Genomic DNA, 72,089 nt, shown 5'->3' with positions numbered 1-72,089 from the left:
GAAAAATATTTAAATGTTGAAACACCAAAAGAATGATACAGTCAACACCGCCTATTAGAATCCCGGATGATGTTATCATTCCAGTGTTGTTATAATTTTTGAAAAGAATGAAACTGACCAGTATCATAACATGGGGAAAATATTCGTTTATAGTTATGAGTACTTCGGATAACGTCAGCATTTCCTTTCCGTGTTGTTGTCCATTTGTTGTAATGATCCATGTGCGTGTGGAACTATTTTTGCCTTTCTACGGTGCAGGTAAATGTGTGAAAAAAAAGGATTTGTCCCGTTTTAGAATAAAATAAAAACAAATAGCAATGTTGAGAACATTTATATCGAGGACATTTTAATCTGGATTGAGAACATCGACCAAATATATAGGATGGGAGAAACAGAGTTTTCCCGTTCGACCAAATGGAATGTATGGTCAAAATACTTGCAAACGGAACTTTTTTGGGGTATATTTATCATTCGGTTATTGTTATCGGGATCCCCGAGTCCCAATGTGATCACATTAAGTACCGTGGACTGTAAATGACAAAATATCATAGGATTATTTTAGTTGGCATCTCATTCGTGAAAATAGTGTTCGAAAATAAGAGAAGAGTCGAATAACAGTCAGCCCAGTGCTGTATAACTTGTTATTTTTCCATGTCAACGTCAGATTGTTTAGGTTGTTACAAGGAATTGAATTAAATGTTCCAGTAAAAATTCACCCGGAAGGTGCACCGCAAGTCTTTTGTGTTTTGTTTAAGCTTCGTAAGTATTTACTTTTCCGTTAGATCTTTGAAACGTAGTGGATTACTTCTTGCAGTTAGGAATTCACTGGCCGATCAATTTATATACGAATGCATGCTGTTAGTGATTAAGGAGCGCTCTTTAAACAACGGTATTTGTTTAACAGATTTCGTGAATACAAATTAAAGCAAATTCATTTGAAACGCTCAACAAAATCGTTCTGAAATCCTCTTCGTAATTGCGATGAAAGAGATTCCAGTGCTTGGGAGGCATTAAGCTTCTAAACTCCCTAAATCTGATGTCTCTATTTCTTCTACTGCTATTACTAGTTTCCAAAGAGTGGTTCGGTATAGCCCCATGATGAAACTGCAATTTAGGTACAGGTATTTAGTGATAAGTGCAGTGGGTGATTTTCCTTTTAGATTTGTGGTGAAATTGCTAAGAATCAAAACAAGCTTATCACGTAAGTCTATTCTTTGTAGAACTGCGGTTCATGATCATTCTGTAATTCTATTCTTATCACTGCCTTGTTTTCTTTATCAATTGTAATCAGTTGATCATTCAAAGACTCGATTTTTTGATAACGTTTACTTTGGAAGAACACAGTTGTCGGGGGGAGAGGGTATGATCGAAGTGTTTGAAATTTTCAACGGGATAAATAGGATGGACCACATGAATTATAATACACCGTCAAATACACCTCGTAAATATTCCTCTGAAAACTTCCAGCAAATTGGGGCGTGTTGGAATCTGCCGTGTATGTTTTCTCTACCTAACGTGAAGTTTATTTCTGTGAACTCCCTGCTATGTGTTCAAGAAGTGCTGCCATCTATACAAGAGCTGAATAACTTCTTTGAGAACCAAATATGAATAAAGAAGCCTGTTGAAAGCGTTATGATCATACCCGTTTTGAATTTTGCAGATGTTTTTCCTGCATTGTAATGTTATATCATTGATTCACATATTACATTTAACTCTTCATCCTTTATCATATTTTAAAGTTATGGTTTTCTTGAAATTACTTTTCAATTATTTAATTACAGCCCATTATCTATCGTCAAATTTAAACATCTGAGGAAACTTCAAGCTTTCCTGTGCAAAACAAGACCGGCTCTATGTGGATTTGTAAAACCGAGCTAACCACCTCGGACGAGGTTAAGGAAGTTATTAACCAACTCAAAACTCTAAGAAAGTCCCAGGGCATGATCCCAAATCTCCAATTATGCTATTAAAAACTTACCTCCTCCAATTATCTCTTCAACAACATTCTCCAAATCAACTATTTTCCTCGCATTTGGAAGCTTTCTATTATAAAGCCAATTCATAAAATGGGTACCGATCCTCTCATTGCAAAAAGTTTTAGGCCCATCAGCCTATTATCTCTAAATTATTTGAACGTATATATATATATATATAACTCGACTTCATAACTATCTCAATCAACATAACATTATCCGACCTGAGCAACATGGCTTCCGCCGAGAGCACTCATGTGTAAGCCAATTGCACAGAGTGACAGAATTCATAATTCGCTCGTTTAACTACAAAGTCTACGTCTGTGAAACATGTCTTGGCATAAGTAAAGCGTTCGACAAGACTAAACACGATATACTACTGGTCAAACTTATCGACATGATCTTCCCGGGGAGCATTTTATATTATTCTTCCACAGCTATCTTTCAGTAAGAACACAGTAAAGTGCATCCGGTGAGAACCTCAGTTCCGCAAGGGTCCTGTTTAGGCCCGTAGATCTTTATACTTTATATTGATGGCATTCCTGCTCCTCAGGTAGGAATCATAGCACTTTTTACGGACGATGCCATCATACTCACCAATCGTAGGAAGGGTAATGAATGCCCATGAAAATCTTCAAGAAATCGTAGAGGATATTGAAGATTGGTGTGGCATCAACGTCATTGAAGTGAACCACAACAAGTGTCAATTTATTTGGTTCACGAGAAAAACGGACGCAGGAAACGTTCCCGTCTATATCGATGGCGTGGCCGTGGACGCAGTAACAAAAGTGAAATACCTAGGATGTATTCTGAACCGGTCAATGACTTTTGCTCAACCGATTGACTATGTCAGGAATAAGGCCACCCAAGCCCTAGACTGCATCCCTGGACGGATCATGCTGATCCCTTGGGAATACGTGAGGATCACGTTATTATTAAAAATGAAAAAAAATAAAAATTTACTGCGATTTCCGGTAGCTCTTCATTTGAACAAATTTTAGCAATAACTGGTTATTTTGCCGAATTATGGCAAAATATTATTATTTTTTGGCAACAGTTGACGATGCTGTCTATATTGCTGTACACAGAGTCCCATTTTTCTGTATATTTCATCAATGAAATGTTACTATCAGGTTTTGAAGTTTTTTCCATTAAATACGTCTTTTTGTACCGCGTTTCGCAATATCCCTAAATTTTTGTGATTTAAGCAATAATTGACAATATTTTTTTGAGATTCGACATCAATTTTGAGTCAAGTAGCAATATCACGTATTTAGGATCGTAATCTTCCGTACTTTGAAAGATGAAATATGGCTATCGGAAGTATGAAGGTTTGATTTTTTTTTTTTTAATTTGAACCCAGACGGATATATTACTGATTTCCACAATTGAATAATTTTTCTTTCAATTACAAAAAATTATCATGTCTGCCTGCCGACCTTCTGTATCATCGTCTCGGACCACCTCTGGTCAGCGGACCATCGGCCGGGAAACACTGCACGTTATACGCTATACCTCTATGATAAGTTATACCTCTTTGCAAAGCACATAAACTTAACATTCATTTAGCCCTAGGCAGCCCTAGGCATGCTCTCCAAACTGACATTTCCTCAATCTATCCTTCGACCAATTATGACATATGCAGTCCCGATCTGGGCCTACGCAAGTTATAGCAACATGCAAAAGCTACAGTCTCAGCCAAACATGATCCTGAGGTCTCTTGTGAGAGCAACTAAATTTATACGGGGAGCTGACATCAGGAAAGACCTGGGTATACCCCTTTTACTGGACTTCATCAAGAAGCTATCTACAACCCACTATGATAAACTGCAGAACTCTGAATATGGCCATCTCAATGAGATAGTGGATTACTACCCTTTGCAAAGAACAATATACCGAAGGCCAAAAAGGGTATTACACACTGACTGGACACTCTACTCATAAAGAATATTATGTATGAAAATTTGAATTTTTCCCCTAAATGTTATCTTTCGGAGCGCATTCTTCATTTGTACTTTGGACATGACGTTGGACTTGATTTTTGTTTACTCTATACAAAAACAAACTTATGCTTTACACATACATGTATAAACTTGTCTTTCTTTTCCACAACGCCTCAGGAAGGCTATTTGTAATTTGTCGCACAACTTCATTGGGCTGGGAAATGACGAAATAAATTAAATTCTGTTCTGTAAATGTAAACTTTTTTTCATGAAATTTTTAGATTGGCCAGCGTATGTAATTATTGTACTTTTTTTATTATCTAAGGACACTAAATGCCACCAAAACTCAATTTCGGTCGCCACCTTGTCTCCGACTCGTCCGTAATCCGATATATCTATTTTGTAACTCAAGATTTGCGGCTGTGTTGTTGTTGTTGTTTTTTCCCATATGTTTTAAGGAATTATTTGATGCTTTTTCCACTGATAACTTGACAAACCTCCAGACGGTGGCTTTGAATGCTCAATAAAATCATATATTGGAACGAATTACTAACTTACTTCAGTAATACGTTTCAAGACTACCAACTTAGTGAGTCGAGTTAAATTCCCCCACTGGAATATTGTTCAAATTATGGAGCAACCAGATTCAAAATCGAGAGAGTGATCATAATCTATTTTGTACTTAATGACAATGTAATTGATTCTCACAAAAAAAATGACAAACGCGAAAGAAATTATTGATTATATCTGAAATTGCTAAAAAATTGCCTTTGCGTGGGAAATAGGGAAAGAGGTTTCTGCAAACTTGCAGTAAATAAAATTCATTTCACGAAATAAAGGGAAAAAAACTTTAAACAGGACAAATATGTGGTATTTGTATAATAGTAATAACTGTATAATGTGATTTCTGTGCTCACAGTAACATGTTATATAACTTTTTGGAATGAATTTTTCAGGATGAGAAATTGCACATAACATTCAATCAACATGCGATTCAGTGGCTTTTTGATTCATTAAACCTTTAAGCGTTTTTTAAAATTAACCTGACCCACATTATAACTGCTAAATAGATAATCACTAAACCTTTTCGAAATTTCCATCCCTTCCTTAGTAAAATTGGAAAATAGGTAATTTTTTTCAGATTTTGAAAGATATTGCCCCCAAAAAAACCGAGAATAATAACAAGGTAGAGGAATGCTCTATCTTCTTTCTATTACTTATCCTCTAAGCATATTCCTAGTATACTCCGAAAGGGACGTGGGAAGAAGAAATCCGAGATAACATTTCGGGATTGCCGAAATATAGCGCTCCAAGTTATACGAGATATCTCGTCATTGTCACTGTAAAGAATTTGTCTTCTCTGTGATCAAATATACTGAAACAGAAAGACATTTTGCCACCTTTCAAACATTAACGAACGGGACAACAAAATGCGAAAAACCAAATGTTTTTTTAAGAAAAGTGCATTAATGCGCAATTTTGTAAAAGTGAAATGTTTAAAAAAACTCGTTTTTTCGTCTGAGCACAGATTTATAAGCAGCAAAATTTACCGAGTGTTATCGAATTAAGATTACGAATTCGAGTAAGCATTGACAAAAATGGAAATACCCCGTAAAATGTGGGTCCAATGGCAACAGTATGTTTTTTATTTGTCTCGTGGATGTGACTCTTTCGGTAGAAACATTGTTAACAAAAAAGTACCTGACGTCAAACGTTTCAAACCATGTTCAAAGTGTCTCAAATCGGAAAAAACAATGAGGAGAGGGGGATGTGAATACAGGGTGTCGTGAGTCGGGGTGGGGGCAGGCATAAATTGATGTATTGCTGTAATTAAGTATTATTATCTGTAAATCCAGAATAATTTGAAGTTTTATAGAACGAGCAAGATTCCATTATTACTTCCACATATTCTAGTATTAATTCCTACAGAATGTATACGGCGAAAATAACAATGCATGTCTTCTACTATTTATATATACTTTTTTGTTCGTCTCTATTCATATATCTAGAGCATGTTATAGAAATGCCATCGGCGAAGAAAAGTATATATAATATGTATAAAAAAATGAAATGATGTATTTTTTTATTCTCCTCCCGCTTTTTGTTTCACTTTCGGTTCTCAGGGGAGAAAAATCAGTAATAACATGTAATAAAAAGGAGAGACGAGACGAAAAACTTCATGTACGACAAAAGTCATGCGAAATGTCTCGGGATGCTTACACGGAAACTGTTTTGACAGTTGTCTACCGAAAGATAATGTATATATGAAAGATAAGGAAAAACTTTTCAGAATGAAGGTACAACATTTTTCTGTTTCCAGCGACGACGTTATTACTTTTGTTGTCAGTAAATTCTCAGACATCGCGAGATTGTCGGAAAATTTGTTCTCGTGATGTCAAGAGCTTCGTTACAATGAATGTTTTAACAGTGACTCCAAGATTCGGATCCGAATAGCGGGACGGAAACAAAACTTTATTGCAAAATACAGATGATCTTTATATAACTCAGCCCATTTTTTATTATTTTTACGTAAAATTCATGTTTCCCACCATCCCTCCCTATCTTTTAAAGTTTGAAACAATGCTCTTACCTTATGGAATCCCGCGCAGGGTCTGAAAATATGATCTTGAAGGATAATTTCAATTCTGCCCAAAATTGTAAGGATTGTTGTTGTAAGAAGTGGGCATTTTTTTATCAGTGTCAAATAACGCTACTACAAAAAATTACCTGATATTTGAAGGAGTAGTTTCAGTCCTCAGCGAAATTAGAGGAGTAGAACTGATTATGCGTGAACCACGCATCTAAATGCGTATTGGCGAACACTGATCCCAGGTATCCTAATTTTTTTAAGACAAGGCACATCTGTGCAGACCTATTTTTCTTCCGGCACACAATTTCGAATGACAAATAACATATTACCTTACTCAACAAAGGTAGGGAATATACCTGCACAGCAAGCAAAATATTCTGCTTACGTGGAAACATACTTAATCATTCTTCAGACTCTAAAATGTTCATATTTTGTAAACGAATTCGCCATGAAAAAATGGTGCCTTTCTTAGCTACTCTTGTCCATAACCAATAAACGGGTAAAAAAAAATTTCATCAGCAAAAATATATCAGCAGCCAATCTTTCTTGAAAATACTGAAAATAACTGTACAATACAGTAGTGTTCGCATGAATCAAAATTCGATTTTACTCCCCAGAATTACATTGAAGAGTGAAAATGCTTCTGTAAATTATTTATTATTAGTTATTTCTCTGTTTTTCTTTAAAAAAAATGTCGAAGAATAAAATCAGTTGTTTTTTATGATAGATGGCAACAGGTCCCCAGTTCAAAAATGTTTCTCTACATATTGTATAACATTATACTCCAAAAAGAAACAACTATTTGAACGTGCTGAGTATGATTTTATCTGTTGATAGATAGATAACATTAAAATGAAGGCAAATAGTATATTTCGCCGTAAATTTTAGTTAATAAAAAAATTCACTCTAATTAATTAAATTGTTGTGTTGATGTACTGTTTCAATTAGCAATATGCCATAGCATCAATTAATATCCTATTTGCAGGTGGAAAAAAATTAAGTGCTTTTTGATGAGGGTGAAACATAGAGGATAATTTTTTTCTATAAGCACAGTGGTATAACATAAATTATTCAATATTAATAAAACCTGTATCTCAATGAAGTTAGATACTTGAAAAAAAAAGTTCCAACATTCATTTGAAATATAAACGTCTTTACTTATCACCATAATCGACCACCATCAATCCCTCACAATAATGAAATCAGTAAAATATATTAAGGGATCCGATGGAATCTGAAGATACAATGAGACATAAAGTTACCATTTTGAATGCGTGACTGGATGTAACGCAAGTTTTGGGCCACTTATGCTGCAGCTCAATCCGTAATAACCTGCAGGGTCTCCTTAAACTGTAAACAGAAAAAAATAGAGAAAGTGATAGTGTGTAAGACGAACAATATTCACAATGGAGCATATGGTGGCAATTCACTCAAGATTGTCAGATAGGAGCGTAAAACATTAATTGTCCATTTTGATATTTCATCAGTGACAGGAAAGAGACATAAAGGAACCATAAGTTGCACAATCCCGTGCAGATCAGCGAAAGACTCAGAGCAGACGCTCAAAGTGCTGTGTGTCCAATGGTGTTGCACATCAGCAAATGAAAGACTTTTGACCTTTGAAGGATCGAATACAACCCGCTCCACCTCTCTGAGAAATATCGAAGCGTTCCCGAAGGATGCGTGTCTCCGGAAATTTTCATTAATAGCAAAGAAACGTGGCCGCCTCAGAAGAAGGTAACAAAAAATAAATTAATATAATCACCTCGGAACACCAACAATCATCAATCTGAAATCACATTACAGGTAAGTATAATATAAACCAAGCTATGCGATTGGCACTCAAAATTAAAAATATGATTTTTAGGTAATGGCGTGTAACTCCTTATCCTATAAAAATCTAGTAAACGTCAATTAATCGAATGATTGCAAATGAAGGACTGGTGCACCCTCTCGTAGACTCCTTGTATTGTTTTGAGCTTGTCCGCTGCAACTAGGATATTCCCGAAAAGATATGCCCGCAGTATACAGGTGTCTGGTACACTATACTTGTATGCCTGCACTATACTGAACACTATACCATAGGGGCCTACTACCAATTCTTCTAAGGGCCCCGCAAGAAGAAGTCCAGTATATTTAGGTCCGGTGAGCGGGAAGGCCAAGCCACAAGTTGACCGCGTCCAATCCACCGTGCGGGATATCTGGCTATCAAGACATGTCGGAAAGAGGGGTGCTAAATTATGTTAGGTCTCCATGATACAAAAACAACGTGTTCCTATGCGTGGTGAGCATAACTGACTGCAACAATCCGTTAGAAGCGAGGATTTTCGCTTGTTGGATGTATTTCTAAGTTCCATCGTAAGTATTGTTCGTCTTGATAGGTACTATCACAGCTGAATTTTTTTTTCTAAACAGTCTACGAACATCCTATTTATTGTGTGCAACTTTAGGTGAAGGTTTTAAAATAAAATGCAGGAAAATAAACACGTATAAACATTGTCAGGGGAATGGTATTCGCGACAACAGGCAAATTGCCCAACGAGGTGGCTGACTTAAGAACATCATGGATCCCCGAGCCCCTACCTACTACTGCTACACCACACATGCACCCCCCCCCCCCGCGGAACCCCCCAAGGAATCGGTACATGCGGGAATGTGCGTGTACGTGTAGTGCAACCTGACGTAAAGTTTGTTTCTGTGTAATGCTTGTTATGTGTAGTGCTGTCATCTGCCCCCAGTTTTACTAACTATGAGTGAAGTGTTATGGTTGAATGATTTACCGTTGTAGGACTGTTGCTCTCTGTGGCGAGACTTTTTAACGGTGAGATCGGCTCGCATTTGCGCCTTGAAGTTGGGAACCACAGAAAACCAACTTCAGCCGACCACCACTGTGGGGTTCGAACCCGGATCCTCGCATCACGAGTCCGGCACTATAACCACTCGACCACCACAGCGGCGAGATGTGGTGGTCGAGTTGATAGTGCTACTTTATAGAAAAAACAACAATACGTAGAAGTTACGCGATAGTTTGAACCGACTATAAACACTTAAGTCGAGTTAAGAGTTCACAAAAACTATGAGTTAACTTGGATTAAAATTTAAGAAAAATTTCGGAAAAGTCCCGATTTTTTCCTTATTCGTCGTTCTAAGTTATTTTTCATTCAATATAGCGGCTCGCAAAGACCATTCAGTCCCATATAACGTCCAAGCTCAACTCTGTCCCGTCTGTTTCATTTGCAAAGTAATGAAGAAAAAAATCCCTTTTTTTTGTCAAAATTGTATTAGACCTTGACCCTTGATATTCAAGAATTTTTTACATAGGTGTTTTCATGTAATTAATTGTTAAAATGTTACTAATATTTTCTTAAGAAGCTAATTCCTTTTCTATAGAGCCCGGAAGTTCAGTCTAAACGTCATGAATGATTTTTTTTTTTTTTTGGTAAAAATATTTTTATTCATTTTTTCCTGCATAAATGCCTACTTCGAATTTTTTTTATGTTTATTTCTGAATTTTAGAGGCTTTATTCTGTAGAACTTAGATATTTTTAGAATTAATAACTTCAAAAGAATTTTTATGTTTAAAATATTCAACCTTTAGGACAACTCATTCAAGGATGCTCAGTCGAAAATGGAGGAGTTTGAATTTTTGTCTTTCCCAACAACCGACAGGTCGACTGCCCTGTCTGATTTTCATCATTACAGGTGAAGGGGGGGGGGGGGGGGGGAGAGTTTCGAAATTCCTCAAACGTTATAAAAGTGATCATATTTAAAAATTATGTGCAATTTGGTTAAAAGATTGGAAGAGCGGGGTGTCAATCTGCTGATTCGTGTGCCGAAGAAATGTTTTTACTAGCGTCCACTCTTGTTGACTTAGGACGGTAATTTCTGAATTGATGCATATTATGAGAATATTTACGTCTCTCTTTTTTCAAAAAATTTGTGTTATAAGTTACCATATACTAATAAAGTTATCATAGAAAAGTATAATTATAGCGGAATCTGATGCAGTCAAATATCGATCAATTTATTTTTATCTTATTTTGTTGTGGTCGATAAATGTTATTAAATTTAGACGCAGTTAAGTTTCGGTTCTGTACGTGTCAAAATAAATTGCTTTTGTTTTTTAGCGTCATCTATCGATGACGTTAGATATCATTTTCTTAGTATGCACGTATAAATTTTGGTCATACTTTTTTTCACTTTTCGAATGTTTCTTTCATCCGAGAAATCAATTTCTCAATAATTTACGAAAAATAATTTATTATTTTGGTAACTTGTGACCGCATAAAATAATCGGTGAAATATTGGAATTTTTCTTCAGTAGGTGCGGCCGATTTTTAGCCAGTTTTTGGACCTTTAATATCATAGTTACTCTCCCTTTTTTCTATTAATTATAAATGTATTTTAATGCCTATTTTAGGCATTTTTAGTGCTTTGTTGCCTGCCCATTTTGACCATTTTTAGTATCTGAACTTCCGGGCTCTGGTTATCGATATAAAATCCGTTTCCGTGGAACGAGAAGGAGGGTTCACTATAACGAACGTCGACTGTATCCCGGCTATAATCCGGTGATAATGTGCCGAAATATTCAGAATAATGCATGATTTTTATAGAAAATTGCGTAACTCTGAAATCACGCAACCCGAATTAGCGTATGCCGGGGTATTAGTGTACATTAAAAGAAGCGGGGTGTGTCCAGTTCTGCGTGTTCACGTTTTCTATGAGCATTTCCAAGATAAGGAAGTTGTTTTCTTGTGAGGATAATAAACATGAGATTGAGTTTTACATTGTGCAAGGACCAGGGATTTTTAATCCAATCCAGTACAAATCAAGTGTCTTCGCAAGATGAATACATCGATGTTATTCCGGAAGACGAATATATCGATGTTATTCCGGAAGACGAATATATCGATGTTATTCCGAAAGACGAATATATCGATGTTATTCCGAAAGACGAATATATCGATGTTATTCCGAAAGACGAATACGATTGTCATACTCGAGTCTGTAGAAGAATTTGTTACGTCACATCTGTGATGACTCTCAAATATAAAGATATAAAGACAGAGCTCATGTGAGATATCTCACGGTAAATGCTCCAACGAAGCCAGCTGATGCGTAAATGATGTCGAACGACAGATGTTAAGCTGATACTCACTTCTCTATATACATATGCTTTCGTACATATTTTTTTTTACGTTTGAAGCAATGAAGCGTTCAGCAGTGAATAGTTTAACAAATAATGTTACAATGTGGCAATGGGAAATTTAGGATCTGGTAATTCCATTTTCGTCTAAGTATTTAAAACAGTTTAGCTAACGTGTTGAATGAAGTGACAGCTTTGTTTTTCGATGCTTTGGGATTCTTTTATTAAAGGTTCATTTTAGGGATACAAAGGAAATTTTAATAAATGTACAATTCTTATCAAACCAGGTCCAGAATCTGTTGGGAAAGCAAATAAAAAATTAAACACAATGCAGTTGAAAACAGCCGTTGCAGTTCAGCACAATGCAGTTCTCAGCCATCTCGTTGGGCATTTTGTCTGTTGTTGCGTTGCATTTGTATTTGAAACCATGCTTCCAATTAAAACATTCTCAATACCGCTATTGAGTTTGATAAGTCGGCAGCAATACCGTTTTACCGTGTGTTTTTCAGGTAGGGCCATTCAAGTATTAATTAATTCAACAGATTTTTAACAATTTGTGACCGCTCTCCGTATCAGAAAGTCAACAAAACTCTAACACCCCCCCCCCCTTGTGAGCAAAATCTCAGCAGCTCTGCCTCCCTCTTAACACATACAGTATTGGGATCAGAGACGTGTGTGTGCGCAGGGAGAGAGGGGGACATGAACCCCATATTCCTCCCTCCCTCTTCCAGAGATTAAAAAAAATTATTTTTGATGCAAAAATAAAAGAAAACCTTAAGAAGTTATAAAGTCTTTAAAAAGAAAATTTTAAGAAAACCTTAAAATGTTATTACAATCAATTTCTGTTAATTTCAATACTGTTTGAAGACTAAGGACTCGGAAATTTCTTCTTTAAGAAATTCTTTGCAACCCACTAAGCCTTTTGTGCCTCCTCCAAATGTCGAGCCTTCACACGCTTCTGATTGGATTGCCCTTCGAGTATATATGTTACTGTGAAAGACCGAAATTCAATGACCCAATTCGAATGTCAATATTCTTCGGTGAATGTCGAAACATACCAAATACAAATACAAATACAACGCCACAACAGGCAAAATGCCCAACGAGGTGGCTGATAAAAAGATGCCCATAAAAATATGGATGTCATATGTTTCAAAAATACAGCAACCCCATTAAAAATGCAATTAACACAAATTATAAACAATATATACACATGATAAAATATTATACAATGCCCATAAAGAATACTTATGGTTGTCTTATTCTAAGAATGGATAGCTTCTCAATTTACCCCAACATGTTTATCGTATTTCTTTTTAAACGTGTCAATAGTGTTACAATTTACTACCTCCGGGGGTAAGCTATTCCATTTATTAACAACCCTATTAGAGAAAAATTCCCTGCGACACCATAACCTTGCATTGTCCCTCACCAATCGATACTGGTGTCCCCTTGTAAAAGCAGTTGATTGGCGGTGTACTAAAAGTTCATGGTCCATCCTATCCATCCCATTGAAAATTTTGAACACTTCGATCATATCTCCTCGACACCTGCGTTCATCCAATGTAAACATATTCAGAAAATGAAGTCTCTCTTCATAACTCAAGCCCTGTGTGCCAATAAGGACACGCGTAGCTCTTCTCTGCACCCCTTCAATCAAGTCTATGTCGCTCTGTAGGTATGGTCTCCAAAACCTTACAGCATACTCCAGTCCAGGACGAACTAAGCCTCGAAATAGCGGAAGAATGACTTTAGGAGAACGCGAAGAGACTTTTTTGAAAATGAGACCAAGCATTCTATTCGCTTTTTTGACAACCGCTGAACAATGTTCAGAAAACTTAAGTCGCTCGTCAATGAGAATTCCCAAATCGGTGACTCTAGTTGCATCCGGGATAGTGACACCATTCAACTCGTAAGATAACCATGGGTTGCTCGAACCAAAATGAGCGACCATGCACTTATCTACGCTAAACGTCATGCCCCATTCATTTGCCCATGCTGCAATCTTGTTTAAGTTGGTCTGGAGCAACTCCCTATCGCTTTCATTCCCGATTACCCCCATTAGCTTCACATCATCTGCGAATTTGCTAGTAATTCCATCGATACCCTGATCGAGTTTGTCGATAAAAAGTGAAAAAAGTATGGGGCCAAGGACACTTCCCTGAGGAACCCCACTTGTGACGTCTGTCCAACCAGAGAATTCCCCGTTCACCATAACTCGTTGCGACCTATCTCTTAACCACGATTCTATCCAATTCAGCAAGTTGCCCCCTATTCCAATCTCGTGTAAACGCTTCAAGAGTTTGCCATGTTGGACCCGATCGAATGACTTCTGGAAATCAAGGTAAACAACGTCGACATTTTTGCTCTTACCCAAAGCCTTAGTCACGTAATCATAGAAGCAAAGGAGGTTAGTTACACATGACTTCCCCTTCCTGAACCCATGCTGATTATCCGACAATACATTATTCTCGTCTATCCACTTCACAAACTGCCTTTTGATGATAATTTCCAAAATTTTCGAGAGGGAGCTCGTCAAACTCACTGGACGATAATTAGACACCACTTCTCTACTACCCTTCTTAAATATCGGAACAACGTTAGCCAGTTTCCAATCTCTCGGGACGATACCCTCAGCAACACTACTCCTGAATATCTGTGCGACTGGCCCCAACAATTCATTAGCACCTTCCCTGAGAACCCTGGGATAGATATCATCTGGTCCTGGTGCTTTGCTTGCACATACATTTCTTAGAAGATTTAGGACCTCCACGTCTTCTACTTGAATATCGTTGAGGGTTTTATTACCCCATGCAACACCCGTATATCGAATATCATTATCTCCATTAAAAACAGACGCGAAAAAGTCATTGAAAGCACTACACATGCCTACATTGCTCTCTACCTTAGAGCCTCCTATCGAGAGGGGGCCAACTGTTCCCTTACATCCATTATTGACGTATCGAAAAAATGATTTTGGGTCAGAGCCAATGTTATCTGCCAACCTAGATTCAACTTCCTTTTTACTATCCCTTATCGCTTTCTTCAACAGTCTTCTTTTATCAGTAAACAATGATAGGTCACCACGTCCACTTTTATACTCTCTGAATGCTCTTTTCTTTTCAAGATAAAGGTTCCGCACGCTATCCGTGAACCATAGAGGGTGTGATGTACAAACACGCTGTTTTCGAACAAAGGGTATGACGTCGTGCAAAACAGAGGACAGCTTCGTACTAAATTCTTCCCATTGACTTACCACCCCTACTGATTCCAACCGATCTTTGAAAACTTCCGCTAACCTTCTTCTCAAAACATCAAAGTTGGTTCTCCGAAAACAAGGAACCAGTCTTTTGTTATCAACCTTACCCGAGGAAAAGTTACAGTGAAATCTGACGATACGATGATCACTGGAAGAAAACTCTTCCCCCACCGAAACATGTTCAACTAGATCCTCAGAACTAGTAAGAACTAAATCCAAAATAGCAGTACCCCTAGTGGCTTCTGATACATGCTGATACAAAAAATTTTCGAGCACCAACTTAAGAAAGTCTCTTTCATACCGATTTCCAGATGAAAGGTTCTCCCAATCAATACCCGGGTAATTGAAATCCCCTAGTATGAGAACCCTCTTTCGCTTACACATATAGGAAATTTCATCATGCATTTTGGCAATGTAGTTTTGATCCCTATTCGGTGGAATGTAACAAACCCCAACAATAAGCTTATTACGTCTTTTGCTCTCAAGTTCAACCCATATGGTTTCAATATCACTTCTCTGCACGTTACACTCTCTAGCCTTGAAACAGGATTTCACGTATATCAACACTCCACCCCCTTTCCTATCAGATCTATTTCTCAAAAAAGTACCGTATCCTGAGATGTGTAAGAAAGATTCATCCCCATCCTTTGCCCAAGATTCTGTAATGGCTATAAGATCCAAGCCCTCCACAACTATCATAGTTTCTAAAAAATCTTTCTTATTACCCAAGCTCCTGGCATTTATTAACACACATTTTAATTTGCCCGGTGATTTAGTGTCAATCGAGAAGCCATCCAAGTCAGAGGTGGGTAATTTTCCGTCAGTACTGTTGTGATTATCATTAACTAACCCGCATTCCCGACTACGTGGTCTGGGAGTAAAAAACCTGACCTAAGACTATCGTAAACCTCCCAGACCCCTCTCTTATTTAGATGGATCCCATCCGAACGAAGCCACCTATCGGTAAATGCAGGAAGCTCCAAGAACGTGACCCCAAGTGAGGAGCAAATGTCCTTCAGGCCTATATTGAATTGGTGGATCCTACTCCTATATTCCCCTACTACCCCTTGGCAGCACTGGAATCACTGCCACATCTGAACCCCCCTCCCTAGCGGATAATAGTAAATCCCGGTATTCTGACAGAGACTCACTAATATTCGCTCCTACCTGATTTGTTCCCACCCACAGAATCACCCGCAAGGGCAACTTTCGGCGATGAAAAACGTCTCGAACGTTGCCAATCTTCCCCCCAGGAAGACAACAGCGCTCGAAACCCCGAAAATCCCTACACACTCGGTTCCCAAGTTCCCTAACCATAGAATCGCCGATGATTAAACCCCTATCACTATCCCCCTCTACCTCATCCACGACCACCCATTCGCCCTCTAAAATGTCGTTGTTCGTGGAGATTGCTTCTTCATCAACAGGTGGCTCGACGACCAGAGGCTCCGTTATAACCGGGCCCTCTAGCACCCTAACTTTTTCCCGTAAAGCTTCGACCTCGAGTTCCAGCCTTTTCCTAACCAAGCACCCTTTACAATTGAAACTATCAGCTACTATACCCCTAGACCAGGGAAACCTCCCGTCGCAAGCTCTACACAACACTAGTCGAGGTCGAGGCATACTAACACTATTGCTAAAGCTAGATAATAATAATAATACTTGAAAATAGGAAAATGAGAAACGTTAACTGGAAATTAAAATAATGTAAAATACATTACTATGCAAAATATACGTTATACGAAAAAATTACGTAAAGTAGAATGCTCAACACTAAATCAAGAAGAATAAAATAAATATGTATATAAAGAATACAACACCCTCTAAAAAAAGTATTAAGCTACGAAGTACAATTTATACTTATTAGAATTAGCTAACTATCTCATCACACTTACACTACAACAATAGGCCCAAATGGAAGGAAAACAAAGTTATTGAGAGTACCCGGGAAAAAGTATACACTGTTTGCTAACACTAACGTCCAAAAACCTACGAACTTATATCAAAGAAGCGAGCGAACCTGGCGAAAAAACAACGAAAATGAAATGCGAACGAGAAAAATAAATTAAAGTCGATCGAAAATACACAACGAAAATTAAAAAAAAAATGAGAGCAATATAATAAAAAAAAAAACCACTTATCTCACAATCCAACGTGCGCTGAAAAAAAGAAAATCACCGCAGAATATGACCCAAAAATAAACAACACGCTAAGTAAAACTCACGAGAACGAAGAAAAACACAAAGAAAGACCAAAAAAAATACGTCGGTGAAAGACAGAATAGTTGGTTACATCCATATATATTCGGGCAATCACCGGTGCATGTCGGCATCAGTGCATGCTCAATGTCAACATTTGCCGGTGTAAGTGAGAGATAATTATCGGTAGCAAATATTTCGGATATACACCAAGCGACCATGTGAATGCTGATATTCACCGGAGAATATCGACATTTGCCAGATATCGGTCTTTCTCGGTGACATATACATAGAGAGTCTGACCATGTTACCGTGAAAGACCGATATCTGGTAAATATCGTTATTCTCCGGTGAATGTACACACTATATTTTTGGCTTGTGTTTAAATTTATAATTACTGTTTTCAGTTACGCATCAATTAATGGAGTAGAATAGATTGGCGTTGCTGGTTAGTACGAATTACAGAGCATTGGGTTTCTTCATCATGGCTCTCCTAAATTCTAGAGATGTTGATGAATCTCTATGGCAAAGGTGGTTGGTTAAAAACAGCCATTTGAGTAAAAACTGCCTTTTCGTGCACGTGTATTGCTCTTAAAGTTTATTATGGCCATTTCCCTACCATCCCCATTTCTTTCCGCCACTTCGTTGTATAAGTTGCCTTTTCGTGGCCCCTGTATTTGTAGCTGAATGCATATTTCATTTTTTGCTCACAGTGACGAAACTTTCTTGAAGTGGATGCGAACTCACAATGGCACATCGAAACTACATTGTACATTGAACATTGAAGGACCGGACACATGCTGCTTCCCATCTCAAGGAGATATCAAACTCTAGATTTTAACATGGCGATTGGTGGCATTCCCCATTGAAACAAGTTGCGCTTTCTGAAACCAAAATACCTATATTCTGTTCTAAGAGGGTAACACAAGTTATAGAAATACACGTATCGTAAACCTGCTTCCGTGTAATCTCATGGACATACTGGAGCTCCAGGTAATGACACGTGAACGCATCCTTTCAAAGTTATAAGTAATATCCCTGCTACATACGTAACTAGTCCATTTTATCATGGTACCATCACGGGTTTACGCATGAACGCATGATAGTTAATACTATCCATACGACTTTCTTTTGCCACGCTTTCCATCTCAATAATAAAACTCCTTTCGAAGTCTACTGGTGCGTGAATCAGTTCTTTGAGCGTCTATTCGAAGCGTATGGCCGCACTGGTTGCCAAATGAGGAGTAAGAAATAAAAGTAAATGCAGAAAAATGTAGAAAAAAAAATTTGCCGGCAAAATTGAAACTTCGGATGTAATTGAATGGACAAATCAGCAAAAGAAACAGTAGTTTTTGATGCATTGCATTACGTAGTAAGAACCGAATAAACATTATATGTATCAGTTTATGAAGAAACAGAGACCAGGGTGAAACCTAAATTGCCCGTTATTCACCATATTACAGTACTTATGGCAGACACAAATCTGAAAATTTTCTGGGGTCATTTTACTAGTGCGGCCTATGCAGTGGCACGCTACAGCTGACGATTATGTTGGCCCTTGCAAGAAGTTGGTCACCCGTGGGATATCATATAGTACGATTTATCATGTTTACCAATGACGCGACGCTTGGATGTTATCCATAATCGCCGGTAAAAGTAGTACTTATTAAATTTACGATACTTGGCTGCTATGCATAATCGCCGCTAAAAGTGATTAAATTAAAGAAATTCTCAAATTTACTAGCGGCGCTTTGATACTATGCATAATCTCCGGCAAAAGTGATAAATTTAGGGAAATTTATCAAACTTACGAAAGTGCTCACGATTATGCATAATAACTGGATATTATATGTAACAACTGGATTTATCATATTCACCGTAGTATATACAATAAAACCCATACTCAACAATACTCAAGGGAACAGAGAATCGCGTCGTTATGGATAGAATATATCAACGATATAAAAATTGCATTAAGAACAGAGATTAATATCGGTTCATACGCAATTCCTTTTCAACTTTTTTAAACCCGCGATCCGGTGAAATTTGAGAAATAATACTACTATTAAACCGTACATTCATCTCGTACACATCCCTCTGCGAATTTTTTAACGGATCGATACATATCCGGAATGCATATTCTGTGAGACCTTAACGTGTTTATGTTGTCAGTTATGTTTTTCCTTATTGTGCAAGTTCTGCCATCTGTCTTCAGTATTTTGAAGTGAAAAAAAAATGAGAGAACTGATTTGTGGACCAGCAAAAAATAAATACGCGGTGAGTAAAATTAATCTATGGACTAACAAAAATAAATAGTGATGATAAGAATTTGCTGGAGGTAAATAAATATGAGAAATAATATGTGGATCTTAAAAATAATTAAATAGGAAAAATAATTTGCTGACTGGAAAATGATAAATAAAAACAAATAATTTTCGGAACATTCAAAAAATAAATAACTAGGAGGAATAATTCGCAAATAATTTACACAAATGACAAAAACAGAGACAGAATGGAAATTGAAAGGCAGAATTATGTTTTTCAAAAATGAAATATGTAGACCACTTTGCTGAACCGAGGGGCAGCGTTTGAAGAACACAAGCAAATATCGTTATAACAGACATCGTAATATAATATTTTCATTGTTTATAATGGTTATTTATATCCCATTTGGGTTGAAATCAAAATGAACATCGCTGGAAATGCATTCTATAACTAGGTAACATTCTTTCTGGACGACTCAAAATCAATAATTATTCGTATTTACTGAACAATATAAAAGTGCATATGCATCAACTTTTTTCTCTATCAAATTTTCTTTTCGGATGATCATTTATATATATATATATTTCATATCCATTTATTAAATATAATAATGGATATCCCACCATTCTTAGCCTTATCTAGGCAAATGCATTTTTCATATATCTCCAGGATTATTTTCCATCTTATACGGTTCTATTCTTCTATATATTCAGCTGCTTTTTTCTTCTTTTTTTGCCATAGAAAACCGAGTGCAAAAGCAGCAGCATGAGAACAAAATAAACATATCTTCTTCGAGAGTTGACAGGCTTTTCAAAAATATGCAGGGATATCATGAAAACGCTTTCACAAAAATATGGTTTCATCGATGAGAAAACACTTTCTTTGCGATGAAAGAGAAAAATCTCAGTATACACACACACACCGGTATGCATAATACACTATATAAGAATTTATCATAAATGTCAGTAGAAATGTCCTGATGCACAACGTTGTCGTATAAAAGATTAGTATTATCGATACGATTAAAATATTTAAGGAGAAAAAAATCATTCAATACATTTTTTTTTTCAAAGGCGGCAAAAATATAGAGCAACGCTAGTTTGTTGAGGAGCTTATTTTTTGGGAACTTTTCCACTTTTTGCTAAATTTGCAGTAAAAGTGTAAAAAAATGGACTTCTTTATAAAAGTAGAAAATAACGCAACAGAGAGACCATAAGGGAATTGTATAAGAATATTCAAATATTGTGTTTCTTGATCAACGCACATTCAAATTTTTGAAATGCTCTGTTTCGAAGGAACATTTGTATAAATGCTACCGTTTGATCCAAATTGGAGCTGGTTAGACCCGAAAAAATTGGAAATGTCTACGCCATGCGTTGATTTTTCAGAAAGTTTCACTTTCTGCCAACAACTTACTCCTTTACTTCCGTCTCGTGAATAACGTAAAAGACACGATAATTCTACGATGAAACCTTTTATAACGGGCACTCCTATTAACGGACACGTCCACCGACGGACGCTTTTTGAATTACGTTCGCAGGACTCAATGGATTTTACTATTCATTAACGAATACTCGTCGTAAGCGGAAAAAAGTTTCGGTCCCATGGGTGTCCGTTATCTGGAGGTTCTATTGTAAAATGTGACTTTGAATGTGCTAAAAAATGTGCCGTTTTGAAAAAATCCCTACACGCCAATAGGACAACCGCATTGTTACGCTTCCTTTCGAATGAAAAATACCGAAGTAAAACAGTGTAGATATGTTTCCTTTTGGTAGAAACGACGCACTTAACAGAATAATTTCGACTAAAATTATTCCTGTTCGAATAAATCCTGCTGCATAATACGACAGAGCTCATCCCAAAGGTTCAGAAATAGTTCAAAAGTGCATTTCGAAAAAAAGTCGAATTGTTCTCTTTTGAAAAATGCAGAGTTTAAAACTCCTCAGTTAAACAAATATAGCTGAATTCTACAAACATCAGAATATTCAAAACTTTACTTAATTTTCAATAATTTTTGGTTCAGTAGAATCTCGGAATTTCGAGGTTCCGGAAAACCCGAGTTGCTTGAATTTTTCAAAAAAAAAACTCCTTTTTAAATTCCTTTGTTTTTTTACCAAGCATGGGTTTTATTATATTCTGTTCCATTTTTCTCACGAATGCAATAAATTCCAGTTGGAAGGAGGTCTTGATCCCTAGACTGAGGTCTGCGGTTATTCTCTGAGCACTTATATAGTAAATTTACTTTCAAAATATAATTAATATTAGGTCACTTTATCCAGCCTCCCTTATCCAGTGTCTACGGGTCATAGCAACTGCGTAATGAATTAATGCTGGAAGCCTGAAGATCTTTTAAAACTAGAGAGCCTTTTTCAATCTCAACTGTGTAGGACTAAGGAATATCTAAGAATGTAAAAAAGGGTATGATGAGAGACAAATCTCTGAAATTCATAAAAAGTCATATATTTGGTAGGTTTCAGAATAAAAACAACACTCACGTCACATTTTTGAAATTTCAAATGTACCAAAAATGATAAATTATTTAGCTTTGTATTGCTTTAAGCAGTTGGATTAAGGGCCGGATAATCGGATGTTTTCAGTTATCCAACGGTGGGGAAAACCTCATTGCCGTTCAAATTGGATAAGCGAGACTCCGCTATATGCCAAGCAAACAATAATACAGAAATGTAAATGCGGTTTTATTCTAGAAGGAGCTTAATATTTTTTCATTATCACTAAATGATAAACACCATGTTAATTAGTTACTTAATAAAAAAAATCTTCAGCATCATCTGGTATCATCAAAGTCATTGAAATCAGTCGTTAAGAATCGGGAAAAAAAAGTCACGGCACTGTCATGTCAGAGTCCAAAAACATCAAAGTAAGCACGGTGGAAGACTTTTCTACTTTGATTTCCGTAGAAGTTTAGTTTGCAGAGATTAGGTTTAATTGCTCCTTGAACCTTGTGCAAACCCTCGTTGTTTGCTATGCTGTTAGACAAGATGTTTGCCAATTTGTGAAAATTGTTCCGCTCTCCTGATTTAATTTGCTCTAAATCTAACTAGATACAGTCAATTTGATTAACAGAAGTAGCGGAGAAAGCCTCCAGCGAGCAATTTTAGTTTTTTTTTTCTCTTTTCTCTTTCATCAGCTTCTCATTCACTTATACGTATCCCGATGCTGCTAAATGACATTAAGGGGCCTGAGTAGAAGATAAACAACATATTTTGCTCGTCAAATTTTTCAAATGATTCAGAATGATCAAACAATAAAATCATTCAGAAAAACGTATGGAAAGCAAATTCATGTGAAAAAAAGAGTATTAAAATGAGATTTTTTCCCCCGCGCCTCACACACAGAGATCGAATGGTTCAGATTTCAAAATCTCTCAAAAATTCCGGTATCATTACCATTCGAGACGTCAGTCGGTCATGTGGGCATCGTGCTAGACCCTCATCGTGAGAATCCAGCTTCGAACTCGGTTGGTGGCACAGTAGTGGTCCGCTGAAAATTCAAGCATTTGTCATGTTCACTTCAAGATATGGAAGAAGGTGGCAGCACCAGCGCAAACGTACCGTCAATTCCACGGGTTCGGTTCTGGGAAAGGACATTGATAATTTCATTTCATATTGGACTTGAGTTGACCACCAATAGATGGTGCCTTAGTATGCTCGAGGCTGAAGTTCTCTCTGTCCAAGACAAGAACACAAGTGCATTATGACTCTCTCTACAGAGAAAGATTTTCGACCCAACTCATTATAACAAGGAATGCATTTGAACCCGTTGTAACACCACCATCCGCCCTAAAGAATTTTGGCGATATAACGAGTTTGTCGTTATCTCGGCTCTTGGTGGGAATATCGTTTCAGAGAAACTTCATTATATCAATTCACACGTTTATTTTGAACTAATTTGTATCTCAGTGTCTTCTACCATTGTTACTCCATAAATATAACTTAAAATAGATAACTTATTTTAGACGCATTCAATTTTAAGATGAGAAAATTCGTAAAATTGTACAATTACTTAAATATTTCTTGATAGAAACTTAATAGAAAAACGTACACTTGTCTTTCTAATTATTTTGATTCCGCATAAATTTAGCGACAGCGACGCATTTTATAAGTACAAAAACAAAATGAACAAAGGGTAAATAATGGTGGCATTGCTTTTATAGTCCGTATTGGTTTTATAATCGCAAATTTCTCGTTTTCAGGCATTAAAATAGCAACCCCCCCCCCCCCCTTTCGACGAGATTTGAATGGAGCAAATTGAGAGAGATGATAGCACTTTCTCTCTCTCTCTCTAGGAATGTAATGATTAGCGAGTAAAAAACATGCACTGTTGTCTGTAGAAGAGTATGTATATTTTTATTATACAACGGTAAATTATTATTTGGCCGTAAAAGAGGAGTGACTGCATCTGAGTGGTGTCCGTTAAGAGGGATTTTACTGTATATTGTTACGGAAATTATGTAAATAGTCATTTATATCACTAGGGATGTCATTTTTTGCCTGTAAATAGTGTAAATAGTCACTATGTTATGCAAAAATGAAAACTAACGCTTTTCTCTGTAAATCTTGCTAAATTGGTAACAAACTTGGCGAGTTTTGACACGTCATGGTGCCAGAGAAACTTGTAGAAACAAAAGGAAAGAATGGAATCTTTCCAAAAGCTTCTTGAGTTTTCTTTCCCCCTACAAAAGCAGACGCTTGGAAACTTTTTCTCATTCATATTCTCTATCAAACTATAATGTTTTTCGCAGATTCTGAAACTCACTATGTCCTTATGTTTGTCCTCATCCTCGTTCTTGGTTGATTGCTTGTTCATAAAAATTATCTGCTGTTTTCAGAGAATATTTCGAAAATATCTTTCAGTTCCAGTTATTTTCTATTTTGTTTTTGATTATTGGAAAAAGAACTTTACGTCTAACACGCAGAAAAATTAACTTATCGTGTTATTGAGTGTAGTTTTTTAGATGTCATGCGCGTTAAAAATATTCTCATAGCTCTTAATTTTCCCCCCAGTTCATTTCATCCTTCAGAAAGAGCTATTAACATACAAGAATAACTCATTTTCTTTGCAGTAGAAGCATTCAAGAATGAAATCGAATTGATTAAAAATATTATTACGGCTATATACTGTCGTTCCATTTTCGTCTGCATTATCTTTGGTAATTACTTTTGATCGAAAGCTGCACCCATTCGCATACCAGAATCTGTGCTTAACCGATTAATACATGCTTTTGTAGCATCGGTGGATGGGGTAGAAGGAACGGTCGAAGAGATAGTTTTCGCAGTTCGGGATTCAGTTCCCTAGTCTTAATTTCCGTTTTGTAATCGACGGAAGGAAAGCCGATCCGTGGATATTGAGAAAAGGCGATGGCGCTGAAAGATAACTTCAAGGCCTTCGATGAGATGACGTCTCGTGAAATCCGTTCTATTCTGCCAACATTGCGTGGAAACGAGTAGAGTAGAATATAGGTATTTTAAGCAACTGAAAAATTTCTGCAACATCTATTCAACATCTTTTTTTCAATGTCGATGTGTTTCAATGGCTCAACACTGTTACAACATTCTCTAACATTTTAAGAAAGGAAAACGCTTGAGTAAAAACGCAATTCTTGGAAATCTGCAGTGTGACCACAGAATATAATTTTGCCTTCAGAGCATTCTTCAATTGTAACCAATGAGGATTTTTTCGTTACTTGATATTTCCCTTTTTCAGTGAAGGTTTTGAGGGACATACAGACCATGTCCAAGGGAACTAATATGGCGACTTCTTCGGTTGATCACGAAAGAAACAAGCCTCGATGGAACATTTTTTTTTCTTTTCTAGGTAGGAATTAGAAGTTCATTCTTCAGCTGCAAGACTTACTACTACTACTAGTAGTAGCATTTAAATTTCATAAAAATATCCATAGAATTTCTAAAAAACATTTGAGTGACCAAACGGGATAGTTAATTTATAAAGGTTCCTTCAACGAAGCAGATTTTTCCCATAAGAAAGCATGGGAAGCCTAGATCTTGCAGCAGCCCTTGGATTTGACAAATGAAGGTCAGAAACCTTATCTAAACAGCCTATATACTTTTCTGGGGACCCGCTAGTACAGGAAAATCAGCACAAGCTGCACTAAACTGTCCTAACGCATACCACAAAATGAGAAGTGACTGATGGGACGGATACATGGAACAGGAAGTGGTTATCATAAACGATTTCTACTCCTGGTTGGCCTAATGAAACCTTAGATTTGACAAATGAAGTCATGGCAAAGTATAAAAGTGACGGTCCAGTATATTCAACATATTTATAGCTTGCTAGAGATTGATGGAAGAGCGTCTATTCTTCTAAATCGATGTAATGCCCCGAGTTCCAAATACCGCGGAAGAGACGATACTGAAACGCTTTTCTGTATCTTAACTTCCAAGAAAGATAGGATATGAGTAGATTGTATATTCAATCTCTCTTTTCTCTCTCTTTCTCTCTTTCATCCTATTTTATTTTATTCTCAAGAATCCACCTGAAAAAAATAAAATAAAGTACAGTTGCATGCTTCAGATACAAGCACGAAACACCGCCATTACTAAAAGACGGAAGGAACTTTAGAACCGTAAAAAAAAAGGGAGGAAAATTCGAGTATAAAATCTTCACTCGCTTTTTATCTTACTAAAAGTTTTCAAGTGGAGGAAAAATATTTTTCGAAGGAGGAAAAAATTGCATAAAAATATACTGGAATGTAAAATGTAGTTTTTATTTTTGCCCGAAATGCTTGTAAGTGGTTGAACCGGGAAAAAAAATCCCTTTCAGAAGAAGAAAAGAAGAATAAATATACTTTTCAAAGGGAAAAAAAATAATTGATGCCTTTTGGTTTTGAAGACTGAAATTACGATTTTTTTTTCACTTTTTTTAAAGAAAAAAGAAGGACGTTTTTTTCTGGAGTGGCTTGAAGATATAGAAAAAGAATTCTGAAGAAGCAGCTCTAAGTTTCAAGACATTTTTGTTATTCAGTTTCCTACCGGAAGTTAGCTTATGCGCTGTCTTAATTCTTTCTTTGTACGTGAAGCGGAAGATATTTTCCGAGTAAAAAGTAAAAACAAAATCAGTTTTCAGTACCTGTTTTTTTTTTTACTCGAAATCAAAGGCTTTATCATTCGTAGTTTCTTTAGTCTATAGGACCAGGAGCATTTTCATCACGACGAATGGACTTCTGATGGAATACTTCTTTAACACTTTCGTTTCTAACTTCGTAGACTTACTTGACAAGTTTTTATATATGTCGATTCAGTGATTTTCGCCAGAAAAATAGGGATTGATATCGATGATAAGCAGCCTAGATGTCACCGCTGAAATCCTCCCCTACAGCGATTGACCACTGTTGTGGATGATCAGTGAAATAGAGATAGATTGTGGTTTGCGATTTTTATGCGCTTCATGAGGAGCGCTTATATGTTTCATGAATATATTTTTTCAGATCTCTTTCTGCAGCAGAGAGCAGTAAGACCATTCAACGTAATACAGTAGACTCTCGACTGTACGGCTAGCGAATATCCGGTCTCTGTACCATCCGGCCTAGTTAAAAACTCATACATAATAATTCTCTATGATTCCAAAGCTGCGAAGGACCGGTTTTAGGGTGTGGCTGCGTGAAATCGAGCATTATCCCGCACTGTGCTAGCCACACCTCAAAACCAGTTTTTATGTGGGTTAGAGAGTAAAGCCGGGTTTTACTAGGAGTAGCATTTCTGCACCGTGTGCAGAGTGAAGTAGGGGGCATTAATTAGTTAAAAATTTAAAATTCAGGGTTTTTTAACCAGAGTCTTCACGCTGCACGCGGCGCAGATAACCTCCTAGGAAAATCCGACTTAAGTGGAGGAACATTGCTTTGCTGAAGAGGACTAAAATGGAGAAGCAGTCATCTATCAGGGATTTTTTCAAAAACTAAAAGCTGTTAGTATTGGCACTTTCATCTTAGGTCTACCTTTTGACATTAATCATTTATCGATTGTTTTTTTCCCCATCAATTATTGCCAAATAAGTTTAAATAACTCTTGGAAGAAAGGAACCTACATTTTTATTGTTTATCCTGAAAGCGTACGTATTTGTACTCTATAGTATTAAGGGATTTATATTTCCTGCGATCAAGTTTGACGTAATATAATTTATCCTAAAATGTATCCAAATATTTTTACTGGACCATTTACTCTGTAATAAATTTCCAAAACATATACTTCAGTACAGAACAGGAATTATTACTCGGAAAATATTAATAAGAACTTGTTTTTGTATATAAACGTTGGTTTTTGATGTGGAAGTGGGTAGAAAGCGAGCATTTATAGAGCTTTTCTGTTATCCGACTCGCCCTTCCACCACAATATGCCTGATAGTCTAGAGTAGTGATTCCCAACGTCGGCGTTAACGCCCCCGGGGAGCGATGGGATGTTCCAGGGGGCGGTACAAGCTACGATTATAACATAGGATTCTATGGGTTAGATTGCGTTAGGGGCAATGAGAGAAAAACATTTCTGAGGAAGGGACCGATGGGACAAAAAAGGTTAGGAAACTATGGTTTAGAGTCTACTTTACTTAGATGACACAAAATTTGGGATTTCACCGTTTTCACTAATAAATATACAAAGATAATGGAAGCACCACTAGAGCACGGAACATTCATAACTTTAAAAATATAAATACATAAACATAAATAGGTACACAAATACATGTCAGAACACGCGTTTCAGCTTATAACAATTCATTAGAAATTACGCAAAGAAATTTATACAGGGAGTATGTGCTATTAGTAGTAGTCTAAATACTTTCTTCATATTAGTTTGCATACTGGTCTAATATTGATAAGCACCATTTTGTATTATATAATTGTCTGTCATTGATGTGCATATTTTACCTGTTGGTTCGTTTATGAATGCTTAATATCTATTAAACCAGTGTTTCTCAACCTATGGTCCGCAAACCACCTTTTGTCCGTGACGACGTCATAGGCTGTACGCGAATAGTCCGGATAAATTAATTCTAATTGAATATGTTACAAGGGCAGTTTTTGTGTCTTATTAAATAGCAAAAAATATGACATTGCTTAATTATATACTCTAGATATTGTGCCGCATTTATGCTTCAATTAATTTATTGTTTAGACTATTTCATTTATGATTAATCGATCATAAGTAATTATTCCTTAAACAATGGTAATTAAATTTTTCAATATTTTTATATTATGTGTCAACATCGGGGTAAAACAGCGCTCTAAATGCGGAAAAACCGTTTTACCTGCATTTAACGCTGTTTTTTCCCAAATTCGCTCCGTATTTTGAACTCGAATATCTCAGTGAATATTTCACTTAGAGACATGGGATTTTTTTTGTTGGACTCTGAAGAAACAGGGCAATAACTTCCTTATATGGTTTCTGAGCTCTCGGGGACTATATGAAAAGTTACTTTCTCTATTTATTCATGTATACGATCCCTCAAACAAATTTTGATAATTTAACTAACTAGACCTAATTTGAAACTTTTTGAAATTGAAAGTATGTTTTGAATGTCAACGATGGCAAAGATTTCCGCTGTGCGAACAATTTGTAACAGCCTGTATAGTGACATTCGTGGATTGTTCACCTCGTATTTTCAGTGAAATTGGTGAATAAGGCGATCAACCCATTTCTAGACACCAGTGCAGCGTAATATAATCCTATGACTCCTTTTTCCTTGGGAAGGAAAAAACTGATTTCTTCCATTCTCTCGCTTTTATTCTTCCTTTCCGCATCGGACGGAAAAACATCAACGTCAGCTCTAATTGGAGCCAGTGAAACTAGAATAGTGATTTTCTGCAGTGAGCGAATTCTCCATTCCGCCTCAACAAATACGTTCAAGACATACTCTAGCGTAGCAGCAAAAAAGGTTGATATTTATCGTCCTCACTTTCTTCAGACTAATAAAAGAAAATTATACGGAAGCATCCACAGACGAAAAAATTCCATAAATTCGATCTCGATATCGCTCTTTCATTAAGAGATGTAATCGGTAACACGTTGTTCCTTCTCTTTCCATTTAATCGACCTCTCCAGATGCATCCATAACTGATGAAGGATCCATCTCCAGGTCACCAGTTGATTAAAAACAAAACAAGCTACCGAATTTCGAATGTAGGCGATTCTCAATTAACCTCCGTCGAGTGGGCAAAAAAAAGAACACAACAAAAGTCTCTCGGGACTCGAGTATTAATTTCGAAACATAGGGCACAAGCTCAAGCGATTAAGAATATCTCTTAATTAAAAACAGCAGCGGGATGGAGGAAAAAATTTTTTAAATAAAACAGAAAAATGTGTTTCAAACTCATTCTTCTTCGCTATTATTATGTCTTGAGAGGAACACACAAAAAATGGTGCATACAGTCTTTGAAGTAATTAGTTTGAATTAATCATGAGGGTGGAATAATTTCGTACGAGTAAGTCTCTTAGTCAATGAACAACACTATTCTTATCCAGTTTCGCGTCGTTTCTTCTTCTTTCATTTTTTTTAAGAATTTTAATTCCTATTCTTGGAGAATAATAACGATGGTGTTTTTCTTTTACATCATCTACTTGTTTCAACAATTACAATAACGTATACATTCCCGTGTCTTAAAAAGGTAGCAAAATGCTTAGGTTATTATGAAAGTTTTGTAACGTAAAAAAACTGGAACTCCTGGGAACTAAAAATGCGTTAATATTTTTTTCCTGCCTATCTTTCGTATCGTGCCCAAAGATGGCATCATGCAGTCTTTTCGTAATTCAAGAAAATTGTTCATCTTACAATAGATTTACATATTTTGCGGTCCCACGCAAACAACAACTCTTTGTTTTTTGCAAAGCATGTGTGGGTCTGTTTTCACTACTTTGTTAAAATGTTTTGTTTACAACCCGATTTTTTTTCTTATTATAGCTTGAGTCTCAAAGAAGGTAGCTGTATATCTGTAATGTAATATTACTTATACAAATACACGTACAAAAATAAAAAACAACGCCACAACAGGCAAAATGCCCAACGAGGTGGCTGAGAAAAAGATGCCTATAATAAATATGGATGTCACATATTTCAAAAATACAACAACCCAATTAAAAATGAAATTACAAACAATATATAATGATGAAATATTACACAATGCGCCCCATAAAGAATACTTATGGTTGTCTTATTCCAAGTATGGATAGCTTCTCGATTTACCCCAACATGTTTATCGTATTTCTTTTTAAACATATTAATTATTTTATGGGCGATGAATTATTTTTGAGGCTTTATACGGCCTATTTATACAAATACAAATGCAAATACAAATACAACGCCACAACAGGCAAAATGCCCAACGAGGTGGCTGATAAAAAGATGCCCATAAAAATATGGATGTCATATGTTTCAAAAATACAGCAACCCCATTAAAAATGCAATTAACACAAATTATAAACAATATATACACATGATAAAATATTATACAATGCCCATAAAGAATACTTATGGTTGTCTTATTCTAAGAATGGATAGCTTCTCGATTTACCCCAACATGTTTATCGTATTTCTTTTTAAACGTGTCAATTGTGTTACAATTTACTACCTCCGGGGGTAAGCTATTCCATTTATTAACAACCCTATTAGAGAAAAATTCCCTGCGACACCATAACCTTGCATTGTCCCTGACCAATCGATACTGGTGTCCCCTTGTAAAAGCGGTTGATTGGCGGTGTACTAAAAGCTCATGGTCCATCCTATCCATCCCATTGAAAATTTTGAACACTTCGATCATATCTCCTCGACACCTGCGTTCATCCAATGTAAACATATTCAAAAAATGAAGTCTCTCTTCATAACTCAAGCCCTGTGTGCCAATAAGGACACGCGTAGCTCTTCTCTGCACCCCTTCAATCAAGTCTATGTCCCTCTGTAGGTATGGTCTCCAAAACCTTACCGCATACTCCAGTCCAGGACGAACTAAGCCTCGAAAAAGCGGAAGAATGACTTTAGGAGAACGCGAAGAGACCTTTTTGAAAATGAGACCAAGCATTCTATTCGCTTTTTTGACAACCGCTGAACAATGTTCAGAAAACTTAAGTCGCTCGTCAATGAGAATTCCCAAATCGGTGACTCTAGTTGCATCCGGGATAGTGACACCATTCAACTCGTAAGATAACCATGGGTTGTTCGAACCAAAATGAGCGACCATGCACTTATCTCGTTGCGACCTATGTCTTAACCACGATTCTATCCAATTCAGCAAGTTGCCCCCTATTCCAATCTCGTGTAAACGCTTCAAGAGTTTGCCATGTTGTACCCGATCGAATGCCTTCTGGAAATCAAGGTAAACAACGTCGACATTTTTGCTCTTACCCAAAGCCTTAGTCACGTAATCATAGAAGCAAAGGAGGTTAGTTACACATGACTTCCCCTTCCTGAACCCATGCTGATTATCCGACAATACATTATTCTCGTCTATCCACTTCACAAACTGCCTTTTGATGATAATTTCCAAAATTTTCGAGAGGGAGCTCGTCAAACTCACTGGACGATAATTAGACACCACTTCTCTACTACCCTTCTTAAATATCGGAACAACGTTAGCCAGTTTCCAATCTCTCGGGACGATACCCTCAGCAACACTACTCCTGTATACCTGTGCGACTGGCCCCAACAATTCATTAGCACCTTCCCTGAGAACCCTGGGATAGATATCATCTGGCCCTGGTGCTTTGCTTGCACATACATTTCTTAGAAGATTTAGGACCTCCACGTCTTCTACTTGAATATCGTTGAGGGTTTTATTACCCCATGCAACACCCGTATATCGAATATCATTATCTCCATTAAAAACCGACGCGAAAAAGTCATTGAAAGCACTACACATGCCTACATTGCTCTCTACCTTAGAGCCTCCTATCGAGAGGGGACCAACTGTCCCCTTACATCCATTATTGACGTATCGAAAAAATGATTTTGGGTCAGAGCCAATGTTATCTGCCAACCTAGATTCAACTTCCTTTTTGCTATCCCTTATCGCTTTCTTCAACAGTCTTCTTTTATCAGTAAACAATGATAGGTCACCACGTCCACTTTTATACTCTCTGAATGCTCTTTTCTTTTCAAGATAAAGGTTCCGCACGCTATCCGTGAACCATAGAGGGTGTGATGTACAAACACGCTTTTTTCGAACAAAGGGTATGACGTCGTGCAAAACAGAGGACAGCTTCGTACTAAATTCTTCCCATTGACTTACCACCCCTACTGATTCCAACCGGTCTTTGAAAACTTCCGCTAACCTTCCTCTCAAAACATCAAAGTTAGTTCTCCGAAAACAAGGAACCAGTCTTTTGTTATCAACTGTACAGGACAATTTAGGACTCTGTACAAGCAGTACAATTCGAGATAGATTTTTTATTGATTTTTTTAGGCTTTCTATATGAGTCCTTAACTGTGAAAAATTTTATAAGATCGAAATAAAAGTTGAGCGGTTAAGGATTAAATTCGTTGTGATGTAATAAGACCGGTAGATAAAGAACCCAAGCAAGCCTCACACAGATTTTAAAATTTCCATCATGCAAAAGCCATGCGACGGTGTACCGCAAGAGAACTTGCATAGAAATAAGGACTACTATACTATTTAACCCCGTACAACATATTCCTTTGTGGAATTTCTAGCGAATCGGTACATGCCGAAACGTATTTTGTGTGTTTATGCGTAGCCCTTACATGTTTAAATTCTCAGAGTTATGCTCGTTTCGAGTTATTGCTGGTGTTGCCATCTGGGTTCCATATGGCTGCACTAGAAATTAGGGCTGCCTTACGCATTCAATATACGTAATGAAGGAATTTTCCACCCTCTTATTTTTCAGAAATTTCATAGGCTGATGTTTCATGTGGATTGATGGTTCCTCACCCATTGACGGATCAGCAAACAGAAACGGAAAGGGAATTGGACACATTGTATGATGGAAAACTTTGACACACAATGTTGTTCATTAATCATTAAAATGTTCAGAATTCAGACATCAACACAACCAATGAAACTTGGAACTACAATGCGATCCACTTACAAAAACATTCCCACGTTTATCTTTTCACAAAGGAAGACACGCCGGCAAAAGACAAGCTCTGTAAAAGTAGAACACCAAATGGTAATTTCTCTGCTTCATTCAATAAAAAGGAGACGATATTTAATGAAAAATGTTTTTTTTCTGTTTCTCAGCAGGTTTTTTGAGATAAGTACAAAATAGGTGTCCATAGACGGAAATAATGTGCATTCACCTCCACCATAACAATATAACATTGATATTGAAGGACCAGACACAGCCCGATTCACATATCTTGGCCAAGATATTGAAAGCTTTCCGTAGAATGGGTTCATCTGGAAGATCAAAGACCTACCAACAAAATCCAGAGGAACCTCCAAGTTCTGGAAATAACTCAGTCATCCTAAAACCCGATTCTTCGCATACACATTCTTTATTTAAACCCCAAACAGTGAGACATTAATTATTTACAATTAAAAATAATGTATCTCGATCTACACTTGACAACGCAACAGCTGACCTTGAATCGAGTTTCTGCATGGGTCACGAGTTTAATTAGCGTCACATCAACCCCACATTCAAAGCATGGCCTTGAGTTATTCCACTCCCCCCACCCCATCCCGAAAGTGAAATAATCTCTAAAACAACAAGCCTTGAAGATTCTGCCAGCACGTAAAGTGCTCCGGTTACAGACTTGGGGAAAGAAAAATGGACTGTGATTTAATTCTTAATTTTTGCTGATAAACAACAAAATAATACTTCTAAAAGCACGAATATAAATGAGTCTGTATGCATTGCTAATTTTAATGCATCCAAAAACTTTCCGAGTGACCAACGCGATCGTTTTCTCTGTCCTTAGACATAATTATTTGTCTTACATTTACCCTGGACCTTAAGGAAACTTTGACAAGAATTTTGAAAGCCATATTTGTACTCTTGTGTGATTGTTACCCCAATAATAGTCTGTAGAAATTCTACAGGAGGAGTTTTACAATGGAAAAAAATTGTCGTTTTTAATTTGTTTCTAAAAACACAATGTTTTTTTCTTAATTTTTCGCCCAGTTAAGTCCTTTTTGTTCTTTTAAAGTTTAAGAACTAGAAATTTCATTTTTATACAACTTTCAACAATTAAGTAAAAGAGTTTGTCCTCTTCGTGTGACTACTTTAATGTTTTCCTGCCTACTGCGTACAAGTAACTTCAGATTCAAAAGTCAGAGAAAAACGAAAAAAAAAATCATTTAAAATTACCAAATTTTGGAGAGCTATGTCCTAATTTGGACATAAGTTCCCCGTCAAATGTAACGCATTTACATTTCATTGCACAAAAAAATTAAAACTGCCTAATTAACATATACAAGCAATTCAAACAGCAAATTAATTATAATCATCATGAAATTGTGAATTGAATAATCACCTACTTTTTTGATTTCATTTGACGTGCGATTTTGACTAATCAAAGTTTTAAGAGGTTTCGCATAAAGTCATGATAATCATTAAATAGAAGAAACAAGGCGTCAACAATCAAGAGCATCACTCAGAATATATATTCAAGCCCCTTAGCACATTCTACTAATTGTTGTGAACAATTTAGATCATAACGTAATGATGGCACGAAAACTCAGACCCACCATAAAATCTTAAATATGAAAATAATGCTTGTCCTAAAGTTACCCTGGTTTACGGTACTTATTTGTATGGTAAGATAATGTAAGACCGACGGAAATGCTGCATCAGTTCTGAAATTCAAAGTTCATTGATCGTTCTAAGTTTATTGATTCTTCACATATGATGTAAAATTTAACGTATAATGGAAAGACGTCGACGAACATGTAGCAGTAATGAAAAGTCAATTTGGCAAACTACACGGGACGGCGTGAAACCTTATGTTTCTCAGGCTGTGTATCAGAATCGATTTATTCTCTCTCTCTCGTCTATTCACGTAACATTATCTTCCACGTTCACCTTATTGGTTTTTTATGAATTAATAATGAGGGGGGGGGGAGGGGTGCAGTTTTGCATCAATAAATAAACAAATTACCATATTAAAATGCAGATACGGTGTTTGATAAAATGCTAAAATGGGGGAAATAAACATCCGCTGTACGGTCGCTCTTCTAGTGCATTTTATTTCCATAAAACAAATTTTCTTCTCATATCAGAGAGAAAATTCTTATAGAAAAAAAATTACCTGAACAAGATTCTCAGTCTATAAATATTTCATAGAGAGAATGTTAAATTGCAGGAAAATAACGTCTGGTACTTATATAGTTGATTTAGTTGCTGACAACAATAATTTGCTCATACTTGGGTAATTATTTCACGTTTTATTTCGGATAATATATCTTATACATTGTGTAATAAGTGGATAACACTCTGTTACTTCAAATTAGCACTATAGGTACTGTGTATGTACAGTATTTATCTCCCGGTTAATAGAATGGGTTTTTCTCTTTACTTTGCAATATGTGTTCTTCTAAATAGCTAGTTGATTATTTCCAATATGATAATGCTCACCTTTTTTTCCTATGGAGAATACTGTAATTTGCTTTGCTTAACGCACGTTGGTTGAAGTATTCATGTGATTAATTTTGCTGAGTATATAATTCAGTTCTGTATATAATAAGATTAGTAAGATACTTTATTAACTGCAATAGTTTATTTTTCCTTTTTTATTATATAAGAAATTATCTGAAGTGTGTCTAGGATTTTTGGATACCAAAATGTTGTTATCAATCCGCCAAATAAATTAGATAATCAAATCAAAAAATTTCAACTACTACACTCGTGTAACTGCAATAATACAAATACAAATACAAATACAAATACAACGCCACAACAGGCAAATTGCCCAACGAGGTGGCTGACTTAAGAACATCATGGATCCCCGAACCCTTTTTTACCCTACCTACTACTGCTACACCACGCATGCACCCCGCAAATTCCTATAATATCTCACGTAGTATACAACTTACTTAACAATAATTGGATAATACGAAACAAAAAGCAAACGTTGTGACTTTTAACATTTATCCGAATGGCAAGATTTTATTTACTTTCCCTGGTCAATTTTTCAGTAACATTATATTTGTTTGTTTATAGTTTCTGGTTGATTTAGTTTATTTTCTTTGTTCATTTTAGTTTATTTTCTTTGTTCATTTTAGTTTATTTTCTTTGTTCATTTTAGTTTATTTTCTTTGTTCATTTTAGTTTATTTTCTTTGTTCATTTTAGTTTATTTTCTTTGTTCATTTTAGTTTATTTTCTTTGTTCATTTTAGTTTATTTTCTTTGTTCATTTTAGTTTATTTTCTTTGTTCATTTTAGTTTATTTTCTTTGTTCATTTTAGTTTATTTTCTTTGTTCATTTTAGTTTATTTTCTTTGTTCATTTTAGTTTATTTTCTTTGTTCATTTTAGTTTATTTTCTTTGTTCATTTTAGTTTGTTTTTTTCGTAATGATTTCTCTTATTTTGGGTCCCTGTATTTTTAGATACATTTGACATCCATATTTTTTACAGCCATTTTTTTTTTCAGTCACCACGTTGTGCATTTTGATTGCGGATTTTTTTACAGTATTTCCCTGCATTTGGCGGCATGCCGTAAAAATCAGAGAACACTAGCTTATTTGAATGTTGTACTCTGCTCTATTTCCGGCATACTAGGAAAAACGAGGTTCTATGAGCATGACATGATACATTAAGAACATCGATATCACTCTATATTGAAAATACTCAATAAATACGTTAAAATAAAAATAATAATTTTCACTGTAGAATTACATAACAATAGCACAAATTGAGCATTTACTTATCGCTCAAACCCGGTTATTATGAGCTTAAAGCCAGGCCACACTCGTTTCAAGCCCAGCCCAATAGTCATTCGCAAATATTTGCTTCCAATATTTGCCTTCCCTTGATGCAAAAACGCAACAGCGGCATAATTTGGTTTGCTACACACTGAACCAGATGCCCAAATGTTCTTTGGTGAGTATTTGCTTCCACAACGCTCCCCGTGTAATAACGCGTTCTTCGACCAATGTGTGGCCAGACGGATTGGAAGATCGGAAAGGAAGATTCCTTCTTTGATTTTTGTTGGTAGCTGAAAAGGACTTGTTGTTCTGTTCGGCCTGCCTTCCAATACCTCCAGACACCAACATTTTTTTCTTTTATGTGGTTCCCGACTTCTAGGCTGCGAATGCGAGTCGATCTCCCCTTTAAGAAATCTCGACACATAGAGCAACAGGAATGCAACGGCACAATTATTCAATCATTTCACTACACTCATTGTTAGAAAATTTGATGGCAGCACTACGCATAACAAGCAATTCACAGTTACAAACTTCATATTTGGTTCACAACAAGTACACGCACGTTCCAATCTGTACCAATTCTTCAGAAGTTCCTCAGAAGAATGTAGACTAGGTGCATGTGCGATTTAGTATAGTTGTAGTCTTCAACATTTGACGATCTTTGTCAATTAGTGGTCATACTACTTACCCATATTGGACCAGTCCTGACATGAGTGTGGCTCTGACTTAATACGAAAAACAGATACTGTGCTATGTACCTTTTTTTACGTGTTCAGAGATTGGAGAAATATGCTGTCGCTTCAGTCAATATTATAATATCTTGTTTTGTAATGCAATTTTTCAAGTTTTCGCCTATTTATGCAAATCTTGAACAATGATCAAAAGAAGACGAAAATAGTTCGCAGTGTACTCCCCTATAACTTATCCGAAATTTCTTATAAACCAAGGTTTACGATAGCAAAATCAAACGTAAAATTCGAACTCCAAACTTCGTTCGTAAAACAGAAAAAGATTCTCGAATGCTGAGAAAACAGTGGAAGTTGAAATCAACCAATTCAGTTGATTCCCAATCGAATCGAATCAATTCCCCTAAATCTTGAAATCCAGTTCAAATCCATTATATTAAAGAAATTTTCGGAACCTGTGACTCGAATTACCCGAAATGTCAAAAGTACTGGTATTCGAGGTACGCTGATCTCCCTCGCAGTTTTTCGGTACGCCGAATAGTGCCGGAACAATACGGTATTTGAAATTATATTAATGGCTGTCATTATTTCAAACATTGTGATCAAATTATACGGATATACGTCTTGCCCGTTTTTCATGCTCAAAACTATCTTAGCTCCCTTTAATAATCAAATCTGAGAACTGTATACGATTTTAAATGATCTCATGTGAAGTTAAACGTACTGAAAAACACTTCTTTCTCTTTCAAATTCAGTATATGAAATATTTCTACGCATTTTCTTTGGCAGTACATATACCAAAATTGTAACGATACTTATTTCGGTATAAAACTTGCCAGTACCGTGATCACGACTCCTATACCGTGATCACGTTTCCCAAAATAGAGAATGTCGCCCCCTGGGGGCGATGGTGTGGTCCTGGAGGGAGGACCGGTAAAAGCTGTGGTATCAGAATATAATCCTATGAGTTTTCTTGAGTCAGGAGCGATAAGATCAAAAGGTTTTTGAAGATGGAACAAAAAGTTTGGGAAACGTTTACTAATCTTAATCTAATGTGCAATCAATTGAGACACTAATGTTCCAGACTCAGCCATGAAGCTGGGCAGGGAAAGATCTCGGCTACAGGTTGAATTCGCAAGTAGAGTTTTGGTGTTCATTCATTCAATCCAAAATTTAGAAGCTACTGATCATTCATTTCCATGTTGCTTTAAATAATATTGAGACTGATCATCGTCATAGCATGGGATTGTGATTGCGAAATCGATTTAAAAAAGGGATATACGTTTGCTTTTATTTCCGACAAAAGGGTATTCTGGCATTCCGTACTTAGCTGAGAAAAACAGCTAACACAGTTAAGTATTGGAAATACTTAATTTCACTCCGGAAAATCATAGTACACTATAACTTGTCCTAAAATTGGACACCTAAAGTTCCATTAAACTTTGTTCAAGTCACAGAGATATCCAAGGTATAAAGGTATAGTATTGTGAACATTCTGTTTTATAGGTTATGGGCGGTTCCATTCAAAACCGCGTGATGTCGGGCATTGTCCAGAATAAAGTGGTGTCCAAATTTTCCGCCAACCTGAATGTGTCTTATGACCCCCAGGTTGAGAACCACTAGTCTAAATCATATGTACATCTAAAAGTATATGAAAACAAGACTACTACCGTCTTGAAAAGACCACCTTGACGGAAAACAAACAACACAAAAACATTATTATAAAAGCAAAGTTTTCACCACGCTCATCAATTACAAGAAAGAACTTAGGGGAACCAAGTTTAGAAAAAAAAAATTCTAGCGAGAAGTTTGGAAGTAAAGAATAATCCTTAATTAGATTAGTTTGATTGAAGGTTTGTTTACATTTCCGTTGACTTCAGGAATTCATTTATCTAATAAGCCGACCTCTAATCCCTCCTTGGCTTTTTGTTGAATGGCGGCCGCGGCCTGGCAGTGGATTACCTGTTCGACGATGAATTATCCGGTGGCTGCTTCCATTTCCAAGTTCGATGTTCTTCTTAATTAATGAACTCCTTTTATTAACGCGACGCTTTTTTTTTATTATTATTGTTATTCTTCTTCTAAAACTCTCTTTTGCTATGCTTTCCTGTCGGAGCGAAGAGACATTATTAATCAGTGTGAAGATCCGGATACGAACTACCAAAGTAGATTTTTTTTCGTTATTATCATTATTATTATTACCATTTCTTGTTTTACCTGAAGTTTAATGAAACTTTAGGAGGAAGCAGAGGATGGGAAAAAAAAGAAACTGTTCGTTGGACTTCTTGGTATTAAAATTTAAATTTCATGCAAGCGCCTATCTTTTCTTTCTTTCTGTAGATAATCCATAACAAAATATTTGACAGTAAAAAAAAACCAAATTAAAAATCTCTAATGCTAACTGTTACGTTAGTGTATGATAAGATACGTAGGAGAAACTTTAGGTACGTTCATCATAGTAAACCTTGAAATACCTGCAAGAGTTTTAACAATATGGCAGTCTAGCTGATGTTTCTAAAAGGCAAGGGATTAGAAATACTTAGCCTTACAACTGAGTGCTGTTTCAGCTCTTCGTCTATGCACTTGATAAAGATTTCGTATGTTGGCACATTTTAGTTACAAAAATGTGCTGTTGTTTTTATTTTGTTTCTTCTCAACACTACAGGTTTAGTGGTTTATTCACGGTGATTATAATCCACGCCAGTGATGGGCAAACTTTTTCAGGAATGGGCCAAATAAAAAAATTAAAAAAAAAATTGGCGGGCTAATACATAATTTATTATGAGAGTAATTCAAATGTGAATGCTCAGCACTGTCAACGGTTTGATTATTCCCGTTGCAGTGGAGGCTCTGTGTGTACATATTGCATATTCCGTAAAAGGAAAGGGAAACAAAACTGCCCACCATTGTGGACGGAGGCTTTGTTTCTTCGTTTCCCGTCACAATGGAGGTGCTGTATATATATTTTGTACATATTGTGTATTTAGAACATTCTCAAATCTCTCCCACTGCAACATACCAACTTCTTCTACTTCTTCTTACTTGCCCACAAGTCTTTTCCACACTTCTTTCGAAATGCCAGGCTGCGGTCTCCGACCCTTATGTGCCACTGCACGTGCAAATTTTTACCCTAGGCATTAATTTCAGCTCCACATTTTAGTCAAATGGCTTGTACGTTGCATCGGGTTGATGGCTGTCTTCGTGGGGGGAACGACGCGAGTGATTCGATACTTGCGAGCACGGAGTCAGGAGAGCCACCACTATAAATCTTTGCTAACTTTTCCGACACAACTATGCCTCTTTTGAGGTAACAGAAGTAAGGTGCTTTGCATCAGTCCGGGGTTGTGAGCGGTTCTATCCATCTATCTATAATTTATTATAAAATTAAATAAAAGCTCGAAAAAAACTTAACTCAGAAAAACTTCTGCGTATGAAAAAAATGGAACACGTTTAAATGGATTTTTTTTAAACACTCAAATTGAAAAGTTTTAATTTCATTTTTTTAAACCTGTGGTGATCCGGATAGAAGTTCTAAGTCGGCCGGATCTGAACCGCGGGTCAAAGTTTGTCCATCATTAATCCATGCAATCTCCTGATGTATAAATAACATACCTTATGACATTCAATCGGTTTAGTTAAATAAATTAAGCTTATAATTTAACTTTTAATGAAAATTTTAATTGAATTTTGCTCAGATCGATCGCGCGAATTGACTAAATATACTAAAATGTTTAAGTGCGATCAACATTTGATCAATTAACCTACCCGATTAATCGATCAAACCCATCGAAGGTGATATTATCTACCATCAGCAGCAGGAATGTGTACGAAATTCATCTTTGGTTTAGTATTAGTAGTATCAACCGCAAAACCTTCTCGGCAAATTTCGTGAACTTCTCCAAGACACCACATAAACCATACTGCTAACAATATTGCACGCGACAAGAAATAAAAAACAAAAAAAGAAAGTTACCCTCTCATCATTTTTTCGACAATATCGAAACTACAATAGATTATCATTGTTTTGGTAATTCAAGACACACGGATGTCGTAAGAAAGAATTCAGAATTCATGTTTTATGCTAGTATTGCTCGTTTGATTCAACCCATTTGGTACGTATACTATCAACACTTTATTTTCACTCCGAAAAGGAAGTGGCAATATAGTTCGATTCAGTGTGAGCCACAGTTTCCCAAAAGTAAACTTTCGAAATTGGTATTTGTAGGTATCGTAAAGGAGAACGTGTGACTTCATAAAACTCGTTGGTTTTCGAAAATAAAGTATTTTCACCGGAAGAAACAACAGAGAGAGAGAGTAACTTCCACGTTTGGCTATTGCCCGAAAATTGTCCATATACTTTTGGGGGGTGTATGAACGGAACACCAACATATTTTATCTCTAAGTGCAGCTCTACACTCAAGGGATAAGGATCGACTCTTCGCCCTGGAATATTACGAGAAAAGAGACGAAAGGGAAAAAAATGGAAAATTCCGAAGTAGAGGACAAAAAAACTGCTTCATCTTATCTGGCGCCATAACTTCCCCAGGACTTTATAACCATCATTTCTTATAGAGGGCCATAAACATAACAACCGAAGCAATAAAACAACTGTTACGTGCCTCGGACGAGAAAAGCGTTTTCGGAGGAACTTTGCCGGTGGGAAAATATGTCCTAATGATTTTTCTCATTAAAAGTCTTATGATGTTAACTATTTAAAAAAAATAAAAGTTTGTTTCTTTTCAGAACTTTATTAACAATTCCGAGACTATTAGAAAATGATCAGTTTCTTGCCTTTCTAACCGATTTATCTTCTTTCCTATACTTTTTCTCGGTAATTGAGTAATTTTTCAATGGAGCTTAGTTTCCTGAACTGCCCTATTATCTTCAGATAAAAGTGACTCTTGTTTTGGTGGTAATATTTCCAACAGCAAATATATGAGTGACTGAAAACATTAAAAGTCTAATATTCTGTCCTCATCTATTTACCTATCTTTGTGGATGACAGTATCTAATGCTTGCCCAGTTTATTTGGTTAACGGGTTTCCTGAGCCTAAAGTAACGATATCGACCACATGCAAACAGATGAATTTTCTAGACCACGGGTGCTCAACCTTTTGGGGAGTGGGGGGGGGGGCACTTCATTGATTTGGAAACGTGCTGCGTTCCACTTCAGCTATGCGGAAATGTGATGTACCACGAGTCACTCAGGTGATCTGATATGGTGAGTCGCGAGTCACTCAGGCCATCTTGAACTGTACCGCTTAAGTGGTGTGGAAAGATGTCGCGGCTGAATTGAGTGATCAGGAAATGTGCCACGGTCTCCTTAAGTGATCTATAAAAATGAAACGAGCCGCTTAACAGAACTCCAAATGTGCGTCGGGCAGCTTAAGTGAACTGTAAATGTGTCGCGAGCCGCTCAATATTGACCTGTAAGTAAGCTGAGAGCCACTCAAGTTATCTCGAAGCGCGCCACACACCATTCGAGTGATTTTCAAATGAAATGTCCATCCATTCCACCAGCCGCTTAAGTAAACCGCAAACGTAACATGTACCTTGCCACTTAAGTGAACTGAAGGTATGCCACGGGTCGCTCAAGTTATTTGGAAATGTGTTTGGGATCGCTTAAGTATGCGCTGTTGGCAGATTAAATTATCTGAAAATGTTCCGCGAGCAAAGTGATTTGATAATCTTTCGTGAGCCACTTGAATGATTTGGTTATTTTCGCAGGCCACAGATGATTCTGAGGCCACATTTGGCTCGTGGGACATGTGTTGAGCATATATGTTCTAGACAAATCCTATGCCTCAATAACACATCACTCTAAGGAAGGGGTTCTCAACTTTTTGTGTTCTAGGGTCTCTTCATGCCAACACGATGAAAGTCAGGAGGGACCCCTTTATCAATAATACATGGGCCACTGGGCCACAATACAAAATAATATTCAGTACATAGCAATGTAAAAACAGAGACCTCCCGAAACTTCCTAATGGATCTGTGGACACCCTTGAGAACACTGCCCTAAGGCGATATTCTGTCTAGCTAATCTCCCACAAAAACCGACTGAGAAGAAGAAGAATTGAGTCACCGACAGTTCGTGAGACCAGTGCGGTCAAACGCAATTCCATTGTTATCCCCATTCGATGGCTGTTTTCAGTCGCAATAACTGCTACTCTCGATCGCGTGATCATCGTCATGGGCTCGTATTCCACTGATCCGAGATCGATCACAGGTGTCTCTGTGGTGATCAGCTTTAGTTGGTTTTCTGTGGTTTCACAACTTCACTGCGACCCCATTTCAAACAGTCTCGCCGCAGAGAGCAATCAGGTCAAATGCACTTTAAAGTCCTGTATATTGCGTGCAGAGAAAATACCGGCAGCAGTTCCAGAACGGAAACATTAATTTCGCAAAACAATCATCTCACGTTAAAAACACATCAGAGTGTTTCCTGGCATGCACTGATTCATAGGGAATTCTTCAGGGGAATATTTATTATGTACTTGTGGTGTCTAATAGTTGTAATAAAACTTTATGTATCATAATTTGAAATTACTACTTCCAATGGCCACATACATGACTTTGGAATGCCTGTTTCGAAGCAAGGTCCGTAAAGTTAAAATAGTGACGTCACAATGCAAAACGATCGCCAAGCCATTCCTAGAATTTTCTCAATGACGTTCTACTTGACTCCACAAGTCAGTTTCATAGAATTTCAAAATACTATTACATTCGTAAAGAGTTTGAAAATTCGTAAAAAATGAAGGAGTTGGTACAATTGAATGCGGTTCACGCAAAAGTCATTGTTACAGAGCGAGATATTTTGTAAATAAAAAAAAATTTTGTTAATAATTAACAGTTACATTTTTTGTTAATAGAGGTCAGGAAAACCAATCCGGCAGGAGCGATTGAATATGGACCAATCTCCAAATTCTTCTATGCTCAAAATCTTTGTGAAGCTTTAGCCGGAGATTCGTGGTAGAGGTAAACAACTTCACCAATAGTGCTTTACCTCACCAATGTTAAGATCACAATGAAAATCTTGTGTAAGCGTAATTTACAGAAATGAGCTGTTAATTATACACTTTGCATTTTATAGGACTGAATCGCACATTTCCAGTGATTTTCTTTCGTATAATGTCAACAAAAATTTCAGTTATTTCTTTTTTCTCTATGCCAAAAAATATCTCCCTTCGTGAGAATAACTTTTTTGCAAACCGCATTGAAACGCATCGATTCCTTCAATGTTTTTTTAATTATTTACGAATTTTATGAGACATCTTATATATAGTGCTGAAGATGCCAAACCAAATGTAATCGATGAAATGTCACTGAACTGGTTATTAAATTATCGCTTTACTCAAGTTACACAAAGAATAAAATCATATGTGAGGTTGTTTATACGAATCGAATTCTCCCCCTTATAGAAACATATTGAACATTGAAGAGAGAAGACCTGGAAGAGAGAACTGTTTACGAAGATTTCGGCTAACGAACGAGAGTCTGGAATAAAGTATATTCGTTAGCCGAGGTATCACTGTATAGCAAGAAATATTCAAGGTTATTTATTCCTTCCTGAGCAGTTCAAGTTTATATATCACAATATTAATCATAAACAATCACATAACTTATCAACTTGACGCATGATAAAACGTATTTTCTCACAAAAATTTCAATTCGAATATTTTCCCTAAAAATGTATATATTTTGCGGAATTTAAAAATTAGTTTTTTTTTTTCTCCTACTTATTTCATTTACTTGTTCACTAAATAGTTTGCACAAACCGTGAGTAAACTCAAAGGCACGCTTTGTAAAAGTCATTAATTGTGAACAACTTAAAAAGAGGTGCAAAAGAATTATCGCGTACAATTCTTTCGTATTTTCGAAATCAGAACAGTGTCTTTAAACTATGTATAGCGTGAAGCTCAAAACTCTACAAAACCTGATATTTAATGCGTGACCAAGCCATAAAAGAAAGCCAAACTGCAGCGATCACGAGAAGGCTTCGGAAAGAAAATTCGAGACCAACACACAAATCGAATGAGCTTTTCCTAAAAGAAGAAGGAAGCTTGCAAATTCGAAATTCGCGTGTGAAATATTTACAAAAATCTACGAAGTTACTTGTTAATAACTAGTAAATGCCTGATTAAAAGTAAAACCACATTTTGCTTCTGAAAAAACTCAGAGTTTTATGACACGGAATTCGTCAGTCGGTTTGCTAACAATATTCTTAGAATTTTTGTGAGAATCAGGGAGCGAGATTGACAGAGTTCAAACCTGTAAACTACAACATATAAAAATCTTGAAATTTTGATTCACTTATTACCTTTTTTTTAAATTAATCCTTTTTAAAAGCTATTTTTTGAATATTTTGCATGGATGGAATATATATATAATCTGGTTTTTGGACAGATTATGTAACTGAGCAAGATTATGTACGAGTAGCGTTTGTGCAGATTTAGTTGAATTTGTACTTTTCGTTAGCGCTCTCTACGGGCAAAGAATACGATGCCCGTGCTACCCTCGGGCAAGTCAGTTTCGGGAAGAAGTGGGTGCTAGTCCTTAACCCGAGCATGTCAGGAAAAGTGGTTGAGATGGGTTTTTTTTCGTCCTGAAATATACTGAAAAATAGGTTTTCCTGGATGTTATGCCGAAATGAATCTTTGCAAAGAGATGGTCTCCTCTGGGAAACAAAACTGGGTTTGCTTGTGTACCGGCGGAAACGTGCGCTTACCATTACACCGGAGACAATTTTTTAGTTCCTTATAGCACGCATTACATTGATCGACAATTTTTAACTGTTTTTTATAGCGTGTGAAGCAATTTCTTTTATACTAATTTTAGGGGTGCTAAATTCAAATAAGAATGTAAAAAATCTCCATCATGTACAGTTCTTTTCTGTATGCATAATGATCATTTTTTTGAAATGCACATACATTATGAAAAACTTACACATCTTGAAAATGAGATGGTTGGCACATTCTCAATGCAAATTATTGTACATATATATTACGATATTTATTTATCATATTCATACATTGTTAAATATGAAATAGAAGAAAATATTTATTCATGCTCAAACATATAATATCCACAGAATACACATGTATATACACAAAACGATATTCATGCACAATTTTCTAGTATTTTATAAAAACAATTCATTTCTTTATCTTATGTACCATTGAGCTGCTCCACCTGTCTCCTGCATAGTCCGAATATCTCGATGGAACTTTTCGCCTTGTTTATCACTGACTGCTTCCAGGTAATCGGGGGAAAATGAAAATGGATTTCTGAGTCATTCAATATCCAAGATTTTTGTACGACATAATGTACCGCATAACAAAAACATTAGGCGTGTTGACCATTTTTTAAGGTCAGATCTGGAATCAGCAATCAAAAATTAATTAGGAAAACCTACATTCTTCCATGTCAGAAAAGCCTTGTAGAGTAGTGTTATTGACAGGAAACGCTGAGTGGAAGCATTGCAGCCACCGTTAGCAATATCTAGGGGGAGAAAAACTTATTTCTTAGTACATTTTTCTAATACTTCATATAAAGTGTTTCGTGGAGAGTGCCCGAGAGAAACAAAAATTCTAACTTAAAATAGATATAAAGATGTATCAGTAAAAAAAAGGAGAGAGAAATTCTGATGTGATAATTGCACCTCAATCAAGATAAAAACTAGGTCTAAACCTTAAAAAGACAGCTAATCGATAAAATGTCAATTAATAAAATGTACGCTTTCTTTATTGTAGTTAACTCAAAAAAGTTGCCACGGGACATTTGAAACTACATTTCAAACAGTGCGGGGCACTTCATTTTCATTGGTTTGAAAACGTGTGAACACCCAAGAGATCTGAAAATGCTGAGCGGGCTGCTTAAGTAATCTGTAAATGTGTCGTAGTGGGCTCAAATTATCTGCAACTGTGCCACAGGTCATTTAAGTGATCCCTAAATTTGCCGCTGGTCACTGAAGTTATCAGAAAATGTATCGCAGACTACTCAAGCGATTTGTAACTGAAACTCGAGCCACTTAAGTGATCTGAAACAGTGCCACTGAAGTCACTAATTTTAGCGATCATAATTGTGCCTCTCTCCCACTGTCAAATTAGAATATGATTCCATAACGGTATTTTCGTTCTGTCTTAAAATTCACAGTTTTCCACCTTGGGCAGACAGACAGGCATGACCGCTGACCACCCAACCGCCTGGGACAGTTGCTCTGTTTGCCCTTCCAAATAATCTGAAAATATGTCACGGGGCACTTGATTGAAATGAGAATGAGGTCTGCTTAAGAGATCTCGAACTGTGTCGCTGGTCCTTTTGGTGATCCATAAATGAGCCGGACTTCACTTTAGTGATCTATAAATAAGCCGCGGTTCACCGAAGTTATCTAAAAGTATGCCGCGAGTCACCGAAGTGATCTGGAAATGCGCTACGGGCTGCTCAAGTGATTTGTAAATGTATCGCGAGCTGGTTAAGTTTTCTCGTGCTTTGTCACGGGCCACTCAAGCTAGTCATTGAAGTATTGATTTTTAATACTTCGGAAAAACGTAAAACTGGGCATAAATCAAGAATTTATGTCAGTGATTATCTCGGCGAATTTTTAATTAAATTTTGCAGACTAAATCTGTTTGAATAGAATAAAGACACTCAAACTTCACTTTAATTAAGGAAATTACGTTTTGGATTTTAGTGTGTCAAGATGAACTTTGAAAGAAAAACTTTTTTGTCTCCACTGGGAATCGAACCCAGATCCTTTCGGTCTAGAGATCCAGAAAAATAAAATCTTTCTTAACCTCTTCGCTCCATAGGTACACATGTGTACTTGATTTTCAACAATTTTACGTGGTTTTTAGTTATTCTTTTTTTTCAAATGAAGACCTGAGTTACACATAAGTTCACCTAACTCAAATGGTCCTAGTAAAATATATGTGAGCTCTCAAACTAATTAATTAATTTTTTTTTTAAATTCTTCGTAAAGGAAATTTTGGCGCACTATAAACACAAATCAATCAAACAATTTTTTTAATAGTTATCGCTCAGGTATGAGGTTACACTTTACTGGGTTTTTTTTTTTCTTTTATATCACTTTGTAAATGTTTTCTTATTTCATACTTTGCCCTCCAACCAATCACTACCTCAGCTAAATTTCTCAATTTTTCGTAGGAAGTATTCATATTTTATTTTTACAAAAGCTAAATGTTTATTTCTTTTTTTCGGAGACGTGAAATATCAAGTAGGCCTATATGTTAAGGTGATTGCCTCCTTGAAATAATGAATTTCGTCAAAATTTTCGAAATTGTTTTTATTTGTTTATTCAAAAAAGAGCAGTTATTCTGGAATCGAAAACTATTTCATTTTCATCTCTGCAATAAGTAGAAGCGAAGTTATTGCTAGTTTAAGTAAAACGGATTCAATTACCTTAATTCGAAAATGTGAAATCTTTGAACGCGTTTCCTGAAGATTTGTGTTGTTGTTTGTTTTTTTTTGTTTTTTTTTTCTGCTTTTTCACTTCACGGAAAGCTTGATTTCTCAGGTATTTTCCAAAATATCTCTACGAAACTTTGCCCCTGCATGTTAAACTGTTTTGACTGGGTCTTGAACTAAAAACTAAGCAAAAAACTTTTTGATTAAAGTGATTTTGAATTGTCAATGTCTAGAATTTTTAACAAAAAATATGTATTTTTTCACCTATACAACCACATCTCAAACATTTTTCATACTATTCTAAAATTTTTAGTTCATTGTACAGAAAAAGATCATAGCAAAAAAGCTATTAAGAACATGTGGATACAAGTATTAGTTTTTAGTTACAATGTTCAGCAAAAGTACTGAAAATACGCTTTTTGCACATATGCAATTAGCAATATAGTTTTTTTTGGCCAAAATATTCTTGAAATGGCATTTGCTTTCTTAATTTTGTACCATATTCAAACCAAAACCATGTGCGTTTTATCAAATATGACCCTTTTAAGAAAAATGACTCCGAAACAGGGCAGCCGCCTTACAAAATTAAATAAATTAATAATAAATTTTTAAAGTATAAAAAATTAAATATTTTCAAATGGTTTTTCGTCCATTTTTACTCTCTCTCTCTGTCTCTCTGTAACCTGATCGTAAATCGTTTTAACCTAATGTCCTCGTCGCCCATATGGATCGACTGCACTGAAACGAAACTCTATTAAATGGACGTTCCCATCGCGTTTGCTTCGTCCCCCCAAAACTGAATCTTTAACTACTTGTTGGGTTACGGGGTGTCATTAACTAAGGAGCTCGAAGCTCTTTTCTAAATGGCTGGACGTTATGAGCAGATTTGTATGCAAGACACCAGGCGGGGGAATTTGTCTGAGCCCGGCGTTAAAACTTTATGAATTTGTAGAGAGCGTCTGAGAACTAATTACGCCCGATGTTTCATTTAGTTACCAAGAATTCTCGCTAATTAGATCCGGGCAATCTCTTTGGGAGATGTAACGATGTTAAGGGAATTCAGCTTCTGTTTCTTTAGAGCTTCCCTTCGGGCGCAAATCGAATATCATAATTTGGCCTCGAGAGTGAATGTTCACTGTTGTTCGATTAATTAGGAACTTACTTTTTTTTTCGTGATCCTCGAAACAAATATAGATTTTAATTGATATTTTAAAACCATGCTTCTAATAGGAAAAATTTGTTTTTCTTTAAACGACTTCTGACGATATAGCATGTCCTTCCAAAATGTCCGCGGGTCCTTTCAATTTAAAGGCTCCATTCACAAAGACTTTTCTAAAGACATTCTTCACTTCATCTCATACTTATGTTAAACCATACATGCTCAACACATGGCCTGGGGGCCAAATGTGGCCATCGGAGACATCTGGTGTGGGCTGTGATCTCAAAAGTTATTTTTTAAAAATGAAATAAGCCACACATTTATATCCTGAAGAACTGCTTCAGATCACTTAAGTGTCTCGCGGCACATTCTCATTTCGATTAAGTGGTCCACGACACATTTTCCATAATTATTGAGCAGGATCTGAACTAAAGGATCGCAAAGAGGGCAACTGCCCGAGCGGGAAATTTTAGGGAGCGCGAATTATAAGACAGAACGAAAATACCGTTATTCATCTAATTTTACAGTGGAGGATTTCGCCCCACCTCGCAAAAATTCAAGTTACTTCCCTGACTATCTTGAGTGGCCCGTGACAAAGCTCCAGATCACTTAAGCAGCTCGCGACACATGTACAAATCACTTGAGCAGCCCGTAGCGCATTTCCAGATCACTTCGGTGACTCGCGGCATATTTTTAGATAACTTCAGTGAACCGCGACTTATTTATAGATCACTAAAGTGAAGCCTGGCTCATTTATGGATCACCAAAACGACCAGCGACACAGTTCGAGATCTCTTAAGCAGACCACGGCATATTTACAGATCACTTCATTGACCCGCTGCACATTTACAGAACCATTAAGCAGTTTGCGGCATTTTTTTCCTTAAATATATATATTTTTTATCACTTAAATAACCTGAAGCACTCTTCCAGATCACTAAAGTAGCCCACATTCTCATTTCAATTAAGTGTCCCGTGACACATTTTCAGATCATTTGAGCAGGACCTGAAATAGACGGTGGGGGCAAAGAGAGCAACTGTCCCAGGTGGTTGGGTGGTCAGCGGTCATTTCTGTGTCTGCCCAAGGTGGAAAACTTTAGGCGGCTGTGAATTTTAAGACAGAACGAAAATACCGTTATGGAATCATATTCTAATTTGACAATGGGGGAGAGGCACAATTATGCGCGCCAAAATTAGTGACATAAGTGGCACTGTTTCAGATCGCATAAACAGCTCGCGACACATTTACAGATCACTTAAGTGGCTCGCGTTTCATTTACAAATCGCTTGAATAGCCCCCGACGCATTTCCAGATAACTTCAGTGACCAGCGGCAAATTTAGGGATCACTTAAATGACCTGTGGCACAGTTCTAGATAATTTGAGCACACCACGGCACATTTACAGATTACTGAAGCAGCCCTCTCAGCATTTTCAGATCATTTGGGTGTTCACCCGTTTTCAAACCAATGAAAATGAAGTGTACCGCACTGTTTAAAATGTTGAGAGCACCCTTGTCTTACACAACCAGTGAACTTGAATCATGGGCGCTTCAGATACTCCTTCAAATAGAAACGTGAATAAATTTCCAATCATAAAATCTTCTCGTCCTCCCTTTCAAGTTTTTCAAAGAGAAATGTATTTAAATTAATTTTTCAACCCAATAGTAATTTTTAATGTCGAATTCATTCAATCGAAAAACTTCAAAGACACACAACATCCTTCAATTTTAATTTAGATAGTTGTACTTACGAAAAAAATCCTGATCCAAAATGAATTTCATTCATTATTAATGAACATGAGAGTAATATATTAGTCGGTCGTTATTAGTTTTGATTTAATAATTTCTATTGCCCCTCCACAGATAATTTTGATTTCTTTTCAAACTCGTAATTGAAGTTTGGGTAGGGTATCCTTATACTGAAACGGCATAATAGCGAAGAAATTTTATCGATCTCTTGTGTTATTTTCAAAGAAAGTTTTGCTGTAATATGCTCACGTGAAACTGAAGATGAAATTTAATCATAGTGACTTTAAAACTTCGAAAATACCTTTTTTTTTTTCACTTTCGGAAAAGGATTTCTGACGAAATAAGAAAATCATGTTTGTCTAGACTCTAGACAAGCCAGCGAAATTCAAATAATGAAAAACTGTCTGGGATCTGTTAGCTGTTCATGATATATTTTCAGGCACTGATTTCAAATATCGCTTCCACTTTCCTCTATCACGAACGATATTCTCACAAAAATTTATTTTAATAATACAAGAAAAATAGACTCGAAATTGGCTATTTTTGTTACCCTTGAGTTTTAATTTAAGTTTTCAATGGAAGGAATTTTCCATTCTAGGCAATCATTGGTTAGATTTCGGGAAAAAAAACAAAAAGGGAAAGAGGGAAAAATTATTTGTAACTGTGTGTTTAATTAAATCAAAACTAAGAATTAATTTTGAATGTTTAAAATCCTAAAAAATTAACAACGAAAAAGTAAAAATGAGAAAAAAATAATATAACAATGAAAAGACCATCGCATGAATATACTTACTAGTGACACGTTTGAAGCTGACGCTTCCAATTGAGAGAATCCTTCCGATTGAGAAATCCTCATTTCGATGCTTTTAATTCATCTCAAGTTATCGACACACTAAAAAAATTATAAATAGACAGAAAAAGAAATAAATTCCAAGAACTTCATCTAAATTGTGAAGATGCAACTGTCAGTGATGTTGACGGCTATCATCTCCCGAATGCCAGAAGCACGAATGCTGGCGGGATACCTTATTTTGCTATCTAAGTTTTGCCTGAAACGCGAATATATGTCTTTATTGAAACATGTTCTACCCATGGAAGCATGGGTAGAGCAATCATTCAAACGTCATTCACCCTGGTTCCTTTTTTTTTTTTTTTTGAAAGACATTGCACATACATGCTTCTGGCATAAGGGGGAGACGATATATAATCAACTACTTTTTTACCGAAGTATGAAATACATTTTTATTCCTAATGTTCCTAAAACGATGCTAAATATGTGTAAAATGAATTATTTCATAGAGAATGTAAAACTTCAACTGTCAACGATGCGTCTATATCATGTATAATGAACTATTATTTCAGACTTTTTCATCGTAGGATTTTGTTGCTGAAGGATGAAATATATTTTTACTCTTAAAAATTCGATGCTTAAAAACGAAACCTATACGGAAATATAATTGAACATACCAGAGTTTCAATGTATATGCGTTGTTAGCAAGACGAAGCTCCTGATTTCAAAGAAAAAAATCTTTGAACATGAATATGTACATATTAATGGCACGTTTCTAGCTGGAATGCGCATTCCAAGATTTTTCAATTCTCATTTCGATGTTTTTAATTCATCTGAAGTGATCGACGTACCGAAAAAAAGAGAAACAAAGAAATAAATTCTCAGCTTTCCATCGAAACTGTAAATTAATTTGTCAATGACGTCTATATTGACAGACATACCAAAAATAAAATTAGAAACCCCGACAGAAAAAGAAATAAATTCCAAGTATTTCATCGAAACTGTGAAAATTCATCTGTCAATGATTATTATAAATGAAATGTGATATAAGTGATGATATAAATATTATATTAACATATAATCAGAGATTTTTCTTCATAATAGGCCTGTGTTACCGTAGAACGAAATAAATTTTTATTCCTAGTAGGCGTGAAAACGAAACCTATAAAAAATTACTGAAAATGCTAGACACGATTTGTATGTGCTGACGGTCACATATGAAGCATCAGACTTTAAAGGCAAAAAAATCATCTCTAAACATGAACAGACGTACTAATGACACGTTTCAAACTGAGAGGCACGTACCTAGATTTTTCAATCCTTACTTCGATGCTTTTAATTCATCTCAAGTGATCGACATATAAAAAAAGTTATAAAACACACGGGAAAAGAAATAAATTCCAACTATTTCATCGAGAGTGTGAAAATGCAACTGTCAATGACGTCTATATATATTCAGACTTTTTTTGCCACCGTCACTCGCTCAATGGAGCACTAATGCCGTCAGCTTTTCTAATTTTCGCTGGAGAAAGGAAACGGCGGAAAAAAAGAAAATTTCTTACAAGACCGTTAAGTGCTAGTTACATGTTTTTCCTCTTAAAACGCCACAACTATACATCTTCTTCCTCCATTCATTTCCCTTTTCATGCCTTTTTTTTTTTTTTTTTTGTAACAACTTCCATTCGAATAGTTTATTCTTTTACTTTTTCTTTTCTTTCTAATTTGACTCCAAAACTCGGGAAGAAGCCATTGAGAGACGATCATAAAATAGTGAAAACGAAAAGAAGCTTTCTCTCTCTCTCTCTCTGCCTTTTCCTTCTCTAAAAAAAAGATATACGAAAGTAAGAAAGACGAATAATGTTGGGTTTATATATTTTTAGTTCACCTGCGAATAGAAAAAAAAAATAAAAATTGCTTCTTTGGTTCCTTCTATGAAAGAAGAAAAATTTCGCCAGTTTCTTATTTTTATTACGTAACAATAATGATAATATAGGGATTATACTTTTATATATTTTTTTTTTTTTTGAATATCTAATTCTTTAAAACTGTGGGATAAAATCTCACGAGGCGGTAGATAGAAATGAATATATCCAAGGAAATAGTTTTGTTTCATAAGAGGTAAAAAAATTAATTTTTTGACTTCTCAGAAATAGCGACGAATAACTTTATATCAAGTATGTGTGCGAAAAAATAGATAATGGCCGTCAACTATGCAACATTTTCGGAGCATATAACATTTTTTACTTGTTTTTTTTTAGTTTAATATAAACGCTCTGTTTAATATCTTTTGTCTTTCGAGATATTTTTCGTTTCTGTTTGTCACAATTTACCCTGGTGCTGTCACCGATGCATGTTTCTGCCTCGTTCAGGGACTCGTTACAGCTACAAGTAAACAAATAAAATAAAAATGTGGGTTTTTCCATAATAAATATTTTATTTTATTTATTTTTCGCTGAAGAAGAGAAGCATCCCCCCAAGCTTCAGCGAATTAGAACTAGTGTGGATGAGGAAAAATTCACTATTTTTCAGTTCAGTTCTTTCTGTTTCTTATCTCCTCTTCGAGGATGCAATGCAATGCACTTAAATACCCTGGTATCTATTCCCCTTGAGATATTTTGCGTCCCGATGTTTTCTGGAAGACGTGTGTAAAATAGAAAAACGCGTTCACGTTTATATAGACTTTATATTGTCTTGTTAAGTCTTAGGAAAATGTTATTCCCAAGTGACGATTAGCTTGATCAATTTTCGTTATTTATAAGACCCGCTCGCTGGCTTTGGCTTTCTGGAGCTAGTGTTTAATCGTGATATTTAATAGCTAAAGGGACGTTATTTATTTTCATTGAAATCACAAAAAAAACTAAATAATTATATTAATTTTTTTGGTAGTTCATTTTAGCTCTAACTAAAGCTTTAAAAGAAAAATAATAGCTTTTTTACGAAAAATTAGAATTAGTTTTCCTGGAATTTTATAGTATCATAATTACCATGAGCTCGCAAAAAAAGCAAACACACCAAATTGAAATTCAGAAAATACCAGATTTTGAATAATAAATAATAACCAAAATACAAATATTTTGAAGAATAATACATTAGCATGGATATTTATACCATGCTATTTTTTTTACCACAAAGAAAAGCATAATTTGTTCCATATATTTATTAGGGAACTTTAAAATTTATGATCCTAAAAGAAATTGCATCTTGAGATTTTTTTTTCAAGACCAAACAACACTGTATATGTAGAGTTTCTATGTATTATGATTGATAAGAAAGTCAGCTTTGATCAAAAGACTTTCCTTTCTTCATTTCATTTCCCTGCACTACAATGTTAACCTTAGTGTTTATAACTTGTCCCGCGCTCTGATATTTTCTGTGATTATCTATATATTATCTATATATTATCTATATATTACCTATATATTATCTATATATTATCTATATATTACCTATATATTATCTATATTATCTATATATTATCTATATTATCTATATTATCTATATATTATCTATATATTACCTATATATTACTATATATTATCTATATATTATTATAGTAAATGAATTTCCTTACGTGCCGAAAACTTCAATTGATGCGGCAGGTGCAAGCTGCAAACGAAAACACAACGCTTCAAGTATGTGTGAGAAAGTATGTGACAAAAAACTTTTGAAAAAGCTAGAACACAAAGAACACCAGTACACGAATGTTTTGCGAAACATGGAATCGTTTTACAATCTTCAGATAATATATACAGTATTTTCCGGATGTTTTTCGGATTCGAGCAATGCCTACAGAAAATATTTAAAGACTAAGTAAAGGGATTTCTTATACATAGATAGCTAATAACGGTATGGAAATTAGAAATTATGATTTACAATTTTTAATTATCTGTAACTATATGCATAAATATTGCTTTATTCATTTTTAAGGAAAATATAAATGAGAGTGATCAAAGAGGCATGTCCCGATTTGAATATCAAAACTAGGAGGGTAAGACATAGTCCATAATCCGGAATCCCGAGGAGTCCGTATTAGAGAGCGGTTCTACTGTGTTTCTTTTACACCATTACCGATGTTGGCCACCGATGGATCTTGACAGAAACTATCATATCTGAAGACTGCTTACATCACCTAGCACGCCATCAACAGAGGCAAGGAAAGTTATCTCTAACAATTTTTTTTGTCTATCTCATAAAGTATATACGCATCGGGGAGAAGAAATATTACTTGTTCTTTGCAGCATGGTTAGGATTGTCTAATTCAACACTATAAGCGACGCAGCAAAAATTACAAAACCTTATGAAATGCTTTTTCGTTTGATCATTTTTGCAGCACAACGGACGGTCATTTTCTGCACACGACTGCCTAATTAGACCGGGACCTACAATTTATTGCCGATTACGAAAAAGGCAGCCTTTCCTTATATACTCACCGAGAGGTTGGTGCGCTAATCCCTCGGCCTGGAACTCCCTGCGGTAGCAATCTTTTTCTGTGGTCATTTCGCCGTTTCAGTAGTACCCCTGTCACAGGAAAGTCTCTGACAAGGACGAACAGGGTATCGAACTCTCGCCACCTCTAAACATCCTTTGGTACTTCAAGCGAGTATCTTATCGACCTTGGCTACCGCGCCCCAAAAAATGTAGTTTTTTTTTAATCAAGTAATCTTCTTTTCGATTTTCAGCAGGTGCAAACTAAGAGGTTTTGAGAAAATGTGTTCTATAAAGAAATCAACTTTACAAAATATCTGCGCTTGTTAATACTAAAATGCAAGGTCTCTAAAGAGGCGAGATATCTCGCCATTACCGCTAAAAGGGTTAAGTAGCATTTTTTTTTTAATGAAATCGCAATTGTGTGAATCATTCTTTATAATTTGTGCTTTTACAATATTTTTTCTCAGCGTGAACGATCCTCATCTAAATGCTTTCACATTTTACATGAGTATCATCCGTCTTAAATGGTACGTAACCTTGAATACCTATCAATACCCCTTCAATTTTGTTGTTAATAATACGTTCTACTTCAACTTCATTTATCATCAACCACAGCAGTGAACGAATCCCAGAACCATAGTTTGACCATAGTTTGAGTTTGAGATTTTCTTCTTTTCCATTAAACAGATTGCTTTCCTCCTCACAAACTAGCTTCTTTTTCCGGCTGACTTATTTTGTGCACACGGAGCTCCAGGCCCAGTTTACTCGAGTTTATCCGTTGTCACGTCCACCACATCTTTCGCAGTAAAAGCGATGTTTGCTTTACATATAACATCGGCGTCTATTACCATCTCGCTGCAAAGTGTTTTTATGACGGACAATTACGTCGGGACCACGTTTTTGCCCATACATATTTCAACATGAAAGAAACCCAAAGGAGAAATTTCCTTTTCTGCTATACCTATCAATGTTTTGTCGTCAAAACACACAAGAAGATGGTCAAACTAAAACTGATAATTCTCTTTATGTAACGTTCCAGTATTTCATTAGGTTATGTTATGTCACAGCACAGTATTTTCTTTTCCTCCAACTACCTCAAAAGGTCCAATATGGTATGGTATATTCCCGACTGAAATTATAATTATATATATATATATTATATATGATATGGCATTCAAACATATGCAATTTTGTAAATGGCTTCCCAGAGCCGCGTATGAATTTCCAATTGTAAATTTTAGCACTTGGGGTCCGCATAAAAAATTATTTCTCTTTTTATGTATTCGACCTCTCAAACAAATTCTGAAATTTTTAATAACAGCACGTTATTTGAAAAGTTTTTGTGATTGAAAAAATGTTTTTGTAGTCAACGGTCGTGAACATATCAGCTGCGCAAACAATTTGAGATATCCTGAGTCATGAGGCACTTTGAAATCAAGTAAAATTCATAAATTAAAAATGTGAAATATATTATGTGAACGATGACGTCAAGCCAATAAGAGAACATACCGATATACACAAAACTTTCGACTTCAATTAATTTCTCACTGCCAAAGCTGAAGCGTGGTTTTATATTGTTCTAAAATGTACATATTGTTCTCACAAACAAGAACAACGAAACATATTTAGTCATTTCGTCGTACGTGCACCCACACCGACGCATGTAATCTGCCATACAGTTTTCAGAACATTGAACAGTCATTCATACCGAACGTGTCAAGTCAAGCTGGAAATTTTCAATTTTCTTCACAAAATATTCAACAGTCTTGCATACACAGACATGAAGAATGATTAAGCAAGTTTCATATACCAATCGTTAAAAACAGTCTTACTTATTATTAACATTGACAAAAATATATTAAAATAAAAATTCCTCAACAAAATTTGACAGAATCTCTAAACTTAATCCTATCGATTCGATTCGATCACCTTTCGGTGAAAACAAAAAACAATGACCATGAAAGAAATAAGAAGCGTTGCGATCAATAAAAACATAAACTCAAACTTTCTTTTCCTTCAATAGAAATTTCTTTGAACTTTTCTTGTACTGTACTTTCCGTTATGTTTTTCAAATGTTCAGTTTATCATCTGGATATTTAACGACGAACATCGAACACCGCTCAACATTTGTATTCATTAAAGAAACGTCTTATCGGGTTTCGCGATTCGCAGGAACGGAAATCGAATCATTGATCGTTTATTTCTTATCGCTAAACAAGACGATATACATCAGTAAAGAGAAAGGAATATTTATTTCATGGGATATATTTGAAAATTTTGAGAACAAAAATACTAGTGCTGAAGATTTCTGGATCTGATTTCATTTTGACATTTACATCGACTTTTTTTCAAAGTTAGGACAGACATTCAGATATGTTTATAATTCCCATGAAATTCAGAAACAATAACTTGTTAAGTTGATTTAACGAAAAGTTGTCCAAACAAAGTCGATGCTAAAATTTTAATAATTTTGGTATTTTTCCTTATCTGTTTTTTTATTTATTTCATGTCATTTTAAATGCTTCCGCATGCTTTGAATGATCAGCATGCAACAAGTCACTAAAACTGATAAGAAAATGCAAGAAAAATGCACAAAAATGTATCTAATATTTTGTATTTTGTGGTATTATTTGTGAAATACCTCTACTAATTTTGCAACAATGGCAAGATATTATGTGAAAATATTCTTGAAGAAATTATTTTTCATTTATTACCTCGTGTTTCCGTTTTCAGAATTTTCCATTCCACTTCCATAATCTAAGTAGAAAAACTAATGTTTATTGTCAACGGGTGTGATCATTTTTATGAAGAATTACGATGAAGTATAATTTTAGGTAACTATAACTGGTCTAATTGAACCTATTGTTGGTTACAATACTTAGAAATCTGAAAGGCTTCCACTGAACGTCTTATCACATATACACATTATACAGGGTGTTGCCTTGAAGTGGAGAAAAACTCAGGGGCATCAAGGGGAACAAAAATGCTCATAAAACATGGTATAGCAAACCACGTTAAGTCGGTGAAAATCTCATAAATACATGTGAAGGGTGTGACGTCAAGTGGGACAAAAACGCCAATAATAAGTAGAAAAAACATTCATTTGACAGCATGATTACAACGCAGCCAGTGCGGCACAGTTTAATGTCAGAAAGTAGACAAAGAGAAATCATTAAAGGATATTTTCTACTTATTATTGTATTTTATTTTGTAATTAAAAACGTTGTCAAATAAATGTTTTTTCTACTTATTATTGGCTCTTTTGTGCCACTCGACGTCACGCCCTTCACAAATATTTTTGCGATTTTCATCGCGTGCTGAACGTGATTTGCGATACTATTTTCTACTGCAATTTTTGTTCCCTCTTGATGCCTAATATTACCCCTCTGAGTTTGTCACCACTTTAAATAAGTCAATACCTTGTATAATTAATTAATAGCAATGGATAAAGGTAGGCTTCGTTTCAGCTTGTTTCTATTTCCAGATTGGATGTTTTTCACATCGTAATGCTTTTCAATATCGTAGACGATGAATTCATACTTATAACAGAAGATTTAAACCGAAATTCTTTCAGAATTTTAAACTTTAGATTTTCACTTCCAACACAGCTTTTTTATAAATGTTATATAAATTGTTATTATCGATTAACCATCTTGTAGTCTTTATGCTTGGCATGTGTATCTGGTAGTCTGAGCATTTCTTTCATTTTTTTAGCAAAAAAAAAAAGAAATTCAAAACTTTGGTTGTCCTCATTTGCACCATCCTCAATTATTTTTTTTAACATTAAGCAATTGTTCACAGTTGCCCAATCCCATTACGTTTACGTTGAATTGGAAATGAAAGCAAAACCTCATCTGGCTTTTAATATCATTAATAACTAATCGAATGATTTTGCACTCACGAAAATTTGAAGAGAAAATTGATACAATCGTGTGAATTATCTGGACTGTTACCAGAACTACCAATCTCATTCACTTTGTTTCTGGTGAACGAAGACAAATCTGGCCTTAAAGGCCAGGTCCTCTTGATTGAACACAAAATACTTTGAGACTCGGGGACTTGAAATGAGAAATATATTTTTGTATGCATATTCCAACAACTCTCTGCTACTATGGAACAGGAACATGCGATATCAAAATGTTCAACATGAACTCCATTCCACAGGGTGTCCTGTAAGTTCTAATGCGGCCTTTATCTCATCAACCATTCGGCGCTGAGTTCCAATTTGAAAAATGCTTAAAATGTGTTCAAAAATCACTCTATACCTGTTTCGAGAGAGAGGTGTCTTAAAATAAAAAAAATACATTTTTATACTGTCCCTTTGACTTCTTATTTCAATTAGAAAGTAACCGGGTCTCTCTTGGTGCCAAGAAAAAGCATTCCATGTTTCTAAGTGAAATATTCGTTGAGCTATTTGAATTGAATAGTCTGAGAACAGTTATGAAATAACAGGATAAATGAGAAAATGGAGCGTTATCCGTAAGTATACGCTGTTTTTCCTTTTCTGCTGTTTTTAAATTCAAATATCTCAGTGAATATTGCACCTAGAAACATGTAATTTTTTATTGGTTTCAGGAAAGAGACGAGGCTTTGTTATTGGTACATGGAAGACAGAGGACCGTATAACAATTGAGATTTTTTTTTTTTATCCTATGACACACATTATTTTCACTACCAAAACTGGCATTTCAGAACTTTAATTAGAATCATACTTTTACAACAAACGGTTGTGGAGATAAAATGCCACACTAAAACTTACAGGACATCATATACACCGAACAAAATTTCTGTCCAACTACATCATGTTTTTATTTTCCTTCAAAGAAATGAATTTTAATTAATCAAAACTAAACTTAATTCCCTAATTAAAAGAGTTACTGTTTTCCCCAGGAGACATTTTTGGCACAGCTTCGACTTGGTAACCAATCATTACTACACAACTCTATTGACACTTTCTTCTCAACTTCATTGTGTGATTTCATTGGTAAGTTTTTTTCATAAAATTAATGAAGTGAACAAAGTATAATCTTTTACAGAAGAAAAAAAAAACATTCAGTGTGTATTTCGTAATTTATTGTTCATAATAATTCGAAACAATTCTGTACTAGATTAATCATAAGATCGAGCATTCTCTGATAATGATAAAATAAGTATTGTATTTTTGTATTAAAAAAAGAAAAATGCCCTTTTTTTGGAGTAGTTTTCACTACAACAAAAATATTTTATATATAAGGAGAAGCAAAGCTACTAAGTACTATAATTGAACCCTTTGAGACCCATTACTAACACACACAAACGAAGGGGTTGTTTTTTCTCACTAAAGTTATTGTTTTTAAACTCATGGAGTTTAGCCTTGACTTAACTATAACAAACATAATTATCATCTTCAGAATCAGGGCTGATTTCCCTGAGGTTAAAAATATATGTAAATCGAGAAAAAAACCAACCCGCACGTTTTTTGTGCGCAGAGTCTGAAAGGATTAAGTAAGAACTTTCAGCTTTTCTCAAAATAAGTTTTAGTGTCGGGAAAAACGTGAATGTTTAAATACTAACATACAAAAGAGCCAATCTTTTGGAACAAAATGATGAATTATACAGTAATTAATTTAAATTTGATGAACCCTATACTTAACCCTCTGTGGTCTCGTGTAAGTTGTATGCACATGGTGAATACGTGGTAAAACACCACATTACATCTATTACTTATTCAACATCTTTTATTGTCGTTTCAGTACAAATTCCCGATACACAAGTTCCATATTTTTTGTCTTAAAAGAGTCGCTTCCCTGTCGGTGTAATGTTTTGAGGGGTCACGAACTTTTACATTTTTAGGGAGTTATGAAATACCACCAAGTTAAAAGAATTTGAATTAAAACGCACGATAAAGCTATTCAGCTTTCCTAAGCAAGATTTTACCTGTATATAGCTAACAAATACAATCAAGGTATTTTACTTTTAATTTACCCATTTTATTTAATTAAAAATATACTCTTATCAATTAAATTGCTGTGTTTATGTATTGTTACAATAAAAATATGCTAAAAGTACCAATCTACATCCGTGTCTGTAAAAACAAAGCAAAAAATTCAATACGTTTTTATGAGGGTGTACCATAGAATGTTAAAACGTAAATGACTATTTTTGCACATAAATAAAACGTTCTTATCACATAATCGAAATGACTCGATAGTTTTCCAATTATGTTCATTTTGTGATTATGTGGTTTTTCCCCTTGATTTTTACCACCTTTTTTTCTTTTCCCCTAGAGGCATTTTTGTTTCAAAAAACAATTATTTTTCTTTATTAAAATTCTTTGTCAACCCCCCCCCCTACTCCTGTTTTAAACAATATACATACGGCAGCACTATCCGGACAGTTTCATTCTTAAATGTCAGTGAAATTACCATAGCTTATGAGGCAGACGTGGAATTAGTATGATTGCCAAGAACTTTCAAAACATAAGCGAAAAAAAATAAGGAGACGCTGATGAAATCCTAGATGAGTATGGTAATGCAGAAAAAAAAGATCAAATTCTAATCAGCAAATTGTTTAATTTCAAAGAATTACATTATTAAAATGTCTGGAAACAGAGTTTCTGTGGTTATTTAGGAATAAATAACGACTGCTGGTTGGATTCACACAAAAAAAAAACATTACGCATTATTTCCGACACTATCGAGAGTGAGCTAAATAAAAACACTCAAACTAACAATTTTAAATTAACGATTAATGAAAAGCTTATAATTTGATCAAAACTGAATTGCACTGATGAAACTGGTTTTTTTCCTCAACTTTAAAATAGAAATTTTATGGCAACATTACAACTTTCTCCGAATAACAATTTAATTTTAAAAAAAATAAATTTCAATTTCAAAATCATTGAGAAATTCAATCTAAAATCATTGAACTTTTCCATTTTATTAATTTTTTAATATTTTTGTATATCTTAACATAGTTTTTTATAATATTTTGAACATTTAATATTGAATTAGTCAACTATTTGTAATTGGTTTACTTCGAAAGGATTACAAAGCAAGATTACTACAAGATTACTAAATATGTTATTACTGAACATTAAATGGTTTAAAAGTCAAAATATTTTAATCTTTCATAATTCTTTAGTTGGCATAACCATATAAAATGAAATCTTTACAACAATAATTTTTTTCATCCAAAATTTTTCCGTTTTAACTTTCTCCATACTAAAATCGAACCCCCTTGCAGCCATTATGTATTGCGTGGGTTAAATATATGAACTTTCAATAATACCTCCAAAACAAAGAATCCTAATAAAGAAAAATAATTGTTCCCTGAAACAAAATGCCTCTAGGGGAAAAGAGAAAAAGGTGGTAAAAACAGCAATTTAAGTAAGAACGTTTATCTTTTCCCAAATTAACTTTCGATTTCTGGCAAAACGTTAGCGTGAAAATTTAATACAGTTGATTTAAGATTATTTTCTAGCAAAAAAAAATAGAAAAAAAAGCGGCTTCGGCGTTTTGCTCTTGTTCGTAGAAATATCATTAGAGAGCAAATGACCCAAGAACGCATTTAATTGTTAGTGGTTTTTGCTATAACATTTATTTGGTTGCTTTCCTGCTGCTGTTTCTGTTGTTGGTTTTCTACTCCCGCCGCGACGTTAAGGCCTTCAGATTAATCCTTTACTAAGAGCTTTACGCAATTAGCTTTACTGTAAAAGTTTTCCCTAATTTTTATTACACGAGAAAACATTTCACTTTTCGTTTATTTTTGTCGGAAATCAATTTAAATGCGCAGCACGGAACTAAAATGGCGGATTCGAGGAAAATAAAACAAATTTAATTGTCGTAAAGGAAGGGGAAAAAATGAAAGTTATTTTCCCTTCGTGGATTTGTTTTTCTTTATCTGCCATGAATTAAACTAATTTTCTATCATTTATTTATTTATGTGAACATTAAAAAAAAAAAAGATAATTCACTTCTACATTCGATTGAACAAGCAAATATACAAAAAATGTCGGTCGATTAGATTAAAGTCAACTAGAAAAAATCGTCATTGGGATGAAAATAAGTTTACGTAGGTAGAAAATTGGATAACTTAACATTCCAATCTGTTTTAAAATTTTCATTTCATTTCAGCATAGACATGAATAGGAAATAATATAGGGCTTTCGAATATAGTGTCCAATAAATTCGTAAATAGTTTGAAAACTCATAAAAATTAAAGAAATTGATATAGAGGGTGGGAAAAAAAGTCCATACAAATTTTAAAAATGAATAAAAACCGATAAAAATAACCGAAATAAAAAACGGTTTGCAGGGTTAGCATCACTATTTCACGGGAATTTTTTTAAGGCAGGAAAAATGGCTCAAAAACAGCCGATAGATGGCGCTGGTACGTGCGACTTCGGTGGAAATATGGAAATGAGACGGTTATAAGAGCTTGCGCTCCTAATCCACAAACAGTCCACCGTTGTAAATCATGTATATGAACAAGCATGCTGAGTGCGAAGGATAAAGCTTTGTTGGTGACGTTGTTTTACGTGAACCAGGAATCAGCGACCATTACCTTGCGTAAATTTCGAGTTCAGAAGAATGTGAGGGCTGGAAAAAGGATTTTAAGAGTGACAGGGGCCTTATAAAGCTTGTTCAGCGGGTTGAGGAAACTGGAACGCTGGAGGATCATGTAAGAGCCTGGCGATCACGTTTGAGGAAGGCACGTTCGCCGCGTGTTGCAGCCGAAACGGAAGCGTTAGCGTCCGAATCAGCTGCAGGAACCAGCTGTGCTCGAGAAGCTGCCAGACGCTTGGGCTTACCACCATCCTCGATACGCAATATTCTTCATGGAATCCTTGATCTGTACCCATACAGATTGTAGTCGTGCCATGAACTTTTACCAACGGATACCGTAGGGAAATTACCAGAGGGGAGCATTTGCGAGGTGGGCTTTCTCCAAAATCGAACAGAATCCCACCTGGGTCTTTACATTTTGTGGACAGATGAAGCTCATTTTTCGCTTCATGGTGACGTTAATACCCATAACTGTCGCATCTGGGCCCCAAAAGTGATTATGTGGTGTGGGTTCACAGGTTTGTTCAACATAGGACCCTTCTTCTTTGTGACCCAGTGCCTAGTAAATGGATGGAAAACGGCTACGGTGAATGCGCACCGTTATGTAACGCTTCTGCGCAAGAAGGTCGTGCCATGTTTGCGTGAAAGAGATGCGCTTTCTACCGTCACGTTTATGCAAGATGGAGCAACTAGTCACACTGCAACTCCGGTCAAGACATTCCTGATACAGACGTTCGGGGAAGAAAAAATCATTAGCAGGCGTTACGAGTTCCCATGGCCTCCTCGGTCTCCAGATTTGACACCGGCACACTTCTGGTTATGGGGATATTTGAAATACCGGGAGTACCTATCCGGTACATCCAATCTGTTGCAACTGGAAGACGCGATCCGCCAAGAGGTGTCATGTATACATCCGGACCTGCGGCATTCTGCCATTGCTGGATTAGGGACTCGCCTGCAATGTGTTATTCCCTGTGGTGGTGGTGATCATGTGGAACACATACTGCTGTAATAAACGGTTTAGAGGCATTCTGTTCGTCATTTGCGTATCTTTTCTTTAACTTGTGTACGGCAGCGCCACCTATCAGCTGTTTTTTAATTATTTATTTTCCTGTCAAAAAAATTCCCTTGACCTGGCGATGCTAACCCCGAAAACCGTTTTTTATTTCGGTTATTTTTCTGGTTTTTATGAATTTTTAAAGTTGCTACAGACTATTTGCCCATCCTGTATTTGAATGCGGTTTGCGAAAAAGTTGGATAAATCATTGTGAATTTTCGTCGATAGAGCGCGCTACACAAAATTATTGGCAATGTGTAAAGCAGAGTCATAAAATGCGGGGTGCACGATTAAACACTCATTCCTGAATATTGCTGTTACTGACACTTAAAGAAGGCTTTCACTGCGGTGTTAACATTGCTGGATAAAACCCTTACTATTAGTAAAATTGTTTTATCTCAGCCACGAATCGCTGACTGAAGCTTTATAAACGTTTCAGACGCCGAAGACATTGAAGAAAGGTTCAGGTCCAATCACAGCGATAAAGGGAGCATGCAATCGACAAAAATCTGAACTCCTTTTTTGTACTGTACCAAAAAAAATTCCCTTTGTGCGTATAATTTTTCGTTATAACAGGATTTGAATATATACCGCAAAATATCGATTCCTTCCATTAATAGGAATTTGTAAACTATTTACAAATTTATGGGGCACCCTGTACAGTAAAATCTGATATTATGAGTACGGATTGAAACGAAAATTTTACTGTTATGAGTTGTTTTCAATTTAAGGTACAAAATATTCGGTTATAACAAGTTTTAAACTAGAAAGTTTTTACTATAGCATCAAAAAAACTCTCAAAAAAAAACGTCAGCTTTTCTATTTCTCTCTTCAAGAGGTGTACTTGAGAATGGATTATACCCCATATCATCACTTATGCTTCTCGTGAAAATTACTTTCTTAGGTACTGTTAACAAAGGATGGACATGGGGATGCCACTTTTTTCCCACCCCATCTTCCTATCTTTAAGCTTTCGATTTTTGTCTTCTCTAGTGACTAAGAGACTATGTCCGCTGCCACAGCTTATTTGCCCGGAACTTACAGGTTTAAATTCGTTTCCGAACGGTCGAATAAATCGCGCTCGGTCGGCTAAATCGTTCAAAGAATAGGATATTCTATGCTAAAGCGTTTCATAAAACAAACTCTTGTGAGCTGAAAATCAATTTCATTATTTAAATTTTGTTCATTGGCAACCAAAACGAATTGTTCTCTAAACGTCATTTATAACGCAGGTAAAACAGAAGAAGTTCTATTTGACAAAGAAAAAAAATATATAATTCGCTTACAACGAGAAGTTCATTACAACAATTTTTCCTGGAATGTAGCGAACTCATGCTGTCAAAATTCTGTGACCTATAGACAAATACTCGGCTTATGAACACACGAGAAAAAGACGATTTAACACATGAAAGCTGTAGAGGGGTGCAGTTTGAATAAATGTAAGTCGAACCGAACAGTGATTGCTGCAATGTGTACCACATTTATCTCGTAAGCAAAACTAAAGAACGAATTTGAATTCTACAATTGAATTTTAAACCGAGATGAAGGTTTAGAACTCAATTTACTATCATAACAGTTGACTTTACAAGTATTAATTGATATTGTGAGGGTATGTGGAAATAGTGGAAATATGTCCATTATATATATTTATTCTAGATGAAAAACAAAATTTCTTTGAGTATTTGCATTATGATAATTTACATGAATGAATTGAACTCTCAACTTGGGAGTAACTTACTATTGTATTTCATGAACCTCAGTACGCTATGGTGTGCGAGATGCAATTACAATGGCATAATCTTGGTATACATAGGATAAGAAGAAACATTCGATGCATTATACTGGTCGTTATAACGAGCGTCGACAGTATCGAGAAAATTCTCTTGAAATCCTGGTGCGTACCACCTTTTCATTCTTAAGCTGTGTTTTAGTCATTAGCTAAATATGAAGAGAAATTTTTAATTGCCTTGAAAACTTTACGAACTATAAGCTTTTCACGGACGAGAAGGTAGCAGGGCCTGGAGGAAACGAAATTTAATATCAAATTGTTATACTAATCTAACAACTAATTTTTAAAAATGGCATTTTTTAAATATTAATTTGTCAATTGAAATTTCTAATAACATTTGATGAATTGTCTTTCTAATCGCAAATTTAATTCGATGAATATGCAGTAAAATACGTACCTGGTAATTTCACTTTCACTTTTGGTAGACTATAAAAACTTATTATGTAGGGCAGGGAATCGAGTAAAATGTTTACTGGATATAATCAAATTTTTTTAGATAGTTAATCGTACATTTTTTGTCGCCATATAATATCATTGGATGCTATACATACACAAATATATTTTATTCTTTTTTCTATTCACACACCTATTCTGGAGATGCAAACAAATATAAGAATGGATTAAGAAATTAAGGAAAATTCGCTTGAAGCAATTTGGTACGCTGAACATATATTTTTGGCAAAACCTACAATTTCTTCACTTGGATTTTATGGTTGTCTTTGATAAATCGGTTATTTAGATTATAGTCACTGATTTCGAAACTACTCTCGATCATATCGTTGTTTGTTATCCAGAAACTCCTCACAAATGGCACTTGTGAGAGAAAAAAGAGCTGAATGCTTCCAAGAATTCTAAAAACGCCATTCAAACATGAAATTTGTCAGTTTGAAAATAAAATCATCAGTTTTCATTGAATCAACTTGTTGAAAAGTTTGATCGAAATATTGATTTAAACATATTAAATATGATCATTTATCCAAAATGTTGTGTATAGGAACATAATTTGTAAGGCATAATAATATGTTTTTTTCAAACAAATCTCAAGTTAATTCACAATCTCTTAATAAAACTTTAAATCGGATTCATCGAGTCGATTAACTAAACTAAAATGTTTGACGGTGATTAACGATTGATGCTATCGATTAACCGACCCTATCAATCGATTAATCTGCGATCAGCCTATTATTTCGGTTATATAAACTTTTATGACCAACTATTCGTAAGTCATCACATACCTATTACAAAAGCAAGAAGCTATAAAAGTCAAATTATGATATGGAAAGTTCGATATCTGTTTAATGACTTAGACCTGGATATATGTGTCCGAGTATCCAAGTATCTCTTTCGCCACGACCTCGTAAACTCTGTTGATAATATTGGTGGGATGGAGGGAAGCTGAAGTATCTAAGAGAGCTCACTTCCGAAAATGACGAACGATTTCCTTTTCTTTCTCTTGTAGCTTTTTTGGAAGCGATATCTTTTCAGTTTGTTCGAGGTCATTACGCCAAAATTTATGGCAGTTTCGTGTGAGAACATTCCATAAGATGCACCCAACAGATCACGGGGGCTAAAGAAGACAATGTTCGATTCTTCATGTCTTATCCCATTTGAAGCAAACTCGTATTTTCATCCCCAAAGACTTCGGTTTAAACGAAAATAAATTGCATTCGAAACGCATTTGTAAGTTTGTTCTAGTAGTTGTAGTTTTTTGTTGTGTTTTTCATCTTACGATGTCTTACCAAAAAACTGGGTCAGCCAAAGAAATAAATGTGGTGGTGATGTGGAGTAAAAGACATTTTTTTCTTTCTCTCTAACTCGAGATATATCTTTGATCCAGATATCTTATCACTAACAGCACCAAGATAATCTTTTTGCCTAACTCGTGACGAGGACCTTTTTCTTTTCTGGTCGTGTTCGAGATCACAAACAACTTTCCGATGGAAACTTTTCCATTAAACGCGTCTCTCGTCGTCCAAAAGAAAATGTTTAAAGGGTTTTGATCGGTTATCCTTTAAGAGAGGGCGGCGGCATCCCAGAGAAATGATCGAACGACGCAAAAATACGTTCGACAAACTTTTCTATACCCTCCCACATGTCTACTTATTGCTTCTTCTTCCTCTTTCTTGAAATGTCTTAACTTCTTTTCCTTGCTTCTTATTTTTCTTCGTTACCTTAGAACACGAGTACATTTTCCTCGAGGGGAACTTTTCCTATATTTTAGTTGTTTTTTTTTTTCTTTTTATTCCATCTTACGAGATACTCATAGGGTTTGTTGCTGCTTCTGATTGATTTCCAAATAACTTCGTACAAATATAATCCCTTCTCGTCTTCCTTCGAAACTTTTACGCTCAACCAGTTTCTAGGAAAGAAGTTTTGCTCGTATTTCTTGAGTATTGAAGAAAATCTTGTGAAGCAACGAAAAATGCAATGTTCACCAATACTCCAAAAACGTTTTTACCAGAAGTTCTCCCATCTTTCGAATTGATAGAACTATAATCGGCTTGAAACTATTCAAAAAGTATATTTCAATAAATCTAATACAGAGTATATGGGGTCTATTAAATAAGTATATTCTATGTCAGTGTCTCTCAGCCTATAGTCTGATGATCAGAGGTGGTCTGCCCACAGCAATGGCATAGGGATCCGCAGGCAGACTTGATGACTTAAGTTTAACTGAGTTAAAAAATAATCCAATTGTTGTAATTGAAGTAAATACTATACTTATGGGTTTTAAACGAACAATTGCATCGAATAATTATGGTCATCATATGTTATAGAGGCAAATGCGGGATATTGATATTCTAAATATTGTATAGGATATCCCTAATTCTAATTCTAAATATCGTTAGGACTAATAGTAGCCAAAAAATGTCATTTACTTACTTCTTAATTGTCGCTAATTTTTGATAGGAGTGGAAATAAATAGCTGTTTCAAATCGCAATAAACAGAAATGTATTTCACGAAAAAAACTATCATCGTGACTACGTGACCATTTATGATTGTGGAAAATATGGAACACTGAGATCATGAACACGGCAAAATATGGAATATTGTCGGTCACCCCCAAAAATATCGGTATAAGTCGGCAAAATCACCAATTGTTGCTAAAATTCTTGGAAAACTACAGATTTAATGAAAAAAACCTACTTGAAACTGCAGTGAATATTCAGATTGTAATTAACGGAAAAATTTTTGAACTTGTCAAATATGCGCGACGAATATTTATATTCATCACG

Source organism: Pholcus phalangioides, unplaced genomic scaffold (genome assembly GCF_987345545.1).
Source record: "Pholcus phalangioides strain wild (caught in Gottingen) unplaced genomic scaffold, Ppha-v1.0 ptg000015l_1, whole genome shotgun sequence".
In the NCBI taxonomy this organism is placed as follows: domain Eukaryota; kingdom Metazoa; phylum Arthropoda; class Arachnida; order Araneae; family Pholcidae; genus Pholcus; species Pholcus phalangioides.
Note: the sequence above shows the minus strand (reverse complement) of the source record.